We start from the raw sequence: 72,089 nt of genomic DNA on the forward strand, positions 1-72,089 counted from the left end.
CCACAACTTGTCCTGAAACCACCACTGAGAAAAGCTCACTCAGCTGGGCAGTGGTGGGTGGTAGCCACTCTGATAAATAAATAATTCAAAGTTGTCTTTATGCTACCTATGCTACCTAATGAGTCTCTACTTCCAGTTCCAGATAGTCAGTGAAGCTCTACTACTGATCTATACAGAGTCTAATAAGGGGATAGGAGTGAATTCTCATGTTAACGCATTAAAAAGAACTGAAGAAATACAGTTAAGGACAGCTATTGGATTAGACATCGGAATGTAAATGGGGTTAGGTTCATATTTACCTTAATTTCCCCAACAATGATGTCGGGCTCAGCTCGTTGCTTTACTTGTATTGCATTCAATGCAAGGACATCAAGAGACTGTAGACAACACAATCAATGGAATTTTAGGCTGAAGTCACAGCACCATGTCTCTACATCAAGCAGAGACACATTTCTGCGTCGAGGAACAGGAAATGGACTCGAGTTCAAAGTTGTCTTCAATTGTCCTTTGTACAATGTCGTTCATTTTGACAATCTATGTACCCATGCATCCCCAAAGTTCATACATTGCACACGATTAACCTTCTTGTGTAAATGAAAAGTTTCTCCTGTACAGTGGCCATTGAAAGTTTCAGTTGAAAAGACTACACATGGCTAAAAGCGGATACTGCTGTTAAAAGTGTGCCAATTAAAGTCATACTTTGGAATGTAATGAAATTTTTAAAATATCTTTCAGCCAGAGCAAGTTCATTACTTTCTTGCATCTCGAGAGCACATTACCGTTTCCCTGTCCCTAAGTTAAACCTCCAACTGGCTTGGGTAGCAGCCAATAAGTACACAGAGCCGAATATTGTGGAATGGTCACAGTAAATCAGCGCATTGATCTACTTAACCAACACGACTGATGTCAATTGCATCCACTTTTAGAAAAGATCCTTTTATAATACCTACAGATAGAAAAACGAACTCAACATTTGAAATTAGAAACATTGTAAGTATTAGTGTAATATTTATTTGGAAAAAAGTATTCATTTACTTTCATAGAGTAAGTTGGACCAGGAATTCATTTTTATTTAAATATAATTTAACTTTGGTTATCACCAAATATGTTGCTGCAGTATTTTTTTTAACAGTGTATGATACTCATGGAGGACTTTTTAGGTTGTCTCATTGTCTGAAAATATATATATTAATTAAAAAATTAACCTAAACAAAATTTTTGCTTGAAAATTTCTAAAAAATTCACATGAAAAATGTATTTCTCTGAAATAACCTCAGAGTGGGTCCTAGTTTCCTGCCGTCCGTTAACATTTGGCTAAAACATCTCACAAACTACCCGACCGATATGGACCAAATTTGGTACAATGTATCAGGACAGCAAGGTCTCATGGGGTTGTGCTCCCATCCGAATGTGCCCCCCTATAAAGGGTGTAAAATGGGGGAAGGGGGGAAAGAATTGCCCCAAATATCGGAATTTCATGAAAAAATCTTCACAGAAATTGCCAGACAGATCCAGACCAAAATCGCCACGAGGCATCGTGACCATGCTCGAACCATAAGTTGGCCTCCTCATGGTCATATCGCCCCTGGAAAGTGATCCACGGTAGAGTCCCTGTATATAGAGAGTTACGACAACCTGGAATTAGAAGCCATTTTGTTTCCATTGTTTGCGCCACGCACTAGTGCACTGCCCGCTCGTGTGTATACATTGTGCGTAACCTAGTACAACATTTGAGTGCCTACATTGTGTAATTTGTGATTTGCACCGTGCCCCTCGCTTTTGATATGATTTTCTATTAGTCCAAGATAAGAATCGGATTTTGTTTATTGCAATAATCTTTGTTCAGAAATGTAGTTTTATGTGGGGAGGAGAGGGAGGAGAGGGGCAAAAGGAATAAAAGGGAAAGAGGGGACAGGAAGTGCCTATCATTTTCTGGACTACCTTGCTCTCTTACGTCTTACTTTCTTGACCAGCATGCACACAAAGCCGACAATGTGAACATTTTCAAATCTCTGTTAAAGACTCATTTATTTGAAAATGCCTACATCTGATTATATCTTAGGTTTTCTTCTTGTATAATTTGTATTTGTATATTCATCTCGTTGGCTTTCTTCTCTTTTCTAAGCGCTTAGAGGCTCCTGCAATTTACGCTATATAAATTCCTATTATTATAACAAGATTGCCTTAAAACCATCTTGACAAATGACAGAAATGTTGATTTTAAATATGAAAATTAAAAAGTAATTTAACTTTTCATGTAGGCGCACCGGAAGAAATACATATGCACAATTAAATTGTAATTATATAAAAGGCCCAGAAATTGTAATCCAGACTTGCAATGGAAAAGTATGCATGTAAAACATACCCGTTTTTCATAGCAATGTACAATTAGTTGTATGGTGTACATGTAAACTATTCCAAGTTACTGTTACATATTTATGTGAATGTATGTGAATTACCATTCAGGTCTTTGCTTATCCGTGTGTAGTATATTAAGTTGTTGTGTAGTTGTTGTGGTTGGAGGGTCAGGAGCCCTTCTGAGGGAGTGGCCGGAAACGGAAGTGACCGGAAACGGAAGAGGAAAAGACACGAGGAAAAAAGGACGAGTATTATTCTTCCTCGCCCCGCTCCGACCAAAGGTGGGATCGACCTTGCGCTGCGTGGAAAAGCGGCGTTCCGAAGCCTGTCTGGCGAGAGGAATCACCGGGACGTGTACCTGCCCGGTGGAGACGTCAAGTTGACGTGGGGCCGTGCATCGACCGCGTCTGGCATCGTTCGCGGCACCGTCTAAACAGACGCGTGCGGGTCGCACGTTGGGGCCTAACGCGCCTTGCGAGCGGCGTGGGGTTTGGCTTGCTCTACCGTATCCGCTTCGCGTGGCCACGAGGGGCTGCAGCCACGGTGCCTGGTACGATACCTGCCCGGTGGAAAAACGTCCACCCGGGGTTCGTTCAACCGCCCGAGTGCGGCGATGGCGACCATCATCTTGGTCAGGAGGGGCCCAGAGACATTGTGCGGGACCGAGACCAAAAGGGTGTCGTGAGTACTCACCGGGACACACGTATATAAGATGGCCATCTTACTCATAGGGAATTGATTGTGGCTGGGGAATTGTTGATGGTAGTGTATTGTTGATTGCTCGGGGAAAATCTCCGTGGTTGTGTCATTGAAATATTGTTGATGGTTGTGTATTGTTGATGGCTCGGGGAAAATCTCCGTGGTTGTGTCATTGAAATTGTATGGTACCATTACCATTGAAATATATCCTTGAACGTCAGTTGTCTCTTGGGTGAAATTCATATGGATTGCGTGGCGAAAGCGCATATATAATACAGCTTTCTGGCGAAGTTCCTCTCACGGTCCGGGGGTCACTGAGACCAGGTATTCACCGAGGGGACCACGTAACAGAATTGGGGGCTCGTCCAAATTACGATTTGCGGTTTCGCAATTGGGTCTACGTCCGGGATTTAAAATTGTATAAAATAATAAAATAATAATTTTTTTTATTAATTAAAATTTATTAATTAATTATTAATTGGTAAATTTTTTTGAGAAATTGGGGTAAAGTCTTGGGTGAAGGTTAACAGGTGTTAACGATAGGCACCATGGCGTTTGTGGCACAGAACTTTGGGGTAACCCCGAGTGAGGCACAGTTCCGAGCGTTGCTAAAGTCGGACCTCTTGAAATTGGCCAAACATTTTAACTTGGAGGTCCGAACTAATTTGAGGAAGGCAGAGTTGCAGGCCACGGTGATACAATCTATGGTGGGATTAGGAACATGGGACGAGTTAGCCTGGGAGTGGCTACCCGAAGAACCAGAAGACGTTGAGCTCCGGAAACTGGAGTTGCAATTACGGAGCCAGGAACGGATCAAAGAAGAAGAAAGGAAAGCAGAAAAGGAAAGAGCAGAAGAAGAAAGGAAAGCAGAAAAGGAAAGAGCAGAAGAAGAAAGGAAAGCAGAAAAGGAAAGAGCAGAAGAAGAAAGGAAAGCAGAAAAGGAAAGAGCAGAAGAAGAAAGGAAAGCAGAAAAGGAAAGAGCAGAAGAGGAAAGGAAAGCAGAAGAGAGGAGAGAAGAGAAGCAAGCAGAGGAAAGGAGAGTGGAACGAGAACTCCAGGAAAGGTTAAAAGAAGAAGAAAGGAAAGCAGAAGCAGAGGAAAGGAGAGTGGAACGAGAACTCCAGGAAAGGTTAGAAGGGAGAAAAGCGGAGGAGAGGAGAGCTGCAAGGGACCTCGAAGCAGAGGAGAGAAAAGCGGAAAGGGAATTAAAGGAACGTGACATGGAGCTTCAGCAAGAAATCAAATTCAAGGAGCTGGAGTTAATGAGAGAACGGGGAGAGGCACCACCCTTGCTGACGGGGTCGACACCTAACCAGAAAACCTGGGATGTGGGCAGACATGTGAGGCTGGTTCCACCGTTCAGTGAAAAAGAAGTCGCGAAATTTTTTCCACACTTTGAGAAAGTGGCTCGACAATTAAACTGGCCGGAGGAGGCCTGGACCATACTCGTGCAAAGTGTGCTGGTGGGGAAAGCTCAGGAAATTTATTCGGCGCTACCAATGGACCAATGTGCAGATTATGAGGTACTGAAGAAGCACATCCTCAAGGCCTATGAGTTGGTTCCGGAAGCTTACAGGCAAAAATTCAGGAATGCCAGGAAGAGGGAGAGTGAGACCCATGTGGAGTTTGCCAGAATGAAAGAAAACATGTTTGATCGGTGGTGTGAGTCAAAAGGAGTCGGGAAAGACTTCGAAACATTGCGGGACTTGATCCTGGTGGAGGAATTCCAGCAGTGTGTCCACGAGGACATCAAAGTGTACCTGCAGGAAAAGAAAGTACCAAAGTTGTGGGACGCAGCCACCATGGCAGATGATTATGCCTTAACCCACCGAATAGGGGTCCACGAACCTAACTCCTCGCCTAGATCTCCGCAGGGGAGGTGGGGAACAGCAGGTGCGGAGAACGACCATACATGGCGGCGGCCTCGAGATGATTATGGGGACAACTATGATACCCCACCGGTTCGAAATCAGAGGGATGCGGGCCCAAGACAAACTTATAGTTCGGGGGGCCCGAGGCAGACCCCGAGTTTTTCCTCCGGGCCTACTTGCGCGTTTTGCAAGAAACCTGGACACTTGATGTCCAGTTGTTACCTCATGAAAAGGGACAACCCAGAGCGGAGTCCGACTATTACAACTCCGAATGCGATGGCTAGCGTAAGAAATCGCCATCAAAAGGGTTACCAACCATTTATTTCAGAGGGGTTTGTGTCACTGGATGGAGCCTCGACTAACCGGAGACCGGTTAGGATATTGAGGGACACAGGGGCCCATCAATCTTTAATGTTTGAAGGCATTTTGCCATGGTCCGAGGAGACGGCAACGGGGGATAGTGTTCGTTTACAGGGGATCGGGGGCGGTGTTAGTGCTCCCCTTCAGGTCATCCAGTTGGAGTCCGATTTGGTGTCAGGACCGGTCACCGTCGGTTTACAAGCCACGCTTCCTGTACAGGGTGTATCTGTGGTTATCGGGAATGATTTGGCCGGGGGTCAAGTTTATGGTAACCTGAGGGTTGGTAAAGAGCCCAGCAGGGAAAATAACACCACACCAGCTCGGGATGGCGACAAAAGTGCCAAGTTATTTGTAGGGGGACTGAACTTCAAAACAGAGGAAGAAGTTCTGACCTCTGTCTTCAACAGATATGGGCCGCTGGTGGAAGTGCGGTTGGTAAGAGACTGGGAAACGCAACAGTCAAGAGGGTTCGGCTTTGTCACGTTTGCCAGCACAAAAGACGCCAGAGAGGCAGAGAAGAATTGGAATGGCAAGGATTTGGAGGGTCGGACCATAACAGTAGGGAAGGCATTTCGTAGGCGTCGAGAGGTCTACAGGAGAGGACAACTGGGCGGTAGTTTTGGTAGTGGCCGAGAAGGAGACCGCTATTCATGGGACTACAGGGACCAGTGGTCCCACCCTAATTATTAGGGAAGTTCTGAGAAGTTGAAGCACTGAAGGCGGCGGAGCCGCCGAGCCAAGATTCCTACACGAATTAACCGTGAACGCCGTTCCTAAAGGCGTCCATGTAGTGAACTTTCATGCACGGACTAACCGTGAACTCCACGTTCCTCAAGGCGCCCATGTAGAGAACTTTCCTGCATGGACTAACCGTGAACTCCGCGTTCCTAAAGGCATCCATGTAGTGAATACTCGGCTTGGCCTCCCGGAAAAAGTGCTATCGAGTTGCTTAACTTTGGATCTTTGATCAACCCCTTAACCTTCATTCCCAAGAAACTGACGGTCAAAGTCAGAGGGTCATGAGATGGAGTTTGATTTGGCAGGGACAATGTCGTTGTTGGTACTTAGTCCAGAGGGAGTAATCTGGAGGGGTTGTGGTGAAATTTTGGTTGCTTTATTTTTAAGTGATAACTGTGCCCGGGGGGAACGGATAATGTGGGGGGGGGGGTTGAGTTATCTGGTTTGTTTCTCCAAATTGGCCGGCAAAGAAAGTTTTCGCTGGGTTCAAACTTTCTTTCTTGAAGGGGGGGAGTGTTACATATTTATGTGAATGTATGTGAATTACCATTCAGGTCTTTGCTTATCCGTGTGTAGTATATTAAGTTGTTGTGTAGTTGTTGTGGTTGGAGGGTCAGGAGCCCTTCTGAGGGAGTGGCCGGAAACGGAAGTGACCGGAAACGGAAGAGGAAAAGACACGAGGAAAAAAGGACGAGTATTATTCTTCCTCGCCCCGCTCCGACCAAAGGTGGGATCGACCTTGCGCTGCGTGGAAAAGCGGCGTTCCGAAGCCTGTCTGGCGAGAGGAATCACCGGGACGTGTACCTGCCCGGTGGAGACGTCAAGTTGACGTGGGGCCGTGCATCGACCGCGTCTGGCATCGTTCGCGGCACCGTCTAAACAGACACGTGCGGGTCGCACGTTGGGGCCTAACGCGCCTTGCGAGCGGCGTGGGGTTTGGCTTGCTCTACCGTATCCGCTTCGCGTGGCCACGAGGGGCTGCAGCCACGGTGCCTGGTACGATACCTGCCCGGTGGAAAAACGTCCACCCGGGGTTCGTTCAACCACCCGAGTGCGGCGACGGCGACCATCATCTTGGTCAGGAGGGGCCCAGAGACATTGTGCGGGACCGAGACCAAAAGGGTGTCGTGAGTACTCACCGGGACACACGTATATAAGATGGCCATCTTACTCATAGGGAATTGATTGTGGCTGGGGAATTGTTGATGGTAGTGTATTGTTGATTGCTCGGGGAAAATCTCCGTGGTTGTGTCATTGAAATATTGTTGATGGTTGTGTATTGTTGATGGCTCGGGGAAAATCTCCATGGTTGTGTCATTGAAATTGTATGGTACCATTACCATTGAAATATATCCTTGAACGTCAGTTTTCTCTTGGGTGAAATTCATATGGATTGCGTGGCGAAAGCGCATATATAATACAGCTTTCTGGCGAAGTTCCTCTCACGGTCCGGGGGTCACTGAGACCAGGTATTCACCGAGGGGACCACGTAACAGTTACATACATGTACGTAATAATAATAACAATAATAACAGTATTTATATAGCGCCTTAGCATGAAATGAACAAAGCGCTTCACAACATATCTTGAAGACTTCAACTTACATTACACAATCTTAGAGAATACGACTTAAAGCTACTTTTCAAAAAATACAATTAAGTTACTTTGGAAATAAATGTGTTTTGAGTTTTGATTTGAAAGTTTTTATGTTGTGTGAGGTCCGAATAGTTTTTGGTAGTTTGTTCCAGAGGGCAGGTACTGAGTTGCAAAAGGCTTTGTCCCCGTATGGCATGAGTTCTATTACAGACAAGGAGAGTCTTATCAGCGTGTGATCTTAAGTATTTGGCGTCATTAGAATGAGTGTGAGTATTAAAGACAATACTCACATTATTAAGTATTATTAAAGACAAAAAACAAAGCCAGACAATAAAATAGAGCGTTCCTCGTATGTATTCAATGCAAGGCCAGAAACACGCGCAGATCGGACAGGAAACAACATGGCGTCCACAGACCACGTGACCAATTTTTTTCGGACTCTTGATGTCGCACCTCTCTCTAGACAGGGACTCTAATCCACGGGCCCCCTCCCAGAATCCCTCATTTTCTAAATAATTAAATAAAAAAACTTCTTCACAACTACCTGAGCGATATGGACCAATTTTGGTACAATATATCAGGACAGTAAGGCCTCATGAGGTTGTGCTCCTCATCCAGATCCACCCATTTAAGTGGGGTAAAAAGGGTTTTGCCCCAAAGGGTGGTTTAGCCTCAAATTCTGATAATTTATTTTAAAATATTTTCCACAACTACCTGAGTGATATGGACCAAATTTGGTACAATGTATCAGGAAGGTAAAGTCTAATGAGGTTGTGTGCCCATCCCATCCGGATCCACCAATTGAATTGCCCCAAACGGGGGTTTCACCTCAAATTCAGGTAATTGATTTTAAAATCTTTTCGGAAACTGTGGGGAAATAAATGTACATTTTTAAACAAGTCATGCACATAAATCCAGTTGGTAATCTTACATGGTGTCTAAACTTCACGGAGCACTCTGGGTGCCAGCGATGACACATTGTGACGTCACGTTTCTCCCAACAGTCAGCACGGCAATTAAAGAAAAATCTCTCAGGTCCCAACTATGGGATGCCAAAACCATGCAGCTTGTGTGTGCTCTATCCTCTAAATGCTGAGCGTTGAGCGAAGAAGCTCGTTTGACAAACTTATTTTGTTCTCAATCAGTTAAGGATCAGATTTGAACCACTGACCTGCCGGACTCAGAGCGCATGCTCTAACCACAATGCCATTGATGATTGCTGATATCAGAAATGTATTATTTGGATACTTGCAATATCAGGTACAAGTAGTTATCATATTCATTGCATCATAAACATGACGACAGTGATATAACTGAGCATAGACAAGTGTAATAAGAAAATGAGGAACATGTTAAATCCTGACTGGCCTGTTCCAATGCACTGGAGGTGCTGTTGCTGTTTATCTTCATAATACCTTTCCCCACAGACCTTTTACCTCTCTTTCCCAATGCTAATACCCCTTGGTCAGTTCCACAAGATGGATTGGCCTGATCGGCAATGTTTCTCATTCTCACTCTTTCACTGCACTTCCATCTCCTTAGCTACAGCACAGTGCCTGGAACTCCCTACACAAAGTCCTTTTCTCTTACATGCAAAAGTTATTTCCCTCATACCTCCTCCTCATACCCCCTACTAAGATTTCTCCCATGGTATACAGGAGCTTGTGGTGAGACATCAGCAAGGAAGAATCATGCCTTCTCTGTCTGGAAGTGAGAAGCCATTTCTCTGCCAAGCCTTTTAATGAGAACCTGCAGACATCCCCAGCCAGTCCGGATCCTTCAGGTGAAGAGCAAGAAAACAACACCAGCCTCACCTGAGACCTGGGGTGTGCTCAGCTACCCATCACTTGCCAAGCCAGCCGTTCCTCATCAATGGTTTTGAATGGAGTACTTCCTGGAATGGTTAAACCAATTGGTGAGGGCTCCACAAGAAATGTTGTAACCAAACACACCCCTGAGCTTTCAGTCCTTTCTCCTTCAAAATCCTTGTGGCCTAACCTAACCCAAACTATAAAAACTGATGGAGTTATGATGGACATATCATGTTTTTCCTGAGTCCCTTCGCTCATCACTGATGGTGTTATGATGGACAAAGCTGGTGATAAGGCAGGATGGTCAAATCACACATTTGTTGAAATGAAAAGGCTCAGGCTGTCAATCTCTTCATTCCTGTTTCATAATCCCTTTCCCTCCTTCAGGCAACTATGAGATTCTCACTTGCAACAATGGAGACATACAGAGTGCACAAATCGGACAACTTCAGCAACTGGTCCCAGTGGCATCAGTTCACTCTTCCTTGAAATCCGTGCATCGGAACTCGGTGCTCCTTCTTCACTACCCTTCTGCAGATATTGCTTGGAAGTTGGATTCCCACATTAAAGGTGACACGTCATTCCTGTCAATAACAAGAGTGCCAACAATTCCTCTGACCTACAGAAGCATTATTCCCAAAATCAGCAAGATGACGGAATCAATAATCTCAGCCGACCTCAAGTCCCACATCTTCTCCAACAGTTCCAGCAACAAAAACCACATTACCATTCCCAAATCCAGGCCAACAACTCACTTCCACACTTTTGCTTCCCCCCCCCAACCCCTCCATTTCTCTCGACTGCGGAACAATCGCCGGAGTCTAAAACATTTTTCTCTCCACTCCTTTAAAGCGGTGAGCCATCAACATTTCATGTTATCTCTGATAATTTATATTTTCACCGACTCTCCTGTCCACCTGCCCTTTTCCACATTTACCATCTGTCAGTTTCCATGTTCCTTATCTACTCGGCCCATTCAATGTCAATATGCCCTTATTTATGCTGCCCGTATTTTTGTTCCTTCCTCATTTATCAGGCCTCCCTTGTTTGCCAACTCCCTTTGCTCTATTGCCGTTGTGTCAACATTCTACCGACTCCTCTCCGGCCTCGCTCCCCCAGCTCTCTCTGTGCTCTGTCCCCCCAATATTCCTTCAGGTCACACAAGATCTGCCAGCAACCCTCTTATGGTTAACCTGCCAAAATCTAGGCTCTCTGCTCACCTTCACTCTTTCATTCCCCTTTTCTCCCGCCTCTGGAACAAACTCCCCCACTCCGTTCAATCCCACTCCTCCCTCCAGGTCTTTAAAACAGCTGTTCACCACCATCTCTCATCTTCCCCCATCCAAAACCTTGATCTTTTCTACCCCCGGTAATTCACCCGATAAATTTTTTTTTTTTGGGGAAATTCCAACTTCTTTCCTGGAAATCCTTGCAGTATTCATATGTTTTATACCTCTCCCACCTCCCCCAAAGCCCACCCCCTCCCACATTTCTCCCGTTGTCCCTGTTCTCAAATGTTGTGTTTGTGTCCTTCCCCCTCTCTCCCCATCTTGTCTACCGCTCCCCTTATTTTTGATGTTTTACGTGTCGGTTTGACCTTTTGTGTGATTCATGTTAGCTCTTTCACGAGCCTCGATCTTGTATACAAAAAAACAAACAAAAAAATCACCCCTCCATCATTCAGCTCTTCCATGAGCCTCAAGCTTTGTTTCAAAAAAAAAAACTACACCACCTCAGAGAAATAAAAACTTCATATGGTTGGTATTTCCTAGAAAGAAGCATAATCATTTTTTTTTGATATTTTTGTTTATTTATTCAAGTTAAGTTCAATGACAAATATGCCAGAGATATGGTCTACAAGAACAAAAAAAAAACTACTTTAAACATTCATTTTTAACCTGAAAGCTATTACAATTCCCTTACAGACAAGCTATAAAAAATACAGCACATCACCAGCTCTTTAATACTCAAAAATAAGAATAATTTAGGACATGAGCAGCATACGTTATATGAGTCAGCCGTACCTTTTTGACAGATTAATAGGATAGCAATACAAAACCGGCTGGGCAAAGCCAACGGAAACCGGCCAAACCGAAAGTCGACAAGTGAATCTCTGATAAACTTCTCAACTTCACCTCCTGTACCCTGTGCTCATTTACTAACTCGCACTCCACACCCCAAAGGCAGCTTTCCCTACTGCTGCCCGAGGCACACCGCAGGCAAGGAAAGGTGTGTCGCTGTGCCATGTCCAAAAGTGCCAGAAACTATCGCCAGTCCTGCAATTATAAGGCTCGACAACACGTGGCTTCTTGCAAACTGCTTGCCGCACTAAGGAAGTAATTTTTTTTCTCCCCCCATTTTACAAAATACTTCCCTTCAAACTCCTCTAACATTGGGTGGTTTGACCAGTCGCATGCACCCTTGGTGAGGCAACAACATTTACTCGGACCAAACAACACGTCAGTGTGGCATTTGCCAAAAAAAAAAAAACAAGATTTGTGGAGAACGAAAAAGGCCCACCTTGCGCAACGTCTATCTCGGCCTTCCATGCACACTCATTCTAAGGTGTTATTTATTGATCACATCAGATTAAGAAAAGCTGAACAGATTCTGGGAATTATGGATGCATATAATACAAGGTTGAGGGGATGTGTTCTTTGACTCAAAAAGGGTTTACTTGCACCCACTGCCACCCGTATCATACATCATACTTCAAAGGAGTAACTGCACACACATGACAAATGCACCAGGCATGGAAATATTGAAGTTGAACAAATCATGGGTCAGGGTGCCGAAACAGCACGGATCGTGAGGCGAAAAGAAAAGGATTCGCCATGAAGAAGCTGAAATCCAAGTTCAGGCGAAGATCTCTTGTGCGGGGGCCTTTTGATAGCCACCGTTGAAGGCCTTGTTCTGGTCGAGCGCATAACTACCTGCATCTTTCTTCTTCAGCCGATGTACAAGCAGGACGATGAGCAAAACCGCCAGCAGGATTCCCACCACACCACCAATGATCACCGCTGCGGGGAAACATTTTCGTTTTATCACAGGATGCATGTACGAGTTCATCATTTCCTATGCAGCATGTGGCTGCTGGTTGCATCATTGCTCGGAGCTCTGCTGTGCCGCTGATGCAGTGCCCCACTATGAGTCAGCTGGTACTCATTCTGCAACCTCTGAAGGATGACAGCCTGAGTCAACCCACCTAGTGTTATTTAACGGCACGACAGGGGCTCAAACTCAAGACCCTAAGATCTTAAGCCAGCCACGAGCTCATATACTGCTTCACCCACCCCCACTGACCCCACACGCACTTATGACAGACTTTATGCATCTCGTGAATGTGAAAGCATTAAACTGCAGGTGCTGCAAATCAAACATTAAGAAAATGATCAATATAATTTGAAGATACTGGCGGGAGTAATGCATTCGATCGTGTCCGTGTGCGTGTGTGTTCGTGTGTTTGTGAACAAGATATCTGGAAAAGTTCTGAACGGATTTGGATGAAAGTTGGTGGGATGATTACCCTTGGGATAAGGAAGAATTGATTAGTTTTTGGTGAAGCTCAGGATATTATTCCGGATCCTGGATTTTTTTGAAGGATTGTTTACCATTGGAAGATAGGGCTCATTTTTTTTTAACATTGTCTTCTATATATTCTATATTTAACATTGTGATATGAAAATAGTTTTCATATTTGTTGTAAATGTAGTTTAAACTAGTGGTTATGCGTTAGAGCGGTGTATTTTATTAGCAGCGTCGTATTCAAGGTTTTTTTTTTTTTTTTCTATTAAAGACATATTCTGTCATTTTAAAACCACCAAAGTGTGTATTCAGTTCCCCGTTTCATAAAAGGTATCATTTGATATGTATAATGCTTTAAAACTTTTTTTTTAAACCTCAGAAGAGATATCAACATTTACCTCAGCGAATGTCAATCGCGGTGTCCGTATTTGATGAACTTATAAAGACTTAGGTGACTTATAAGTGTGACCAGCATGTGCACGGGATTCTTCCCAGAAGAATGAGTGGTCGCATTAGCTTGTACGACTTAAAATGAGGGAGTTTTGTTTTGACGTTTGGGCCAATTTTACATGTTGTATCCCTAAGGAATGAAACGAACGTTTTCCTGGCTTACAATTTTATTTGAAGTCACACATGCCTCAAAATACACTCACTTACATAGAATTGAACGCTGAATCCGAAAATGTAAGTGAAATTGCCTTGTTTTTTTTTAACATTATCTTCTATATATTCTAAATATATATCTGTGCAGTGTGTCTTGTGTTGTCTTGTGTTGTGTTGTCACTGAACTACTCCCTCAAACTTTTGTGAAATCGTACTATTCCAACTTGACCCACGGCGGGAGTATGCGCTCTACTGAGTGGCGTTCTAGTTTTACCTATTTTTGACCTCACAAAAGCTTCACAGCCGATGCAAGTTCATTTTCAGAGAAAAACAAAGCCATACGATCTGATAAGATCACATAACGCTTATAAATCAGGAACTATATCAGTCAAATATTTGTATTCGCTTATCAGTTGAAATAGCAGAGTGTGGAAAGAAATCGAGATTTATAGCAAAATGTGCAGAAAAATGTGGCGGCTTTCATAATGTTGAAAGAAACAGGATTGCTGGGATAAAATAATACCTGAACTTTTGTTTAATAATTGATTTATCACATTTTGAAGCGTACAAAGAAACCTTTGTATAACAAACCTGCAAGCACTTCCGTCTTGCCAAAAAAGCCTTGCTGGCCTTGTTTGGCCGAGTCAGGAGTGGACGTGGCACTGCGAGCTGGCAGGTTCAGGACTCCTTTTTGCTCAGGTCTTATGATACCTTCTTTCATACCAACTAGCAAAGAGTCATCCATTTGACCAGAACCCTGAAAAAGAAATGGCTCGTGATTAAAGCACATACGAGGAGGAAGCTCATCCGCTCCACAAACCACATACAAGGAGGAACACTGAAGGTTCCACTGAAGCAGTTTCTTGGCTAGGCTTATATTACTGGATGCATCGCCACTCCTACACAGAAAGTCATGGCATGAATGTAAAATTTGTCCAGGGTGCCGGCAATAGCTCGCCTAGACTTTGAAGGACACTGTGGGATATTTAACGTCCAACTAATGCCGGCAAACAGGACATCCAATTTAACGTCCGTCCAAAGGATGGCACACACATTGATGAATCTCCCTGCGTGTGAAACACCACGATATGATAGTTTATAGCTAGGCCGACATTCAAACACAGGCTACACAGCTCAGAAGCGAGTGCGCGTACCTCTAAACCACCCTGCCAGCCCTGTTGTTGATGCTCACCAAAATTTATCTTTTCTGCACAGACTGGAAATGGGGTTTTCATCATAATACTTTGAAGTTTCGTCTTTCTATGGCTTTTGCACTAGCTACTCTTCAGAAATAAATCACCAATTTAAAAAATGCCTTAATCATCAAAAATTGGCATTAAAATCCCAAAAAAGAATGTACAGTGCATTCAGAAAGTATTCAGACCCCTTCACTTTTTTCACATTTTGTTATGTTGCAGCCTTATGGTGAAATAGTTTAAATTCATTTTTTCCCTCATCAATCTACACTCAATACCCCATAATGACAAAGAGAAAACAGGACTTTAGAAAGTTTTGCAAATTTATTAAAAAGAAAAAACTGAAATATCACATTGACATAAGTATTCAGACCCTTATGCTATGACACTTGAAATTTAGCTCAGGTGCCTCCCATTTCTCTTGATCATCTTTGAGATGTTTTCTACACCTTGATTGGAGTCCACCTGTGGTAAATTCAATTGATTGGACATGATTTGGAAAGGCACACACCTGTCTATATAAGGTCCCACAGCTGACAATGCATATCAGAGCAAAAACCAAGCCATGAGGTCGAAGGAACTGCCTGCAGAGATCAGAGACGGGATTGTGTGGAGGCACAGATCTGGGGAAGCCTACAAAAAAATCTCTACTGCATTGAAGGTTCCCAAGAGCACAGTGGCCTCCATATTTCTTAAATGGAAGAAGTTTGGAACAACCAGGACTCTTCCTAGAGCTGGCCGCCCGGGAAACTGAACAATCGGGGGAGAAGGGCCTTGGTAAGAGAGGTGACCAAGAACCCGATGGTCACTCTGGTTGAGCTCCAGAGATCCTGTGTGGAGATGGGAGAAACTTCCAGAATGACAACCATCACTGCAACACTCCACCGATCTGGGCTTTATGGCAGAGTGGCCAGACGGGAGCCTCTCCTCAGTGAAAGACACATTAAAGCCCGCTTGGAGTTTGCAAAAAAGCACCTAAAGGACTCTCAGACTGTGAGAAACAAGATTGTGTGGTCTGATGAAACCAAGATTGAACTGTTTGGCTTCCGTCTGGCCACTCTGCCATAAAGCCGTCCAACTAATGCCATGATATCACTTCAAATGTGATATTTCCGTTTTTTATTTTTAATAAATTTGCAATACTTTCTAAAATCCTGTTTCCTCTTTGTCATTATGGGGTATTGAGTATAGATTGACGAGGGAAAAAAAGAATTTAAACGATTTCAGCACGAGGCTGCAATATAACAAAATGTGACAAAAGTGAAGGGGTCTGAATACTTTCTGAATGCACTGTATAGTAAGCATGTCTTGTTTGACGAATCCTTAGTTGTGGCCCATCAAGAGGTCCACCTTGCAGATACAGCCACATGGTGGCACAGCTGAATCTATGAAGACTTGCCATAGAGCTAGACGGGCACAAGTTTGAATCCCATGTCCTACATTTTGCCTCTGCATCTGATAAACACACCTTCACATCTTTAGAGACCACTGCACAATTCAGGCAGCTATGGTGTTTATAAAACAAGCATTGCAACTGACATAATGTATGCAATTGTCTTGCATAATATGGCCTGCCTTTTCCAATACGGGCTTCAACAGCCATAAATTGCAATCACAAAGTTCAGGTGCTGCCACCACTGCCACACATTTGTCACCAATCACCAATTATGGAGTTTTTGGAGTCAACCTAGATCACAGCACCGGCTCATTTTGGATGGAAACCTTTCTGCAGGAGCCTTGGCCATCGAGGTTAACAAAGAAGACAAATAGTCCATGTATGACTAAAGTAAGTGACAAACCTAAATGCAGCTTGCAACAAATTGAAGTCACAAGAAAGAAAAAAATCTAAAAACAATCCAGAAAGCATCTACAGATCCAATTTATTGTCCTCAAGCTCCTTAAAAGCAGAAAATATTAACATTTTGGAACTTCATATTCGTGTTTTTTAATGTTAACATCTGGACATAATTTCCATGCTAAAGGATAAACTCACCTTAGGCACTCCATTCATTTCTGGGTCCATCATTCCATGATTGTTTAATCCAACAGATGTTGAAAATCCTTGAAAAAAAGGTAATATGAAAAGGAAGGAAGTTGTAATCAAAGGAAAGGTCAACACTGGCCAAATAGGTTGCTAAATAAATAGGAGTAAATTACTTGGCTTGACTTGTTTGGCATTCCCATCTGAGCAATTGCCTCATGATTCTGTTCTCCGATGTTTAAACCCAAAGCAAAGTGTAAATTTGTAAATTTGTTGTTCTCAGACATGCAATACATGCCTCGGACAGTGCAGGAATAAAAAAGAAATCGCTTAAGATCCCCAAACCCATGTCTGATCTGGGTTCAATTCCCAAACCGACAATAAGCGCAATACAGTACAAGTCGCTTTGAGCTCTTTTAATAGATGAGGAAGAAGAGTAAGGGATATACCTTACTGGGTAAACAAAATGCTGTTGTAAAGCATCAATTCAGGTCCCAGAATCTTACATTCAGTCTCTCCGAGCCTCTTCCCTTGACTTTGGCATCATTGGGGGTGTATTTCACCACCACAACGATACAAACACGCAGGGAATAATAAAACTATTGTTTCTCTTGAGGTTTTGGCCAATTTATTTGGCAATGTCATCTGTATTTCGAGGATTTTCGAATGTAGGCCTTGCATCGATGTGCAATTTGCCAGAACAAAGCAACCTTTTCTTAATTCCGGGTTAATTTCCAGCGACGTGGGTCATGAATACAGGGAAATATACATTGATGAAAAGATTGCGCTGAATGCTTGTGATAACCAGGGTGCCTGATACCGTGGTTTGACTGTGTATGTAAACATAAAACTGTAATACCTGATTGCCATTGTACACTGTCTGTAAATGACAATCGCATGGGCACTTATCTAATCATAACTGCCATAAAACCGAGAAACATCAGCTACCTCAGGGAGGGATAGTGTGACGTCCCATGACCAACCGTGAGCAGAGCGAGGCTAGACTGGACGACTTTTATTTCCAGATATTTTAGTTTATGGACATTTTCAAAGGAAATTTGACTTTTTCTGGTATATTGGCTTTGAGTTGCATCAGAATGCCAAATTTTAGCTTTCTAGCCCACCTAGAAAGTACTAAACATCTATATCAGTGAATGAGTGCAGAGCCAGTGGTTCGAAAGATCGAGCATGCGAGCGCACGCACACACGCACGCGCACACAAGCACACACACAGCACCTTTTGTAGCAATGACTGCTATGAATCCTTTAGGTAGGTCTCTACTAGCTTTTCACAGCGAGATGGTGAAATCTTCACGTCCTTCGTCCATTTTTCACCTGAGAATTGCTCTAATTCGGCCAAGTTTGATGGGGATTGTTGGACTGCAATCTTAAAATCTCACCATAAATGTTCAATTGGGTTAAAGTCAAGATTATGACTGGGCCACTCAAGAACATTTATTTTCTTCATATTCAGTCATCCCAGTGTGGCTTTAGCTTTGCGCTTCGGATCATTGCCCTGCTGAAATGTGAATCTCCAAACTAGTTTCAGATTCATGGCTGACTCAATCAGGTTTTCATTGAGGATTCTCCTGTGCTTTGCACTTCTATCCTGCAAGTTTGCCAGTCGCTGTTGATGAAAAGCAGCCCCATAACATGATGCTGCAACCACCAAGCTTAACAGTAGTGATGGTGTTGACTGGGTGATGTGGAGTGTTAGGCTTGCACTAGACGTAACGCTTTGAATTTAGACCAAAAAGTTCAATTTTAGTCTCGTCTGACGACAAAAAAAATTCTCCACATGTCTGCAGTATTATTCAGCGTTTCTTTTTTGCAAACTCAGTTTAAGGTTTTGATGAAAAGTTTTGCCTAATTAACCCTAATTAACCCTTTTATTTTTGAAGAAAAGTTCAAAGTTTTGAAACTTTGAGGTTTTAGTTGTGTCTTTTTCAGTAATGGCTTCTTTGTTGCCACCTGTACATAGAGGCCAGCTTTGTGAGGGGAACAGGATATTGTTGATTGATGAACACTGACCCCCATCTCAGACATAGAGCCTTAGAGATCTTTCAAAGTCAATGTTGGATTTCCAGTGACATTCCAAACCAGTTTCCTGCTTGCCCAACTGCTGAGTTTGGATGGACCACCTGATCTGGGTAGTCTGGGTGGTATGATGTGTCTTCCACTTCTTAATAATAGATTTCACCGTACTCAAAGGGATAATGAGTTAGTTGTAAATCTTCTTATAATCCTGTTCTAAACAATTATTCTCCACCACCTTATGTATGACTTCTTTAGAAAGCTCCTGTCATGTTTGCCTTGTTGGTTGACCAAGTGAGTTGCACCTTAAAACTCAACTTAGATATGTGGGGAACTTAATTTTTAAGTTAAACCACTGATTACAGACAGGTGAAACCTATTACACTTATTTTGTAACCTTTCAGATAAATAATTTGCTCCTGAAGTGATTGAGGGTTAATTAGGCAAAAGGTTTGAATACTTATGCAACTGAGAATCATCTGACTTTCTCTGTTAATCAAACTTATTCACATTTTATCTGCATTTTTTAAAAAGTTTTATGACTTTGGAGTAGTTTGCGAAGACTATAAAGTTTGATTTGAAAGCATAATGAAATAAGCTCAGGTGGCATCAGAATCTGAAAACTTTGGAGGGGGATGAATACATTTACAGGCCACTGTACACCGACATTACCTCATGTTCTGGCCAGAGCTTTGAATTTTAGCCATGTACGGAATCGGCATGATTCACATATTTCCCAACTCCCATTTATTTTTGACTTATGCCTCACTGTTTGTTGCTTAAGCATCTCATTCTTAGTTTTTTTTAAGCATCTTGCAATTGTGCCTTGCTTAGCAAAACATATTTCATCGACAAACAATGAAACATCACCACCCAAGCCGATTACCTTCCACACCAGATGATGAGCCATCGGAGTCATCATCTCCATCTTCAGCGTCCATCAGACTGCCTGACGCTTCATTCTCAGGTGGCAAGTGAGTTTCTTCCTGCAGCTGAACAGGAGGATAACAGTAGGTACTAGAGAGTTAATAGAACAAAATACCCCACACAGTGTTCAAGTATATACTTCAATTTTAATAAAATAATGATACTAAAAACCGTTTAAAAATTCCAGAAGTTTAGCGCTATTGAAGCAGTCGTATACATCACCCTTACACAGCATCCTATTTAATATGTCCAAGTACAACTAAATATAACAAATTTGAGGTTATTGGAAGTAGTCTAGTCTGTTAAGGAATTTCCTGTTCTTTGCCAGATAAAAGTATGAATTTTTTTTCTACGGATGCTAGAACACAAAAAGGAAAAACTTGGCCTAGGAGCTACCTGAACTGTGTATTACCTGAACATGTGTGTAACTGTGTATTGTGTACTACCTGAACACTGTGTGTGTGGCCTGTGTATTCATTAACAACCGTTATTTGTGTTTTATCAATTTAGGATGTGGCGTGCTCCTATTTGCATGGAGGCATGACACCATGCCCATGAAATGCTGCCACTAGCGGTGGAAGAGTGCGGAACACCAGAGAAAATGGACGTCAGCAGTTTAGTTTTTCACCGATGGTGAACCCATGTGGGCCATTTATTCAACAAATGGAGACATATCACAAGACATGATGGCAGATGCTACTTCACAGGTGATTATAAATTATATTTCTCAGGGATTGCTGGGGTGAATATCGATACGGTAACATGAAACAAGACGACATCATCTATCTATAATTCCAGTAATCTCTGTATGTCTGTGTGTATGTCTGTGTGTCTGTGACCGCTGTTTCTCGACAACCACGGGTCCGATATACTTTAAACTTGCCAGGTATATTGCTGGGGACCCGAGGATGTGCCTTTTCAAGGTTTCATATTAATCGGACAAGTAGTTACCGAGCTATGTCCAAAAAACGATTCAACCAATCAGAGAGCAGCGAGCTATCACGTGTGCCGAACGTGCCGAACAGACTCTGCCTCGGACGGCACATTTGAGAGCGTATTCATTTATTTCACGTTGGCAAACTATGTTGGCGTTAAACTATGTTTTAAAACTAATTAAAACTAATTTGCGATTCATCGTAACTGCGATATGCGACCTTCCGGACAGTCAAATGAGGACGTCACTTCCGGACTTACGGATAGTCATAGTGACGACGTACTGATGCTGAACGTGGCGAGCAGACGCTGTAAGGTACGATCGATTGTAGTACACGTTTATAATAACTCTGCCGATACAGGCCCGATTAACTGCAGCGCCATCCGAGCTGCGGCGTCGGGACGATACATTCATTGTACGGTCACATCACGCACTTACGGGCACGCCCATGGGCCCATGGGCACGCCCAGACATTTTTTTTTTTTTTTTGGCAAGGAACGGGCACCCACGTACGGGCACGTCCTAGTTGCTGTAAATTTGAGTTGTGTGTTGTAGCCTATCCTATGCCTGCACTCACATGTGTACCTTCTTTCAGGATGGAAGCTCTAATGTCAGCCAAAGCGATGCTGATTTCCCTTGTTTATTGATTGGAGCAGATTGCTTCATTTGCCAGACCGTTACTTCAGAGCCTCTGAAGTGTCTAGAAAACAGTCATGCTGCTGCCCCTCTGCGTGTGGAAACGTTCACAAAGTTTATTCAAAATATTGATGGGATGTCTACCTTGCAATGTGCGGTTTGATGAGTGTGATATTGCCAGTTTGTGTGAGAATCGTGCGTCATGGCACAAATCATGCCACTGACATCGCCATCTCTAAACTTCGATCGTCAAGAGTCAACTGGCGAGGCCCAATACCATGCTTTCATGAAGGAAATGTTGGAGGATGATATATTGATATAAGATCACTGCATGAGCCCATCAATAAAACTAGAGGTTCCAGAGAACCTGACCTCAACTGGACTATATCAATATGGCTAGAATATGCATAAATAGAACCACAACTATACACAAAGAATTAAGTTAAGCACCCCCCCGTTTTTTTACAACCTCGCACATTACAAGTTTGTTGTCGTCAAAACAGTGTAATATACCCATGATATTGCTATATTTTCTGGAGAAGTGATATTATGGTCACATAAAAACATAACAATCATGCCGTTTTCAATATTTTATTCTGAATAATTTAAGGTGAAATTTTTTGGGAATTTTAGGCATATTTTCACCTCAATTTAAGTATGGAGCTATAGGTCCATCACGGACAGTGTGGATGACGTTTATGTTTTCTAACGTACAGTCATTGTTCTGAGAAGACCTCTAGCGATCTTTGCGTCAATAACGTGTGTAGGACCCACGTGATCGGATGGAGCAAGGTGCTGTGACAACCATCCCCTGGCCTGCGTACAGTCCTGACCTGAACCCCCTCGAGCACGTTTGGGACATGTTGGGACGACAAATTGCGAAGATGGTCCCTCCAATAGCCAATCTGGATGAATTGGAACGTGCATTACATCGGGAATGGAACAACCTGCCACAGCAACGCATACGACGGCTTACAGGGTCTATGAGACGTAGGGTTGAGTCAGTGATCCAATCACGTGGGTCCTACACACGTTATTGACGCAAAGATCGCTAGAGGTCTTCTCAGAACAATGACTGTACGTTAGAAAACATAAACGTCATCCACACTGTCCGTGATGGACCTATAGCTCCATACTTAAATTGAGGTGAAAATATGCCTAAAATTCCCAAAAAATTTCACCTTAAATTATTCAGAATAAAATATTGAAAACGGCATGATTGTTATGTTTTTATGTGACCATAATATCACTTCTCCAGAAAATATAGCAATATCATGGGTATATTACACTGTTTTGACGACAACAAACTTGTAATGTGCGAGGTTGTAAAAAAACGGGGGGGTGCTTAACTTAATTCTTTGTGTATATATAGTTTATATGTGCTAAAGAGGTACAGTAACGTTGAAGGTATCTCATGTTTAAACAGGAAACGAGAAAAATTGAGCCTTCTAGCTACATTAGGAAGTACCAGATTGACAAAAATCGATTTTTCAATATGGCCGCCCTGCCGTGCCCATTTTTGGGCGTGCAATGCCCAAATGCAATCCCAAACTAGTTTATGTCTTAAAGATGCTGCATAACAAGTTTCATCAAATTTCATCAATATTTGTGACTTTTAGAGCGTAGACGTTGAATTGCTTACAGACGACAGACAGACAGACGACAGACAGACGACGGACACTGGGTGTCGACAAAAACTCAGCTGGACATAGTCCAGTTGAGTTAAAAATCGTATCGTATATTTAAAGAAAAGAAGAAAAAGTCCTCCAGCAAGCAGGCCTATAACCTAAAATCAGTTTAGAATGATCTGTCATAGTTCGGGCAGATGTATGTTGCTATTCCCAGCCCAGCGCACCTGGTCACAGCAACGCACACGATTGCACCTCCTGTCTGCAAACCCTGGCTAAATCATCTGAGTTCATCCCCACCGTACAAACAAACATGAAGCTCACCCTGTTCAATACCCGGTCCCTCAACAACAAAAGCCTCATCCTGAACGACTACATTCTGGATAATAAACTGGACTTTCTCTGTCTCACTGAAACCTGGCAACAACCTCTGGACTACTTCTCACTCAACCTCACTACACCCAATGGATATTCATACATCAATAAACCACGCTCGGAGGGCCGAGGTGGTGGAATTGCCGTAATACACCGACAGAACATCAAGACCAGCCTCATCTCCATCTCATCTGCTCCATCATTTGAACACCTGGCTTTTAAACTCTCTGGTCACACGCAGTCAGTCAGTCATGGCTGTCGTCTACCGCCCTCCCAAACCACACCCATCATTCCTGTCTGACTTCTCCTACTTTCTGACCCAGCTCTGTTCCCTCTCCCCCTCAATCCTCCTCCTAGGTGATTTCAATATCCACATGGACTCCACTGACTCCACAATAACCACTGACTTCACTGATTTACTCACCTGCTTTAACCTCACTCCACATGTCAACTTTCCTTCCCATAACCGTGGGCACATTCTGGACCTTGTCTGCTCTACTGGATTAATTTTGCACCATCTCTCTGGCTCTGACCTCACCCTCTCTGACCACTTAGCCATCACTATGACCATCAACATCCCCACCCCAGCACCAAGGCATTATCGCACTATCAACTTCCGTAAGCTAAACGCTCTTTGACCGACCTCATTCTCATCCACCCTCTCTGAAAAAATGTCCACTTCTCCCTTCGTTGACCTCCACACCCCTTCTGACCTCACTGACTACTACAACCACACTCTCTCCTCCTGCCTTGACCAGCTTGCGCCTATAAAAACCAAAACCGTTTCTTTCACCCATTCTGCTCCCTGGTTTACCCCTGAACTCCGCCTGATGAAAACTCGTGCTCGCCAACTTGAAAGACTCCGCAATAAAACAGGTCTCACAATTCACTCCCAAGCCTACAAGGACCACCTACAGCACTACAAAGATGCCCTCTCCCGCGCCCGCTCCGCCTACTACTCTCAAATTATCCACTCTGGCTCTGGAAACCCAAAAGCACTCTTCTCTACAATAAACAAACTCCTCAGCCCCCTGAACACCACCACCCAGTCATTCACAGTAGAAAACTGCATCTCCTTCCTTTCATTCTTCCAAAGCAAAACTGACAACATCTACAACAGCTTAACCACCACCGCACCTGCTCCCCCTCAAACCACCTGCCCCCCTTTATCCTGCCAACCCCTGTCTCAGTTCTCCCCAGTCTCCCCTACTGACCTCTCTGAACTCCTCATAGGAATGAAAACTGCCACCTGCACTCTTGACCCCATCCCCTCCAGCTTTGTCAAGGCCTCCCTTCCTGCTCTCTCTCCACTTATCACTGCAACAATAAACTCCTCCCTGTCTACAGGCATCGTCCCACCATCCCTCAAAATTGCTGCTGTTACCCCCATTCTGAAAAAACCTGGACTAAACCCTGACACCTTAAACAACATCAGACCCATCTCCAACCTACCCTTTCTGTCAAAAGTTTTGGAACGCACTGTAGCCACTCAACTCAAACATCACCTCTCTGCCAATAACCTGTATGAAACATTCCAATCCGGATTCCGCTCCAACCACAGTACTGAAACTGCTCTCCTCAAAATCACCAACGACCTTCTCCTCTCCTCTGATGCCGGCAACCTCAACATTCTCATCCTCCTCGACCTCAGCGCCGCCTTTGACACCATCAATCACACCATCCTCCTCTCCCGACTTGAAACCACCTTTAACATTACCGGCACTGCCCTCTCTTGGATCAAATCATACCTCTCCGACAGATGCCAGTTCATCTCCATCAATAACTGCAAATCCCCCACTGCTCCCCTCCCCCAAGGTGTCCCCCAAGGTTCAGTTCTTGGCCCCCTCCTCTTCATCCTGTACCTGTCCCCCCTTGGTCACTTAATCCGCCGTCATGGTCTCCAATTCCACTGCTTTGCCGATGACATCCAGCTTTTCATCTCCACCAAGTCCATCTCCACTGCCACCCACTCTATCCTGACAAACTGCATCACTGAAATAAAATCCTGGCTTCAAATCAACTTCCTCAAACTTAACTATGATAAATCTGAAATAATCATCATTGGCCCAAAAACGCTCACCAAATCCACCCATAACTTTGCCCTCAACATCGACGGTTTCCCAGTATCCACCTCCCCTCACATCCGGAATCTTGGCATCATCTTTGACCAAACCCTCTCCTTCGACAAATACACTAAACAGATCACAAAGACAGCCTTCTTTCACCTGAAAAACATCGCCCGTCTCCATCCATCCCTCTCCTCCACGGCTTCAGAAACCCTCATCCACGCCTTCATCACCTCCCGTCTGGACTACTGCAACAGCCTCCTCTATGGTTCACCCTCAATAATCACCAATAAACTCCAATACATTCAGAACTTCGCTGCCCGTCTACTCACCCATTCCCGGACCCGTGACCACATCACCCCCGTCCTTTATAAGCTTCACTGGCTCCCCATCCCCCAGAGAATCCAGTACAAAATCCTCCTCTTGACCTACAAAGCCCTCCATAACCTAGCCCCATCCTACCTGACTGACCTCCTCTCCAGACACACTCCCACCCGCAACCTCCGCTCTGCTGGTACCAACCTCCTGACCCCCCCCCCCCATCCGGACCAAATTCAGATCCTGGGGGGACAGGGCCTTCTCCATCGCTGCTCCCACCCTCTGGAACTCACTACCTCACACCATCAGAGACTCCTCCTCACTCACCACATTCAAAACATCACTCAAGACCCACCTGTTCAACACTGCATTCAACATTTAACCCACAGCATTTAACCCCTGACTATCTCTTCTCCTTCTCCTTCCTTTTGCTTTGATATTATTTACCTATTGATTTTTGTCTTTTTGCACTTGTTTTTTGTACTCTGTCAAAGCGCCTTTGGGCTTCTTGAAAAGCGCTATATAAAATAAATGTATTATTATTATTATCATTATTCAGCATAGTGAGGGTAACATGGATAAGTTCTTCCAACATGAGATATGCTCCTTCCCCCCATCTTAAACAGATGTTGCAAGGATAAAGTTCTGGAAGAAATCAGACCTCCTGAAGTGCCTAAAGGGAGCTGAATCTTTAAATCATGACCTACCACAACTGTGCCATACCGCCGTCCGGTGCAGCTATCGTTCATGTACTGTCACCTAATGCAGCCTGCAAGACATTCCACAATTATGCCAATCGAGTCTTCACACCATACATTCACCAGCAACTCAGGAATAATGAATGACCAGATATTGTGTGGGATGTGTACCATGGTGACAGCCACAAGGCATACACATGAGAGAAGCATGGCGATGGTGCCCGTAGGAAAGTTTCGGGTCAGACAAGCACTCCCGATTGGAAAACTTTCTTGTGGAATCCTGAAAACAAGGGGTTCTTTACATTAATATCAACCAAGGTGATGGAGATAAATCTCCCTCCATGTAAAAAGCTGTATGTCACCTCTGGAGAAAAGGTTCTGGGTTGGTTTTGCTTTCAGTAAAGACTTTACTCATCACATCAGCACCATGTACCACAGCATCGGTGAGGCAAACTTGTGTGCGCTGCATGTATTCCACACGCCAACAGGTTGTGACACTACTTCGGCAATCACAGACGTAGGGAAGAGTTTCAGATTTTCAGATTCATGATTCGCAAACATGGTTGCCCACTCCAGACTTCACGGAGGCCCTCGTGTACTTGGCAAGTCATCCGTTTCATATTCCCGACACAGACTCAACACAGTTAAAGGCCATCGGGAAGTTTAGAGTACGGATATATGACAAGTCTGGTGATTCTGTCTCAATCAATTAAGCAAGGATGAATTTGTTTTGCCGGAAGACAGTCATGTGTTGTACCGATTTCCACCAACACAGGTGAGAAATTGAAGACGACGAACCTCCTTGGTCACTAATCATTTACTGGATATTACAACCAAAACGTCTAGTATTTTGCAGATGATTACATATCACCACAAATGTTGATAAGCTTACTAACGAGCCTTACATTTCTACTTCAGGATGCACTGTACCAGCATTTGAAGCCTTCGATCTCACAGAGCAGTATTTTGATCACAAGTGATGAGTCAAGACGACTTGATGCGACTCCAAGTGGATATGGTTGGGTGAAGGTAGATGATTTGTGGCAACCTGTCTGGATCACCAGAGCTATAGTTCCAAAAGCCTGCAGGGAACTAATGAAATGCGGCTGCAAGAATGAGTGTCACGTGTGTAAATGTGCCAATACATCGCTGAAGCGCACCCGTCAATGCAAGTGGCCTAATGCCAGGTAATCGAGGAGTATGCCAAACTCATTCAATTGTACCAGATTCTGGTTATTATGTTCATCGTTTACATCACTGAAAAGGTATCTCTGCAGCATTCGACGTTGAGAATATCAACATGGTCTGTTTTGGTTATCACAAAAACCTCAATCTACCACTGGTGGCCTTGACCTTGGGTTTCAGGTTCCATTGCATTTCCACTTGGATATCTAGAGGCTGCAGTAATATCAGTCAGGGATTGTATCTATTTCAGTTGTACTCGTAATCTAGCATCATTTTCGAGGCAATAACGTGAAAGAATGTCGTTTTTCTGTGGAAATGTGATTTTGACCTGTCGTGACCTTGAAATTGACCATCAAGGACAAAGTTGAGCGGCTCCTTGGCCAAAATGTTTCGGTATCGTTATATTTACTTACACACCAAATGTGGAGCAGTTTAGTTTGACAGTATGTGTACAATCCATTAAAGTTACAGAACTTCCAGATGTTTACAACTTTAGAACCCAGTAGAATTACCTTTGAGAACCCTGTATAATTACACTTTAGAAACCTTTAGAGTTAAACACAGCGGGTTAGAAAGGTTCTTCTTCATTTATGATGGATGAATGGACAGATGTAGGAAGGACATAGGCACGTATCGAAGCGTGCAATTGCTTTTACCCTGCTTTTTGCTTTGCGTGCATGGGGTAAACACATGACCTCATTCGTTTGTGCAGCTATATATATATAGCTATGTAGCAATTATACCTTCATAACACCAACTGTGCTGAGGCATGATGGAGATCTAGTCTTTCAGCGAGCATAATAGGTTTCTCCTGCATTATTCAACTCCCACTATTAGACTTTGATATGGTGCATTAAAAACCAGTCAGTCAAGAAGCACATACTGTATTTGGAAATTGCTCAGTATCGTTGCTATGGCACACAAAACAAAAACAAGTCATATCATTCCCTCCTGCTTACAACATCAAAAGTATCCGCTGTGGTTAAAAAGGAAATTGCAAAACAATTGCTACACATCAATAAACTGACAGCTCATTAAGTGTATGTCAAGACAAGGAGTTACACCAACTTATCCATACCTTTTTCCAAAAAACACACACACACACACACACACACACACACACACACACACACACACACACACACACACACACACACACACACACACACACACACACACACACACACACACACACACACACAGACCTGGGAGGGCTCCGTCCCACCTTCCGAAACCTGCATATGGAGATAACGACCAATAACACACACACAACCATAACCTAGTGGCAGTAATTACTGTAACACTTGATCTGAAACTGGTGAGAGGTGTAAAGGTAAAAAAAAAAAAAAAAAAGGATGGAACTTTGATCAACTTAACAGTACAAGCAAATAAGTTTGTGAGTGATGCTGAAAGGGATACAAGTGATGAAAATTAATGACAAATAACCAAGGGGAGAACATGAAATATATACAATTTTAAAAGTTTGTTGCATGAAAGGTGAAAAAGCATGAAAGCCACGTGTAACAGAGAAAATGTTGGAAAAGATGAAGAAAAGGTGGTTATGGAACCATCAGACAACAAAGGAAGCTAAATTAGCTGGAGACTGGGAAAGAACGAGTTAGGTAGGGCAACAGGTAAAGTCAGAGTGCAGCGGTAGAAAAACAACAGTGTGATGATCTGTGAGATTTGGAACAACGCAGGAGGTGCGATCCAATTCGAGAGAGGGCGAGGCAATCTGACAGATAAAAGGAAAGAACTAGAACGGGCACTCGGTAGAGCGCATACCTTCGCCGCAGCTACTGTTCTGTACTTGGCATGGGAGTGTAGGGAACAGAACAGTGAACAGTTTGGTGCTGATTTCATGCAAATCGGATAAGAATTGACCGAGTTATGACAAAAAACGCACATTTTGCAAGGTCGTGACCCCCCTGACCTTTGACCCCCAACCGCTAACAAGGGTAATGTCTTCACTGGGTCATGTCGTATATCACAAGATCGGGCATTGAATTCTGAACATTTTGGCATTAGTTGCATGCCAATTGGATAAAAATTGACCGCGCTATGGTAAAAATACGATTTTGACCTTTTCGTGACCTTGACCTTGACCTTTGACCCGATTGCTCCCAAAATCTAATCAAATGTGTCCCGTATAATAACCAATCATCCCACCAAATTTCATGCAATTCGGTTGAATACTTTTTGAGTTATGCGAATAACATACACACACACACACACACAGACATACAAATAAATACACAGCGATCAAAACATAACCTTCCGCTTTTGCGAAGGTAATAAGGACGTGTCACTGCGAAGGACAAGAACAGTCATCGACACACTGATCCAGAAAAAGTGAGAAAGAGATGGAAGTAGTGTAATGAAATTGTGTGTGGTGCAAAACTAATCAAAAATGACCAATGTCTCAACAGAACGAGAACGGCACTCGGTGGAGGGCACACCTCCGCGAGGTGAACAGTTTGCATTTTGTACATCAGAGTAGACCAGAAAAATCACAATACAGAATCACATTTAATCAAAATCAATCACCACAGGTCCAGGCTTTCATACCCTGATCTACCCCTCGTTTTTGGCCGTATCACTCAATGGTGAAGAATCACTTAAGAACTTCTACTATCTGGATCCGGATCCGGATCTTCACCAAAACCGAATCGATTCTTCCTCGTCACACACATAACCTATCCAACAAGTTTCGTCCAAATCCATCGAAAAGTATTTTTCTCAACCATCGAAAAAAAGATTTCCATCGAATTTCCAACCAACGACTCCGTCTTGAATCCCGTTGAGAATCTGTGGAAAGACTTGAAGATTGCTGTTCACCGACGTTCCCCATCCAACTTGACAGGGCTTGAGCAAATCTGTGAGGAAGAATCTCCCTAAATCCAGATGTGCAAAGCTGATACAGACAAACCCAAGAAGACCCGAAGCTGTAATCGCTGCCAAATGCGCTTCTACGAACTATTGACTCAGGGGGTTGAATAATTATGTAAATTATATATTTCTGTATTTAAATTTTAATTATTCTGTAATAATTCCACTTTTACATGATGGTGTATTAAGTGTCGATCAGTTACAAAAAATAAATCTCAATTTAATAAATTTTAAAGCCAGGCTGTAACAACAAAATGTAAAAAAAGTTAAGGGGTGTGAATACTTTCTGTAGGCACTGTACATTGTACAGTGCAGTAGTATTTGGTATGTGAGCTCTTTGCTTGAAATAGAGCATGACACCTAGTTTTTTGTGTCTGCTCATATACATCAGCTTATCAAAATACGACTGTGGACTGTTCCAAATATCCAATATAGTCTAGTAGGAAGACTAGGTCCCCCTGCACCCCTCGGAGATATACTTCTAATCAGTGTTTCTAGATTGGAAAAAATGTGTAGAAAATGACTAGCTATGGCCCCAAGCTGAAAAAATGTCCCACATACCATTTTTATGCAAATTACTGCTGCAAATTTTATGCAAAATTATGCAAATTTTATGCAAATTTTTGATGAGGAGTAGAGTTGAGGGGTCTTTGAGGGCTTCATCGAGGTGCTCTCGGTTGCAAGACTGGGTCATTCTGAGAAGCACAGCAGGGTCAGAGATCATGATGTTCTCCTCCTCAGTGAATCTCTCCATCAACAGCCTCTCCATTGCCTCACACACTGTTTTGAGGCAAAAGAGGGACTTTGCGTAGGCCTTTCCACTGAGAACACCTTTGAGAGATCCACTTGTTACTAGTTGTGCCTCAAAGAGAATCTCTGCATATCCAGAACCACGCATCTTGTGTCCAGTGAGCATCCCGATGTAGTTCATGGATGTGTGGAAGGGTCCAATCGTTACTACATGACTAGCAAATTCATTTGGCCAGCGCCAGATGATGGGAAGGGCTTTCATGCAGACACCCAGATCAAATGTATTCAGGACCCATCTCTGACCCACCTCAGCAGTTGCTGCCTCGGAACGCTTCAGTAGCTCACGAACAACTGCGTTGTCTGTGATCGGTTGGTGGATAGGCGTGCAGTAGTCGACTGTTGATTTGCTGGGTGGGGGAGAACCAGTTGCAGAGGTGAAACCCCCTAGCCCAGGCACAGGCTGCAGGCCATTGCCATGCCATGCAGGCACCAGGCACAGACCGATCACAGACAACGCAGTTGTTCGTGAGCTACTGAAGCGTTCCGAGGCAGCAACTGCTGAGGTGGGTCAGAGATGGGTCCTGAATACATTTGATCTGGGTGTCTGCATGAAAGCCCTTCCCATCATCTGGCGCTGGCCAAATGAATTTGCTAGTCATGTAGTAACGATTGGACCCTTCCACACATCCATGAACTACATCGGGATGCTCACTGGACACAAGATGCGTGGTTCTGGATATGCAGAGATTCTCTTTGAGGCACAACTAGTAACAAGTGGATCTCTCAAAGGTGTTCTCAGTGGAAAGGCCTACGCAAAGTCCCTCTTTTGCCTCAAAACAGTGTGTGAGGCAATGGAGAGGCTGTTGATGGAGAGATTCACTGAGGAGGAGAACATCATGATCTCTGACCCTGCTGTGCTTCTCAGAATGACCTAGTCTTGCAACCGAGAGCACCTCGATGAAGCCCTCAAAGACCCCTCAACTCTACTCCTCATCAAAAATTTGCATAAAATTTGCATAATTTTGCATAAAATTTGCAGCAGTAATTTGCATAAAAATGGTATGTGGGACATTTTTTCAGCTTGGGGCCATAGCTAGTCATTTTCTACACATTGTTTCCAATCTAGAAACACTGATTAGAAGTATATCTCCGGGGGGTGCAGGGGGACCTAGTCTTCCTACTAGACTAATAGGATTTTCCACAATTTATCCAAGACGTTTGCTTGCTCTTTGATTTTCTCAGTATCCACTTGATCCCATGTAGCATGTACCCTGTGATGCTCAAATCAGGACTTTCTGCAGCTAAAGGATCTTTGTGATTTGTTCATCAGGCTCTGTACATTTTACATAGCTTCTCAGCACATTGCCTGTGCACTTGGGATCAGTGTCATGTTAGAAGATGAATCCATGCCCAATGAGATGTGTTGCTGAGGGAATGGCACAATGGATCAGAACTTGCCTGTACTTGTCGGAAGTTGGTGTATCTTTGACTTCATGTAAATCTTCCACTACCTTCACTGAGACGCAGCCCCACAATTGTATTGATCCGCCCCATTCTTCACCGCAGCTGTTGTACACCAACAGTTATACCACACCCGGTCCGCCTGCCTGTGGACAAACTGCAATTGAGCATTGCCAAACAATTCAAATTTGGTCTCATCTGTGAAGAGCACCTTCTTCCAGAGTGATCATTCCACGAAGCTTTCAGTCGTAGTAGCCTTCAGAAATGTGCTTCTGTCATATGTTATTCGCATTTTACACAAAGTTTTTCCTGTTTCCATAATTATTTCGAATTCTTCTTCGTTTGTGTACAGCACAAGGATGTGGGGTAGCATCATTGACCGAGGGTGTGGTTGTGCTGCTGATGCAATGTCCTCTGGGGCTCTGCTGGTTAGAGTAAGAATTTGGCCATGGTGCCGGTGATAGCTCACATACTCTTCACAAAGAACACCATGGGATCTTTAACATCCACCAACGAATGCTGGCAGACGGGACCCCGTTTAGCGTCCATCCGAGGGACAGCACACACATCGATGATTCAACCTGCCTGCGAAACACCGAGATGACAGTTTATAGCTGGGTCAGACTACCCTTTCAGCAATATAGCAATATTATATAGCTGCTCTCTTAGCGATACTGGTTTCTTTATTCTTCTCACTCAAAATAACCCAATTAATAAAGTCCAATGTCCAAATTTGAAAGACGAGACACATTTCATCCCAATAATGTATGTGGAGTTTGCATGTTACATACGGTCATAAAAATGTTTACATGTTACATTTTAAAAAACATTGCCTCAAACAGGGAACCATGATTGTCATGGGGCCCGCAAGGCTAACCCCCGCTCGAGCGGGGAAAATGGCCTTAAAACGATCGTTCATTCAATCATTCATTCGGTCATAAGTGATGAAAATGCATGTGATACCACTAAAGGTTGTGACACCACTAAAGGTGGGATGCCTTGCCGTCACATATTTTGGAAAAATCACGCACAAGAGAATGCCCCATCTTGTGAGATGTAATGAAGTTCCAATCAATTAAGGTTAGTTTCTGGCAACAACAAAAAAATATAAAAACTAGAGAGGTTCCAGGGAACCTGAACTCAACTGGTCTATATCAATATGGCTAGAATATGCATAATAGAACCACAAACTATATAGTTTATATGTGCTAAAAAATATATGATAAAAATTGATTTTTCAATATGGCCGCCCTGCCGCGCCCATTTTTGGGCGTACAACGCCCAAATGCAATCCCAAACTAGTTTATGTCTAAAAGATGCTGCATAACAAGTTTCATCAAATTTCATCAATATTCGTGACTTTTAGAGCGTCGACGTCGAATTGTTTACAGACGACAGACAGACAGACAGACGACAGACGACAGACGGACGGACGACAGACGATGGACGACGAACACGGTGTCGACAAAAACTCAGGTGGACATAGTCCAGTTGAGTTAAAAATGAAAATCAATAATGATTAGATATGGATTGGTTTTTGAAACTTTATTTGAACTTGAAGTTCAAAAAGTCTCGATTCATGAGCAAACGCTTCTCCTTCCCCAAAATAAAGTAAAGCAAGAATGGTGTGTGGCGCCAAGGCCATTTGCAACCAATTGAATGGAACTGGAGGTAACAATGTCCATACTGATGAAAAGGATGCTTGGCATTGCAATCTATATAATTATATAAAACACAGTTTGTGTGTGTGTGTGTGTGTGTATAATGTTACCGATAGACTCCTAAACGGAGAGGCTCACGTGCTTGATATTTGGCATAGACATGGCCATTGAGCCTGGGAAGAACATGGCCGACCTAAAAAAAAAAATTTCATCATATTTTTTTACCATATTTTTACCTCAGCGCATTTCAGCGAGGAATATTATGCACGAAATCTGAGGCGGTGGCAGAGCAGCGTGCTGATTCGCTCAGAGCGATCACGTGATGTTCCTTGCCGCCATAAACTCACAATTACGCGTTCGCACGTAATTCAGAGCGAAAAGCGATTGCGTTTTTTCACATTTCAGCGAGGAACATTGCCATTCACACCACATAGGTATTTTTTTCTTTCATCTTTAGATCCATATTTTTTTTCAGCGAGGAATATTATGCACGGAATCTGAGGCAGTGGCAGAGCAGCGCGCTGATTCGCTCAGAGCGATCACGTGATGTTCCATCCCCACCGCCAGACCATTGAACATAAAACACAGTTTGTGTGTGTGTAATGTAATGTTACCTCCCCTCCCCCCTCCTCTTCCCCCCTTCCCCTCCCCCACTTACCCTCCCCCTCCTCCCCCACTTACCCTCCCCGACCCCCTCCCCTGCCCCTTCCTCCCTCCTCCCCTCCCCCTCCTCCTCCCCTTCCCCCACCTCCCCCTCCCCTCCCCCTCCCCTCCCCTTCTTCCTCCCCCCTCCCCCTCCCCTCCCCTTCTTCCTCTCCCATCCCCTTCTTCCTCTCCCATCCCCCTCCCCTCCCCCCTCCTCCACCCTTCCCCCTACCCCCTCCCCCCTCCACTTCCCCCCTTCCCCTCCCCCCCGACCCCTCCCGACCCCCCCCTCCCCCTCTTCCTCCCCTTCCCCCACCTCCCCCCCTCCCCCTCCCCTCCCCTTCCTCCTCCCCCATCCCCCTCCCCCCTCTGCACCCCCCTCTACCCCCTCCATCCCCCCTGCCCCTCCTCCCTCTCCCTCCCTCCCCCCCTCCGCCCTCCCCCCTCCTTCCTCCCCTTCCCCTTCCCCCTACACCCTACCCCCTCCCCTTTCCCCCTTACCCTTTCCCCCTCCCCTTCCCACCTTACCCTTTCCCCCTCCCCTTCCCACCTTATCCTCCCCCTTCCCCCCTCCCCCCCCAGTTCCCCTCCCCTTACCCCTTCCCCTTACCCCTTCCCCTCCCCCCCCCCCCCCAGTTCCCCTCCCCTTACCCCTTCCCCTCCCCTTTCCCCTCCCGGCAATGCCGGGTACTTCTGCTAGTCAAACTATACATACCAATGGATCACAATTAAAGGCATAATGTGCAGTAAACATGCTCACATCTTGTCTTTATGGTCTCGGGTTGAATCCCCGAAACGATCTGTATGTGACGAGACTATTCTCTGCAACTAAATTATGGAGCACACTTTTTCTAGAAGTGACGAATATTTCATGTCTATGCTGAAAATTGGATTTTAAGAGCATTTAAATGAAAATATTAAATCACTCAAACCCTCTCTGTGACGTGATCACAAGTTGAAATGACGAGTTGCACTGTGCAGATCCTAACGATGTGCGCATTATCTCAACAATCGAGTTGTCTGAAAAGAGACTTTTCCTTTCTAGGTGGGAGTTGGACTTGCTAGTACCATGGATCTTACTTATTGCATTCCGAACCAAATGAAACGGAAATGTGAATGAAAGTCTTTGTTTATAGTTTGCACAAAAGTTTGGCTTCTGGTTGCACAAAAGTTTGGCTTCTGGCTGTGTATAGGCCTACGAAATGGCCGATTTATGAAGCCAATGTGTAGAAAAGATGGATGTCGACCCATAGCCGGCAGACACGTTTCACAAAGGAGTCACTTGATATGAATATATGTGTATTGTCTAAATTTTTGATATCCAAGACACCGACAAAGATTTCCCATAATACAATCGTATTACAGGAGTAGGAGGACCGAGGAGGAATAGGACAAGGAAGAGGGTCAGAGTGGGTAGCTTCATCTTGAGTTTACTTCTATTTCCACTCTTTCGATCCGAGGCCCGCTCTCTGTAACAAATATACAAAGCTCCAACCACGGGTTTATAATCACGATCGGGTTAGTCCGTTTGGCATTCCCATTGGGGCACAAAGTTTAAGATTCTGGGTGGCCAGGTTCAACTACCGGATAATGTTGGTATTTGTCCATCTTCTAATGGTTTGATTACGACTCCGTGTAGAACGACTCGATTTCTGACCATGGACCCGATTTGCAACTTTTGACGACATCGTTTTTGTTACAAATGGGTCCCCATGCTAAATAATTTCTGTATCGGGCGATGTTTTAGGCAGGGGTGAATGACATGCAAAAATGTACCGAATAAGGTCAATACGAGGTCATTACAGGGTCCTTCCCAGAGGAACGCACACCTACTTAGCTCTGAGCGGTCTATCCTGGGTTTGAATCTCAGCTCAGGTATAAACCGTCATGCTGGTATTTCACAGGCAGGATCATTCATCAATGTGTTTTCTGTCCCTCAGAGGAATGTTAGACTGTGTCCGTCTGTCGGCATTTGTTTGTGGACGTTAAAGATCCGACAATGTCCTTCGCAAAGGGTAAGCGAGTTATCGCCGACACCATGAACAACTTACAAATTCCTGCTCCGAGCCTACAACTGGGAAGGCAAGCGAAAGCCACCCATCCATGTTGCGGCCCTTCTTTGGCAGCGCTGAACCTGCCTCTGGGCAGAACTCCAGAAATAATAAATTAATATTAGTTCACGAGTTATCAAACAGAGTGACCACTATATTCGTCATGGGTGTGTGTGTGTGTGTGTGTCTGTGTGTCTGTCTGTCCGCTGCATAACCACCCGATGATATCATCCGATCTTGATGAAACTTGGGTGGGAGGTTGATATCATGATCTAGTTGTGTCCTGCCTGGAGTGGGCGTATTGCGCCCATTGTGGGCGGAGCCACGCATGAAAAAGATGTCTTTTTATCGGGTAATCGAGTTCAAGCTGCATCTTCTCTGAGGGGTTTGGTGGAATCTGACAGGGGTTTCGGTATTTGGTTAGGCCAATGTCATGTGTCTAGCCCCACGGAGCTCGATTTTTCATTTTCGCCCCAAGGTCAAGGTCACAAGGTCACGAAATTTAGTAAAATCGATTTTAGATGGTTTTATTACATTGTTCGCTTCCTGATAGGGTGAAATGTCCTACATGATCTTACATTATCACATAAATCATGAAATACAAGTTTTCCAACAAATTTCAGAATTGTTGACCCTTGAACGTCACAAAGGTCAAAGTTTCAAAGTTGTCGGAATCGAACCGATTTTTCGGTATTGTGTAGCTAACTAACCTCATAACTGATTAGACGTTATTTTCTTTCTCATTTCAAGGTCAGTAACCTTCGTTTTGACATTTACAGGCCTGGCCTGTCCGGGCCTGTTTCGGTTATAGTCCGTCCTTTGTCATTGAATACCGCTCGCTCGTGAACCATCGTCGTCTCCTGACTTGTATATTTTATCTTTATAATACAATACTTTTCTTGGTAAAATGCATCATTCATATTATGTTGTTGCTGATGCTTTGTTCTCCAAATTGATTTGCAGGAATGTGTGAAAATTAAGAACCTCTGTACTGCTCAAGGCTGAAGAGGCATCTCAGTATTAATGGGATATCCCACTGTGTGGTCTGCCAAATAACGACGTTGAAAAAATCCCGCTCTTCAACCGATTAAGGAAGAAATCAAGTGACGGATGTTATACCTGAAAGAAAGCAACTACAAGATTCCGAATTGGCAGTTATATTGGAAAGGTTGATCAGAATTCTACACTGGGGCAATGATTATATCCAATGGCATAAGAATTGTTAACTCCAAGTTCACCGCAGAAGGTAACAGCCAAGGTGTTTAATGAAAAAGAAAAAGAAAAAAGGAAAGACACAAGACAACAGAACATTATTTCACAACAGGAACAATGGTATCTCAGCCACAGCTCTCTCGATATGTGCAGAGTTGCACAAACAAGACATTGTGCAGATCCTGCAAACACGATGTTGACGATGTGCACATTATTGCAAAAACCAAGTTGTTTGAAAAGATCCTTTTCCTTTCCAGGTGGGAGTTGGACTTTCTGGAACCGTGGATCTTGTTGCATTCTGAACCAAGTGAAACAAAAATGTGTATGAAAGGCTTTGTTTGTAGTTTGCAGAAAGGTTTGGCTTTTGGCAGTGTATAGGCCTATGGACATGAATGATTTATGAAGCAAATAACCAATGTTTAGAAAAGATGCATGTGGACCCATGGCCAGCAGATACGTTTCACGATGTAAAACATTCAATGATGCTGTGAAATTGAGCTTAACCGAGAGCTTACTTGGACCACTTGATCAAAAGGAGTCACTTGTATGTATTGATGTGTATAATCCCAAATTTTTGATATCCAAGACACTGACAAAGATTGGCCATCAAACAAAAAGATGACAGGAGCAGAGGGACGGAGGAAGAGGGAAGGGGGAGTGGGAGGGAGGGGAAACAGGCCGGGGGGGGGGTGGAGAAACAGGCTAGGGGAGAAGGGGAAACAGGCCAGCGGGGGTGGAGAAACAGGCTAGGGGAGAAGGGGAAACAGGCCAGGGGGGGTGGAGAAACAGGCTAGGGAAGAAGGGGAAACAGGCCAGCGGGGGTGGAGAAACAGGCTAGGGGAGAAGGGGAAACAGGCCAGCGGGGGTGGAGAAACAGGCTAGGGGAGAAGGGGAAACAGGCCAGCGGGGGTGGAGAAACAGGCTAGGGAAGAAGGGGAAACAGGCTGGAGGGGAGCGGGGGGAGGGAGCTAGGCGAAACAGGCGGGGGAGAAACAGGCTGGGGAGAAACAGGTCGGGGAGAAGGGGAAACAGGCCAGGGGGGGTGGAGAAACAGGCCGGGGAGAAACAGGCTAGGGGAGAAGGGGAAACAGGCTGGAGGGGGGCGGGGGTAGGGTGCAAGGCGAAACAGGCGGGGGAGAAACAGGCGGGGGAGAAACAGGCCGGGGAGAAACAGGCTGGGGAGAAACGGGAAAGAAGGGAAGAGCAAGGGGGCAGATGGCAAGAGTATGGGGGAGTTGGGGGCAGAGGGGAAGAGCAAGGGGGGCAGTGAGCAAAGGCAAGGGGGACAGAGAGCAAGGGCAAGGGGGACAGAGAGCAAGGGCAAGGGGGACAGAGAGCAAGGGCAAGGGGGACAGAGAGCAAGGGCAAGGGGGACAGAGAGCAAGGGCAAGGGGGACAGAGAGCAAGGGCAAGGGGGACAGAGAGCAAGGGCAAGGGGGTCAGAGAGCAAGGGCAAGGGGGACAGAGAGCAAGGGCAAGGGGAGAAACAAGGGGCAGAATCCATAGGCAGTGTGTTTCCTGAGCCAAACACACTTTACGTCAACATCAGCGGAAAACGTTGGTTTATTGAACTCTCTTCACTTCTCTTCAATTTGACGAAGGGCAGAGTTCTGCTCACTCGTCGAACACTGTGGAGAGAAACTTGCCTGCTGAAGATGATGTTTGTTGCCAATTCGTTTCTGGATTCTGTTGAGTATGATCCATTCAAAGGGAGAAGGGTTATTCTCCTGTCGATAATGCATTCTATTCCGTCTGTAAACCATCATTTATTCTACTTTCTTGTTTGGTTGGCTGTGGGAGAGGTTTGGCCCAAGTCTTTCATGAACCGGCTGGCCCGACCTGGAGCATATTCGGACCAGAATTGAGAATTTGTTCAGGGTGCCGGTGAGATAAACTCACGTCCACGCTTCGTGAAGGATACCATGGGATCTTTAACATCCACCAAATAATGCTGACATATGGTTCCCAGCTTAACTTCCAACCAAGGAGCAGGACAGTCTGAAGAAACATGAAGTGAAGCACCATTCTGACAGTTTAGAGTCAATTCGGGAATCAAACCCAGACAAGATAGTTCAAAGGTAAGTGATGCCTCTGCAGTCTGCACAATCCTGTCAGATCTTAACCAGAAAAGCACCACAACTTTATTTTTAATCAGACCCCGAAACAGATGCATTGAGGGCAAAATAATGGGCAAAAACTCAGGCCTATCCTACAATCTAACATTGCCAAAACACACCCTGCAAGCAAGTATAATTTAGTCAAACATGTGCTCTTCGAGTTCTACTTGTTCTTCTACAATGACCCAAACTTTGGGTGCAACACAAGTTATAAAATAAACTACAGTACAAAAGACACTGACAAAGCAGTAGGTCATTAGGCCCATCATGTCTGTGCGATAGTACACCTGAGAAACCACATTCAAACAAGTTAGTGCTAACTATACGGTGAATTCCAAATGGGAATGTTAAAGCTATTTGTACAAAATGGCCGAACATAAGAACTAGAACAGCACTCAGTAGAGCGAATACCTCCACCAGGCTGAACAGTTTACATTTTGTATCCCACTGACAGGCCGCATATCTGGATCATTCGCCCTTCTCATGCAGGACACGGGAAAGAAGGTGAGCAAGGACATCAGTTATTATTTGACCTCTCGTCGACCACTTTGGCAATCAGGTGGAGACTAGGACATTCAGTGATGAGCACAATACCAATCGAGTCATCCTCAATCTTACAGCCCCAGAGCAAAAGTTAAATCAGCAAAAATAATGAATAAAACAATTTTTCCATTTTGCTTGCAATGACAGTGGCATTGGAAACCCTCTTGTGCATCCACTTTCAGCTTCCGAGAGGATTATATAATGATCATTTACAAGAAAATACGCAAAGTAATAGCTTGCGGAATGACCTCGAATCATGTCTTGCCAAATCTATTGGCAGGGTCCCTGAGGGGAGAGCACTGGCCCAAAAGCAGACTTTAGTAATTACATGATGGGATCTTTAACATTCATTGCTTAGTGATGAGACAGCTAGCTTCATGCTTCATGTAGACCTTCGGATCTCTGAAGCACAGCTTTTCAGTAAATTGATGCCTCCTGTGGAGGGTCTTCCATCCAATTAAACTGTGCTAGAGATCAAACCCATATACAAAACACTGTATTTCACAGGTGAACACATTAACACCGAGCAATCATTACAGAAGATGAGCTATCCTACTGTGACTGCGCCCTTGGGAAGCAGGACCGAGGTCTGTCTGCCTTGAATTAAAGTCCCATCCACCCTCCCACCCCACATTTCTCCGTTTTCTACCCACAAGGCATTTTAATTAAAAAATTTAACTTTCTACAACCCCTATCTTTATTTTATTTACATATAATCAAATTCCAAAGCTTTCCGTAATAGCTCTACCCACCAAATATTTTTCAAAACTCTATTCTGCAGCCGCCAGTGTCTACCTGAATCTCCAATTATTTACATGTTCAATAATCCAATTACATTTTTGATCAGCAACCACATCTAATTATATATCAGACGATAAAATGTGAAAACACGTGCACGTACATGATTCTGTAGATCAGGGGTTCCCAAACCCAATGGTTGTGACCCAAATTTGGTTCGTGGGGGCCTTCTGATGGGTCACGGTCGACTACGCGCTGCTCGATCTTACAGCGATATACCGTATTCAAACGTTCAACGTTAGCAGCTTTCCAACTTCTCACAAATCAGATTTTTGACGTTGAAACGTTTTCTCTGACAAGTTGTATGGGAGGTACTGGTACCAAGTAGGTATCGGTACCATTTGGGTCATGAAGCAAATGAGATTTCAAATTTTGGGTCGTGGACAAAAAACGTTCAGGAGCCTATGCTGTAGATCAACAGACTACAAAATTAAATGTTGCAAGACAGCAAGTCAGAGAAAGTACCCTTACCCCACCGAGAAAAAACAATCCAAAGATGGGTGCAAATAGAATATGTCACACAGCAATGAATATAGCCCCAATGATTGCAAAAAAAAAAAAAAAAAAAAAAAAAAGATTCATGAAAGAAAAATATAGAGCAAAATATCAACAGACATACATCAACAACTGGGAGGACAAAAGAGCAGGGAGGTATGTATATACATATATATTAACTAGAATGACACTTCGACGTCACGACGACAACCGATATGCTGCTACCGAAATTATTACATAATTATACATACTTGTACCAAGTTTGATTTAAATCCATTCAGCTGTTCTCAAGTATCACATTTTTACCTGACATGACCTCTGACCTCACCAAAAATCACAAAATCACCTCACTCCTCAATTTTGGTCAAAATATAATTAGTTCAACTTTGCATTATAATATACTGTATACTTATACAAATTTGGTCAAAATCCTATCACTGGTTCACACAAGTTTGTGCGGCAAGATATTTTTTACTTAACATGACCTCTGACCTTTGACTCGTGACCCCTAAATCTAATCAGTTCATCTTTTCATCATTATACATACCTGTACCACGTTTTACTTGGATCCCTTCAGCCATTCTTAAGTTATCACTGTAATGAAATAATTGCAACATAACGACCTCTCATCTTTGACCTCTTGACCCCAAAATCGAATCAGTTGATCTTTGCATCATAATATATAACTATACCAGGTTTGGTGAAAATCCTATGACTGGTTCACAAGTTGGTGTGGCAAGATATTTTTTACTTAACATGACCTCTGACCTTTGACCTTTTGACCCCAAAATACAATCAGTTGATCTTTACATCATTATACATACCTGTACCAAGTTTTAATTAGATCCCTTCAGCCGTTCTCAATATATAAACACATTACAGACTTTGATCTCTTGACTTCAAAATCAAATCAGTTCATTTTTGCATCATAATACATATTTTACCAACTTTGGTCAGAATCCCATCAATGATTCACTAGTTATCGAAGTAACAGTATTTTTACCTAACATGACCTCTAACCTTTGGCCTGTCTAATTAGTTCATGACCCCAAAATCTAATCAGTTTATCTTTACCTCATTATACATACCTGCACCAAGTTTGACTAAGATCCCTTCAGCCGTTCTGAAGTTTTTTTTTCGTTTTTTTTTTGGAATACAGGATCGAGGATCGAGGCTCGTGAAAGAGCTAACATTTATCACACAAAAAATCAAAACTGACACAAAGTATATAATAAGGGGAGCGGTAGACAAGATGGGGAGAGAAGGGGAAGCACAAACAACATTTGAGAGCTGGGAGGGAGAGGGCTTGGGGGGGAGGAGGCGTGGTAAGGGGGGCGGGGTGGGAGAAGTATAAAACACAAGGATACTGAAAGGACTTCCAGGAAAGAATCTAATCAGTTCATCTTTTCATCATTATACATACCTGTACCAGTGTACCACGTTTGACTTGGATCCTTTCGGCCATTCTTAAGTTATCGCGGTAACGAAAACCTATCACGGATGGACGGACGGACGGACAACTCGAAAACATGCCACCTCCGGCAACTTCGTCCACCATTTTAAAATAGACAAAGAAGGTTCATTGGAATGGTTAAGAAGAGGTCAGCTCAACTGGGATGGAAAACAAAATCACCATAAATGCCTAAGACCAAGGACACTTCACGAATGGCTCAAAGAAAATAGTGGGACAGCAAGACAAGTGTAGATTCTGTAAGGTAGAAACAGAAAGTATGAGCCACCTCCTATTGGGATGTAAAAAAAACAAGTCAGAGCAATTGTGTACATGAAGGCACAACAAGGTATGTAGACTAATCCATTGGCACATCTGCACAAAAATCGATATCCCAGTTCCAGAAAACTCATGCAAAAAATAAACCAAAAGTGATCATTGAGAACAAGGAAGTAACACTAGCATTAGACCTGATGATTCCATCGAGCGTGAATATAGAAAACAAAGCATTGTGACTGGATATAGTACTTAAGTATTAAAAAAAAGAATAGAAGGCATTGCGAAGTGAGGAGTGAGTACCCAGCAATTTTGGCCTAAACGACGCAGAAATCAAGAAAATGACCAACCACGAAGACATCACAAATGAAGTGAAAAGTTCATGGAAGCTCAAGAGCAAAAAAAAATTGTGCCAGTGATAAGTAGAGCAAACGGATTGATGAAGAAGAACCTTACGGACATTAAAAACCATTTCTAAGAATATGAATACAAACTAACTGCAGTTGGAGACTGTCCAGGGTTAAATGACGATGTTCAAAAGATCCTTCGGAACAAAACCTTGAGAACAACAAAACTTCACAGCTTGGTCTATTAATCAAGATCTCCCCCAATCCCCCCCCTCCCCCCTCCTACTGAAACAGAGGACACTTCGAGATCTGGGAGGACTCTTCTCCATATTTTGAAACCCACATATATGGAGATCACACATGCACACACACAGATTGTGTGTCCATTCCTGTCACATGAGAAATAGCCAACACCATTCCATTCCTCCTCCTACCACACTAAAGCGGTCACGCATTTCAGAACCTTTTGAACACTACAGTAAATTTAAGGTAGGAATTAACTTTTGTGTGCCAATAACCTTCATGTGAATGCATCCCAACCTGCATTAGCAAGTTCCAACCGGACTCCAGGCTAACATCAACAGCCTGTTCTCCCCAAAATCCTGTACGTGCAAGCGGTCGAAAACCATCACAACTCCGTACCCACGTCGCTTATTATATCCGCACCCCCTTCTTGGATATATTTAGGCTCCAACTTTATAGCAACCAGACCTTGTGATGCAGAGATTTTAATGATTTTAATTTTACTGTCATTATCATTACAGGTGTTCCAGCAATTTTCAGGACAGTTTCACATTTTCAACCAGAATTTGAAAAAAATAAAAAGTTCATGTTCGCAATGTAAGCAGCAGCATATAATCTGATCTAGTCACACCACAATTGGGATAAAACTGTCTATCCTCCCAATTTGCAACTAGCTTTCTGATGCGAATCTGTATGAGAATCCCACCCTCCTGTCAGTATTCAAAGGCACTCCTCAAAAAGCATTCCATAAGTGTGGGATTAATCGATGTTCAATCATGGAACCCGCATCCATTACAAAGTTTTCTGAACTTTCACCGAAAGGTTTTGTGAAAAAAACAAAAACATTTGCACACGAAGCATGTTAAAAGAAACATGGTAAACGATAACGGCATTCGGTAGGTTGCATAGCTGTGCCAGGCTGAATGGTTTACATTTTGTACACCACTGATAGACCGGATCTGGATCCGGACCTGAACTATCATAGAATCGGCATGTTCTTGTCACGTAACCAACTCGTCTGCCTAGCCTTGTCCTCACTCGTCCACAACTTTTTAAAATACTATGCTATGGATCAGTTTAGCCAAATCTCTCAATGGTGAAGAATCACTTGAAGCATTCTTGTATCCAGATCCGGATCTTCACCAAAATACAACAAGCGTTACGCCTAGGTCCCCGGTCGGTGAAGTGATGCGAGTTGACAAAGTGGAAAACGCAAGGCGGCCATCTTGGATTTTGACTTGGCGACCCAATTTTCAAGAGCGTCCTCCCTTATGCGTAGATACACCCACACACCAGATTAGAAGTTAGTAGTTCGTTTATTTTTCAAGATATTGCACTCACAAGTTCAGACATATATATGGTGGCGGCCATCTTGGATTTTGACGTGGCCACCCAATTTTCACGAGCGTCCTCCCTTATGCGTAGATACACCCACACACCAGATTAGAAGTTGGTACTTCGCTTATTTTTCAAGATATTCCGCTCACAAGGTTCAGACATACATGGCGTCAGACATACATGGCGGCGGCCATCTTGGATTTTGATGTGGGTTTGGACCCACACAACAAATTAGAATTCGGTCCTTCGCTTACGCACCCATGTACGCACGCACGCACGCACACACGCACGTCCGCACGGACACACCGACGGAGAGGAAAGCCATAGTCCCCCTTTCGCTCCGAGGTGCGACGGGGGACAACTAATTAGTCCTTGTCAAACTCCGAACTTGTCTACCAAAGTTTGGCTGAATCAGTCCACAATCTTTTGAGATATCCTGCTCAAATACAGACAACCAAACAAACAATGGTGAAAGCATAAAATCCATCTACCTTTGGTGTTGGAGGTAATCAGGTACAGCAGGGTATGCGGTACGTGCACAACACCGTTGCCGCAGGATAGAGAAACATCACAGTTGGCTTTGCTCATTACCGAACACAATTTACAGATGACAGATCAAAAGCAGCACCAATTACCCAGCCAAACCAGGCAGATAATCGCGCAGCATTCGTGCTTCTGGACAGTTCAGTTGCCCGCAAAGTCTGTGCAGGTGTTTAAGAACCACTTATTTTCGTGAAAGAAACGAGCAGGTGTGAAAATGTCTGCCACTGCAAAAAAAACCAAAAAAAAACAACCATAAGCAGACATCTATTTGAAGAAGATTCGTGGATAAATTGTTATGTTAGCCATTCGATACGACACAAAAGAGGTGTTTACATTGTCGGCCCACTTTGTATTCTACAAGTACAACACTTAATGAGACAAACATTGATGAGAGAATAGCATTGTCATCATTTAGTTCGTCTTGAAATTCAAAAATGAAGGTCCGATTCGGTAGTATGGTCGTCCAGCAAAGAAGTATCAGGTCAAATTTTCGACCGTAGATTCTTCAGAAAGGAGCGTGCAGGCATCGTTTATCAACTAGGGGTGGTGGTGGCTCCACTTTGGAATATGAATCTTCCACAATGCAACCAGATTTTTGGTCTCAATGTATTTGTGGTTTTTTTTTTTTAATGATAGCACAAATTGTACTTGCCAGAAACAAAAAAAACAGGAAAAGAAAAAAAGAAGACGGATCTCGCGCAGAGGGGTTGGAAGAGGTAAAGGTAGAAAAAAAAACAAGAAAAAAACAAACAAAAAACATGACAGCAAGAGACAGTTAAAGGAAGCAAAGCAGTGCAACTGTCATGTTTGAGCTTCTGTTCCATACATTAGCAGTGGATTTTCTCGCTTTCCAAACTTGACTCCTCTGCATTGCCAATGAATCATACATCTGCAAATTTAATTTCCTCTCCGAGACTGATATAAAAAATAACGTCTCCGGCACATGTTTGTCATTTTTCTTTGAAGTAGTTGAACGAGGGCACGTTGAAAAGTAATGCCTCCTATTCTTTTTCTCCAAAACAGGAAAAGATATTCGAATGAAACAAGCAGCAGTCTCTGCACATTAGTTCTTCCCGCCACGGGATGTGAAGATTTGTCATTCTGACACGAGACGTCTCAGTTCGACATTAGTCAAATGGTAGAGGGCAGCAGCACAACATTAATGCTGTGAAGTGTAAAAACGCTGGATATGAGAGTTGGGATTTACCCACTGGACACGAGTTGGGATTTACCCACTGGACACTAGTTGGGATTTACCCACTGGACACGAGTTGAGATGAGCGACTGGGCGCGAGTAGGGATGACCGACTGGGCGCGGGTCGGGATGACCGACTGGGCGCGGGTCGGGATGACCGACTGGGCGCGGGTCGGGATGACCGACTGGGCGCGAGTCGGGATGACCGACTGGGCGCGAGTCGGGATGACCGACTGGGCGCGAGTCGGGATGACCGACTGGGCGCGAGTCGGGATGACCGACTGGGCGCGAGTCGGGATGACCGACTGGGCGCGAGTCGGGATGACCGACTGGGCGCGAGTCGGGATGACCGACTGGGCGCGAGTCGGGTTGACCGACTGGGCACGAGTCGGGATGACCGACTGGACACGAGTCGGGATGACCGACTGGACACGAGTCGGGATGACCGACTGGACACGAGTCGGGATGACCGACTGGACACGAGTCGGGATGACCGAATCTCGATGAGAGTCGGGATGACCGAATCTCGATGAGAGTCGGGATGACCGAATCTCGATGAGAGTCGGGATGACCGAATCTCGATGAGTCGGGATGACCGAATCTCGATGAGTCGGGATGACCGAATCTCGATGAGAGTCGGGATGACCGAATCTCGATGAGTCGGGATGACCGAATCTCGATGAGAGTCGGGATGACCGAATCTCGATGAGTCGGGATGACCGAATCTCGATGAGAGTCGGGATGACCGAATCTCGATGAGAGTCGGCATGACCGAATCTCGATGAGAGTCGGGATGACCGAATCTCGATGAGAGTCGGGATGACCGAATCTCGATGAGAGTCGGGATGACCGAATCTCGATGAGAGTCGCGATGACCGAATCTCGATGAGAGTCGGGATGACCGAATCTCGGAGAGTCGGGATGACCGACTGGAGATGAGTCGGGATGACCGACTGGAGATGAGTCGGGATGACCGACTGGAGATGAGTCGGGATGACCGACTGGAGATGAGTCGGGATGACCGACTGGAGATGTCGGGATGACCGACTGGAGATGAGTCGGGATGACCGACTGGAGATGAGTCGGGATGACCGACTGGAGATGAGTCAGGATGACCGACTGGAGATGAGTCGGGATGACCGACTGGAGATGAGTCGGGATGACCGACTGGAGATGAGTCGGGATGACCGACTCGAGATGAGTCTGGATGACCGACTGGAGATGAGAGTCGGGATGACCGACTGGAGATGTGAGTCGGGATGACCGACCGGAGATGTGTCGGGATGACCGACTGGAGATGAGAGTCGGGATGACCGACTGGAGATGAGAGTCGGGATGACCGACTGGAGATGAGAGTCGGGATGACCGACTGGAGATGAGAGATGGGATGACTGATTGGAGATGAGAGTTGGGATGACTGACTGGAGATGAGAGTTGGGATGACCGACTGGAGATGAGAGATGGGATGACTGACTGGAGATGAGAGTTGGGATGACTGACTAGATGAGTGTTGGGATGACCGACTAGATGAGTGTTGGGATGACCGAATCAAATGAGAGTTGGGATGACCGAATCTCGATGAGAGTTGGGATAACTGACTGGTGATGAGAGTTGGGATAACTGACTGGAGATGAGAGTTGGGATAACTGACTGGAGATGAGAGTTGGGATAACTGACTGGAGATGAGAGTTGGGATGACTGACTGGAGATGAGAGTTGGGATGACCGACTCCAGATGAGAGTTGGGATGACTGATTGGAAATGAGAGTTTGGATGACCGACTCTAGATGAGAGTTGGGTACTTGGGTGCACCAATACGATTCTGAGTGTAAGAGATGGCCCAAAGTCCCACCACAAAGGATCACCAGCCCAAACTTGGCTCCATCAGATTATCTTATATTCTCCAAACTTAAGGAACAACTTCGTGGAGAACATGCCAATCTGGCGGAGCCAAATTTGGGCTGGTTACCATCGAGGCAGGACCACACTCGGTGGTGTAATGGGGAGAAGGGGGGGGGAAGTACCCGGCATTCCGTGTATAAACGTGGGGGGGAAGGGGAGGTGGAGGGGGAGGGGGGAGGGGAGGAGAGGGGGGAGGGGAGGAGAGGGGGGAGGGGAGGGGGGAGGGGGGAGGGGAGGGGGAGGGGGAGGGGAGGAGAGGGGGGAGGGGAGGGAGAGGGGGGAGGGGAGGGAGAGGGGGGAGGACGCGCAAATCGTCGAATCAGCGCGCTGCTCTGCCACCGATTCAGATTCTGTGTATAATATTCCTCGCTGAAAAAAAAATGGATCTAAAGATGAAAGAAAAAAAAACCTATGTGGTGTGAATGGCAATGTTCCTTGCTGAAATGTGAAAAAACGCAATCGCGCGGCAAGGAACATCACGTGATCGCTCTGAGCGATCGATTGCAACTCTGCGTCGTGTCGTGGGCGTGGCCAACGTGGCCTCATGCTCCCAGGTGATTGGCTAACTCGAGCTCGAGAGAGCCATAATGCGCTACGTTATGGCAAAAAATATGGATCTAAAGATGAAAGGGAAAAAACCTATGTGGTGTGAATAGCAATGTTCGTCGCGGAAATGTGAAAAAAGGCAATTGCTTTTCGCTCTGAAATACGTGCGAACGCGTAACTGAGTTAATGTCGGCAACGAACATCACGTGATCGCTCTGAGCGAATCAGCGCGCTGCTCTGCGACCAGTCAGATTCCGTGCATAATATTCCTCGCTGAAATGCGCTGAGGTAAAAATATGGTTTAAAAATATTATGAAATCAATTTTTAGGTCGGCCATGTCCTTCCCAGGCTCAATGGCCATGTCTGTGCCAAATATCAAGTACGTGAGCCTCTCCGTTTAGGAGTCTATCGGTAACATTACACACACACACACACACACACACACACACACACACACACACACACACACACACACACACACACACACACACACACACACACACACACACACACACACACACACACACACACTGTGTTTTATATATATAGATTGTATTCTGCAATTCAAATTGGGGGAAATCTACTTGATGCAGGGTAGGCGGGGCACATTGACAAAACAATTTAAAGAAAATTTAGGGAAGGAATCACAATGAAGAGGGTTTAGTAAGGTAGTTACAAAGAGGTGAAAAGAAAAAGGAGATTATTGAATGTTGGAGGAACAGGGAAGGAAAAATGTCACCATTATTTTTACTGCCACTGAAGGTGGACGAAGGTCATGTTTTTACCCCCGTCCGTCTGTTTGTTTGTCTGTGAGCTGGATATTTCAAAAAGTTATGGACGGATTCGGTCAAAACTTGGTGTGCAGGTTGGGTGTGCGACAAAGACGAATCAATTAGATTTTGGTGAAGTTCTGGATATGGAATTTTAAAAAATCAATTTGTGTTTCGTGGTTTAAAAAAAAAATCACCATGGAGAGATTGGGCCAAAAACGATATACAGCATGATATCTTAAAAAGTTGTGGACAGATTATGACAAAACTTGGAGGATGGGTTGGTTAGGAGACAAGAACAAGCCTGTCCTCCAAAGCCAGTCGCCGACTGGGCATCCTCCGTCGTGCGAAGTCCTTCCTTGGCACACCTGAGCTCCTCACCACATACAAGGCTTTCATCCGCAGCTCAATGGAATACTGCTCTCCCCTCTGGGCTGGTGCTCCTGCCTCACACCTAGCTCGTCTTCACGCTGTTGAAACCAAAGCGTTCAGAATCATTGGAATCTCCCGTGATGAAGCTACCTCCGGGGGCCTTTCACTAACTCACCGCAGGCAGGTTGGTGGTCTTTCTGTCTTCTACCGACTCCTCTCCGGCCTTGCTCCTCCAGCTCTCTCTGGGCTCTGTCCCCCAAATATTCCTACAGGTCGCACACATTCCCGATGTCCCTGCTCTCAAATGTTGTGTTTATGTGCTTCCCCTTCTCTCCCCATCTTGTCTACCGCTCCCCTTTTTATATACTTTGTTTGTTTGTCCGTTTGATTTGTTTGTGTGATAAATGTTAGCTCTTTCACGAGCCTCGATTCTGTATACAAAAAAAAAAAAGCCAATTAGATTTTGGTTCAGGTCAGGATCCAGATCTGGCCTACCAGAGACACAAAACATTAACTGTACAGCCGGGCAGCGGTACGCGCTCCACAGAGTGTTGTTCTCGTTTCATATGTAAGATGTACATATAGGTCATCTTCATCCACTAATGCTCTTTTTTCGCCTTGGGCATTGCAGCTGATGCTAACACAACACCAAGAAGTGCTGATCAATGTACTCACTTGTTTTGACTGAACCTTTCTAACATAAATTAGAGCATTTTTGGCTTCTACAGGGCAGTACCTTCTACAGGGCAGTACCAACCAAACCCTTAAATCTTCTAATCCAATAGGTGTGGCACAAGAAGCAGGTAAACTTGATTGAGAGGCAATATACCCGTAGAACAAATTGGCCAAGTAAATAATGGACGCATTCGAAATGTCAAGTTTTTTCAGAGCACAGCACGTGGTACAGCAGCGTACGATTATAAACCTATTAACCTAGAAATCGAACCATGGACTTCGACTTAAAGACCCATCCTGCTGCGTTGCTCACAAACGCCAGCACGTTCCGCACGGATAAATTCATTCCTGTTCATTCGCCAAAGCTGCTGAGCCTCGGGCCAACAAAAATACACCCACGATCCAGAAAAACAGCATACTGAACTAGTGAATTATACATATATATATATATATATCTGATGTGCCCAAACTCTTTACAGAGCGTTGGGGCTGCCGAAACAGTTCCTTGGGATAATTGTTATCATGGGTGGTTTGCCATTGCTTTCCCAGCGGCTCTATCCTTTTAAATGCTGAAAGTCAAGCAAGGAGGCATCTCGTACCATTTTAAAGTCTTTGGTAAGACCTGGCCAGGATTTGAAGCACCGACCTCCCAGACGCAAGGCGTACCTTCTAGCCATTATGCCACAAAGTCTGGGTTTATATATTAAGTGTACACACACACACACACACACACACACACACACACACACACACACACACACACACACACACACACACACACACACACACACACACACACACACACACAATTAATTAAAGTTGAGTAGGGAATTCAGTGATGGCTGCAGACCCACGATGAGGTTCATCTCAGTTAGACGACACGTGCACGTCACTTTAAAAACAATTTAATGACACTTTAAAAAAAAAGGAAAAAAAAAATGTCGGTAAAAGTAAAAAAAGGCGCAAAAAATAAAGATGCTGCTAATCGGGGCCACCCAGAAAGGGAGTCGAGGATGGTCGCAATTTGCAGCGAGAGGTGCTGGGGGAATTGGGGATGTACTGGATGTTAAGGACGCCGTGCGCGGTCCCCGCTGAGCACGCGCATGAGAAGACTGCACAAGTGCTGCGCTTAACCAACATAACTCCCCGTGAATGCTAAAAATGTGTAAAAGCTCAAAGAGCCTGCTAAGCCGCTCTTTCCTGCCTTACCCCCACCTTACAAAGCCCCCCCTTTTTTTTTCTTCTTTTCAATACCCCCTCCTCCCCTCGACTTCCAGCCTACCCCCCTCCCCCTCGCCCCCTTCCCATACACCATTCGAGCTTCCCCAGCGTCCTCCCGCGCCCCTGCAACTGGTCCGTTCATAATGCTTTCGATTTGCGTCCAAAAACACAATTCGGGTCGAAAGATCAAATTCCAATCCTTTCAAGAGGGACGTATAAAGCCTTCCCGGTCTTCAGAGCCACATACCGGGGCCTGATGGAAGGGAACGTAAGGGTTGTTAAAAACCTAAACGGGGGGGGATATGAGACATAACTGGCCCTTACTAACCAGATATAACATTGGGATAAAGACCTTTTAATAAATGTGCAATTCTACCATAAAGAGGGAATAAACAAACCTCAAACAAACCTCAAACCAACCTCAAACCAACCTGTTTCTCCATTTGAAATATGGAAACATAAAAGACCCTGGAGATAGATGCACATGGACATGAGGAAGAGTTCATATGAAAGTGTAAAGTAGTCGATGGGAGCGAGTCGAGGCAGTGATGGAGTTAATGAACCGGATACCGCGCACGTGCTCACCGAAGATCCCAGGACGGCGAAGGCAGAGATCAACAACACGAGAATCCTTGCCATGATGGATGCGAGCGGCAAAACCAGGTCGTCTGGCTCTTTTGAGCAGGTTCGTCTCCTCTGTCCCTCCCGCGTCGACTTCTGTCTCAACTTTCCTTTACGGTCTCTCTGCGTGTGTATACTTCTCGCTGTTCAAACCACCCCTCCACCTCCACCCCTAATTCCCTACCTCCGCCCGCACTTGATTATACGTCATTACATTCCGGTTTCCCTTTCACACGTTGCCCCTCCCCACCTTTCGCCCCACTCCTCTCCTCCCCTCCCCACCTCGCCCCACTCCTCTCCTCCCCTCCCCACCTCGCCCACTCCTCCCCTCCCCACCTCGCCCCACTCCTCCCCTCCCCACCTCGCCCCACTCCTCTCTCTCCCTCCTCCCCTCCTCCCTCCTCTTCCTCTCCTCCCCTCCCTCTCCTCCCTCCCCCTCCTCCCTCCCTCTCCTCCCTCCCTCCTCCCTCCCTCCTCCCTCCCTCCTCTCCCTCTCCTCCTCTCCTCCTCTCTCCTCCTCTCCCTCTCCTCCCCTCCCCGTCTTCCCCTACCCCTCCTCTTCCCCTACCCCTCCTCTTCCCCTCCATCTCTTCCCCTCCCCTCCATCTCTTCCCCTCCCCTCCATCTCTTCCCTCCCCTCCATCTCTTCCCTCCCCTCCATCTCTTCCCCTCCCTCCATCTCTTCCCCTCCCCTCCATCTCTTCCCCTCCCTCCCCTGCCCCCTCTTCCCCTCCCTCCCCCTCTTCCCCTCCCCTCCCCCCTCTTCCCCTCCCCTCCCCCTCTTCCCCTCCCCTCCCCCTCTTCCCCTCCCCTCCCCTCTCTTCCCCTCCCCTCCCCTCCCCTCCCCTCCCCTCCCCTCCCCCCTCCATCTCTTCCCCTCCCCTCCCCTCCCCCCTCCATCTCTTCCCCTCCCTCCCCTCCATCTCTTCCCCTCCCCTCCCCTCCATCTCTTCCCCTCCCCTCCCCCCTCCATCTCTTCCCCTCCCCTCCCCCCCTCCATCTCTTCCCCTCCCCTCCCCTCCCCTCCCCTCCATCTATTCCCCTCCCCTCCCCTCCCCTACCCTCTCCTCTTCTCCCTCTTCCACACTTCTCTCTTCCCTGCCCTTCCACACTTCTCCTTCCACTCTTCTCCCCACACCTCTATCTCTTCCTCTCTCCTCCCCACACCTCTGTCTCTTCCTCTCCTCCCCACACCTCTCTCTATTCCTCTCTCCTCCCCACACCTCTCGCTCTTCCTCTCTCCTCCCCACACCTCTCTCTCTTTTCTCTCCTCCCCATACCTCTCTCTCTTCTCTTCCCCCTCCCCTCCCCACTTTTATCTTTCCCTCCCAATACCTCTCTCTTCCCACTCTCCTCCTCACACCTCTCTCTTCCACTCTCCACCTCACACCTCTCTCTATCTCACTCCTGCCACCACACCTCTATCTCTCTCCTCCCCCAAAATCTCTCCTCCCCACCAACACCTCCTTCCTACCACCCCACCTCTTTCCTCCCACCCCAACCTCCTTCCTCCCACCTCCTTCCTCCCACCTCCTTCCACCCCACCTCCTTCCTCCCACCGTCCTTCCCACCCCACCTCCTTCCTCCCACCCCACCTCTTTCCTCCCACCCCACCTCTTTTCTCCCACCCCCACCTCTTTCCTCCCACCCCACCTCTTTCCTCCCACCCACCTCTTTCCCCCCACCCCACCTCTTTCCCCCCACCCCACCTCTTTCCTCCCACCCCACCTCTTTCCTCCCACCCCACCTCTTTCCTCCCACCCCACCTCTTTCCTCCCACCCCCACCTCTTTCCTCCCACCCCCACCTCTTTCTCCACCCCCACCTCTTTCCTCCCACCCCCACCTCTTTCCTCCCACCCCCACCTCTTTCCTCCCACCCCCACCTCTTTCCTCCCACCCCCACCTCTTTCCTCCCACCCCACCTCTTTCCTCCCACCCCCACCTCTTCCTCCCACCCCCACCTCTTTCCTCCCACCCCCAACACTTTCATCCCACCCCACCTCTTTCCTCCCACCCCCACCTCTTTCCTCCCACCCCCACCTCTTTCCTCCTACCCCCACCTCTTTCCTCCTACCCCCACCTCTTTCCTCCCACCCCTCCTCTTTCCTCCCACACCACCTCTTTCCTCCCACCCCACCTCTTTCCTCCCACCCCCACCTCTTTCCTCCCACCCCCACCTCTTTCCTCCCACCCCCACCTCTTTCCTCCCACCCCCACCTCTTTCATCCCACCCCACCTCTTTCATCCCACCCCACCTCTTTCCCCCACCCCACCTCTTTCCCCCCACCCCACCTCTTTCCCCCCACCCCACCTCTTTCCTCCACCCCACCTCTTTCCTCCCACCCCACCTCTTTCCTCCCACCCCACCTCTTTCCTCCCACCCCCACCTCTTTCCTCCCACCCCACCTCTTTCCTCCCACCCCCACCACTTTCCTCCCACCCCCACCACTTTCCTCCCACCCCCACCACTTTCCTCCCACCCCCACCACTTTCCTCCCACCCCCACCACTTTCCTCCCACCCCCACCACTTTCCTCCCACCCCCACCTCTTTCCTCCACCCCACCTCTTCCTCCCACCCCACCTCTTTCCTCCCACCCCACCTCTTTCCTCCCACCCCCACCTCTTTCATCCCACCCCACCTCTTTCCCCCCACCCCACCTCTTTCCCCCCACCCCACCTCTTTCCTCCCACCCCACCTCTTTCCTCCCACCCCACCTCTTTCCTCCCACCCCACCTCTTTCCTCCCACCCACCTCTTTCCTCCCACCCCCACCTCTTTCCTCCCACCCCCACCACTTTCCTCCCACCCCCACCACTTTCCTCCCACCCCACCACTTTCCTCCCACCCCACCTCTTTCCTCCCACCCCACCTCTTTCCTCCCACCCCACCTCTTTCCTCCCACCCCACCTCTTTCCTCCCACCCCCACCTCTTTCCTCCACCCCACCTCTTTCCTCCCACCCCCACCTCTTTCCTCCCACCCCACCTCTTTCCTCCCACCCCCACCACTTTCCTCCCACCCCCACCACTTTCCCTCCCACCCCCACCTCTTTCCTCCCACCCCCACCTCTTTCCTCCCACCCCCACCTCTTTCCTCCCACCCCCACCTCTTTCCTCCCACCCCCACCTCTTTCCTCCCACCCCCCCACCTCTTTCCTCCCATCCCCACCTCTTTCATCCCACCCCCACCTCTTTCATCCACCCCCACCTCTTTCATCCCACCCCCACCTCTTTCATCCCACCCCACCTCTTTCATCCCACCGCCACCTCTTTCATCCCACCGCCACCGTCTTTCCTCCACCCCTACCTCTTTCCTCCCACCCCCACCTCTTTCCTCCACCCCCACCTCTTGCCTCCCACCCCCACCTCTTTCCTCCCACCCCCACCTCTTTCCTCCCACCCCACCTCTTTCCTCCCACCCCACCTCTTTCCTCCCACCCCACCTCTTTCCTCCCACCCCACCTCTTTCCTCCCACCCCACCTCTTTCCTCCCACCCCACCTCTTTCCTCCCACCCCCACCGCTTTCCTCCCACCCCCACCTCTTTCCTCCCACCCCCACCGCTTTCCTCCCACCCCCACCGCTTTCCTCCCACCCCCACCGCTTTCCTCCCACCCCCACCGTTCCTCCCACCCCACCGCTTTCCTCCCACCACTCTCCTCTTTCCTCCACCACTCTCCTCTTTCCTCCCACCACTCTCCTCTTTCCTCCCACCACTCTCCTCTTTCCTCCCACCACTCTCCTCTTTCCTCCCACCACTCTCCTCTTTCCTCCCACCACTCTCCTCTTTCCTCCCACCACTCTCCTCTTTCCTCCCACCACTCTCCTCTTTCCTCCCACCACTCTCCTCTTTCCTCCCACCACTCTCCTCTTTCCTCCCACCACTCTCCTCTTGCCTCCCACCACTCGCCTCTTTCCTCCCACCACTCTCCTCTTTCCTCCCACCACTCTCCTCTTTCCTCCCACCACTCTCCTCTTTCCTCCCACCACTCTCCTCTTTCCTCCCACCACTCTCCTCTTTCCTCCCACCACTCTCCTCTTTCCTCCCACCACTCTCCTCTTTCCTCCCACCACTCTGCTCTTTCCTCCCACCACTCTCCTCTTTCCTCCCACCACTCTCCTCTTTCCTCCCACCACTCTCCTCTTTCCTCCCACCACTCTCCTCTTTCCTCCCACCACTCTCCTCTTTCCTCCCACCACTCTCCTCTTTCCCCCCACCACTCTCCTCTTTCCCCCCACCACTCTCCTCTTTCCCCCCACCACTCTCCTCTTTCCTCCCACCACTCTCCTCTTTCCTCCCACCACTCTCCTCTTTCCTCCCACCACTCTCCTCTTTCCTCCCACCACTCTCCTCTTGCCTCCCACCACTCTCCTCTTGCCTCCCACCACTCGCCTCTTTCCTCCCACCACTCTCCTCTTTCCTCCCACCACTCTCCTCTTTCCTCCCACCACTCTCCTCTTTCCTCCCACCACTCTCCTCTTTCCTCCCACCACTCTCCTCTTTCCTCCCACCACTCTCCTATTTCCTCCCACCACTCGCCTCTTTCCTCCCACCACTCTCCTCTTTCCTCCCACCACTCTCCTCTTTCCTCCCACCACTCTCCTCTTTCCTCCCACCACTCTCCTCTTTCCTCCCACCACTCTCCTCTTTCCTCCCACCACTCTCCTCTTTCCTCCCACCACTCTCCTCTTTCCTCCCACCACTCCCTTCTTTCCTCCCACCACTCCCTTCTTTCCTCCCACCACTCTCCTCTTTCTTCCACCACTCCCTTCTTTCCTCCCACCACTCTCCTCTTTCCTCCCACCACTCTCCTCTTTCCTCCCACCACTCTCCTCTTTCCTCCCACCCACTCTCCTCTTTCCTCCCACCACTCTCCTCTTTCCTCCACCACTCTCCTCTTTCCTCCCACCACTCCCTTCTTTCCTCCCACCACTCCCTTCTTTCCTCCCACCACTCTCCTCTTTCTTCCCACCACTCCCTTCTTTCCTCCCACCACTCTCCTCTTTCCTCCCACCACTCTCCTCTTTCCTCCCACCACTCTCCTCTTTCCTCCCACCACTCTCCTCTTTCCTCCCACCACTCTCCTCTTTCCTCCCACCACTCTCCTCTTTCCTCCCACCACTCTCCTCTTTCCTCCCACCACTCTCCTCTTTCCTCCCACCACTCTCCTCTTTCCTCCCACCACTCTCCTCTTTCCTCCCACCACTCTCCTCTTTCCTCCCACCACTCTCCTCTTTCCTCCCACCACTCTCCTCTTTCCTCCCACCACTCGCCTCTTTCCTCCCACCACTCTCCTCTTGCCTCCCACCACTCTCCTCTTTCCTCCCACCACTCTCCTCTTTCCTCCCACCACTCTCCTCTTTCCTCCCACCACTCTCCTCTTTCCTCCCACCACTCTCCGCTTTCCTCCCACCACTCTCCTCTTTCCTCCCACCACTCCCTTCTTTCCTCCCACCACTCTCCTCTTTCTTCCCACCACTCCCTTCTTTCCTCCCACCACTCTCCTCTTTCCTCCCACCACTCTCCTCTTTCCTCCCACCACTCTCCTCTTTCCTCCCACCACTCTCCTCTTTCCTCCCACCACTCTCCTCTTTCCTCCCACCACTCTCCTCTTTCCTCCCACCACTCTCCTCTTTCCTCCCACCACTCTCCTCTTTCCTCCCACCACTCTCCTCTTTCCTCCCACCACTCTCCTCTTTCCTCCCACCACTCCCTTCTTTCCTCCCACCACTCCCTTCTTTCCTCCCACCACTCTCCTCTTTCTTCCCACCACTCCCTTCTTTCCTCCCACCACTCTCCTCTTTCCTCCCACCACTCTCCTCTTTCCTCCCACCACTCTCCTCTTTCCTCCCACCACTCTCCTCTTTCCTCCCACCACTCTCCTCTTTCCTCCCACCACTCTCCTCTTTCCTCCCACCACTCTCCTCTTTCCTCCCACCACTCTCCTCTTTCCTCCCACCACTCTCCTCTTTCCTCCCACCACTCTCCTCTTTCCTCCCACCACTCTCCTCTTTCCTCCCACCACTCTCCTCTTTCCTCCCACCACTCTCCTCTTTCCTCCCACCACTCTCCTCTTTCCCCCCACCACTCTCCTCTTTCCCCCCACCACTCTCCTCTTTCCTCCCACCACTCTCCTCTTTCCTCCCACCACTCTCCTCTTTCCTCCCACCACTCTCCTCTTTCCTCCCACCACTCTCCTCTTGCCTCCCACCACTCTCCTCTTGCCTCCCACCACTCGCCTCTTTCCTCCCACCACTCTCCTCTTTCCTCCCACCACTCTCCTCTTTCCTCCCACCACTCTCCTCTTTCCTCCCACCACTCTCCTCTTTCCTCCCACCACTCTCCTCTTTCCTCCCACCACTCTCCTATTTCCTCCCACCACTCTCCTCTTTCCTCCCACCACTCTCCTCTTTCCTCCCACCACTCTCCTCTTTCCTCCCACCACTCTCCTCTTTCCTCCCACCACTCTCCTCTTTCCTCCCACCACTCTCCTCTTTCCTCCCACCACTCTCCTCTTTCCTCCCACCACTCTCCTCTTTCCTCCCACCACTCTCCTCTTTCCTCCCACCACTCCCTTCTTTCCTCCCACCACTCCCTTCTTTCCTCCCACCACTCCCTTCTTTCCTCCCACCACTCCCTTCTTTCCTCCCACCACTCTCCTCTTTCCTCCCACCACTCTCCTCTTTCCTCCCACCACTCTCCTCTTTCCTCCGACCACTCTCCTCTTTCCTCCAACCACTCTCCTCTTTCCTCCCACCACTCCCTTCTTTCCTCCCACCACTCCCTTCTTTCCTCCCACCACTCTCCTCTTTCTTCCCACCACTCCCTTCTTTCCTCCCACCACTCTCCTCTTTCCTCCCACCACTCTCCTCTTTCCTCCCACCACTCTCCTCTTTCCTCCCACCACTCTCCTCTTTCCTCCCACCACTCTCCTCTTTCCTCCCACCACTCTCCTCTTTCCTCCCACCACTCTCCTCTTTCCTCCCACCACTCTCCTCTTTCCTCCCACCACTCTCCTCTTTCCTCCCACCACTCTCCTCTTTCCTCCCACCACTCTCCTCTTGCCTCCCACCACTCTCCTCTTTCCTCCCACCACTCTCCTCTTTCCTCCCACCACTCTCCTCTTTCCTCCCACCACTCTCCTCTTTCCTCCCACCACTCTCCTCTTTCCTCCCACCACTCTCCTCTTTCCTCCCACCACTCTCCTCTTTCCTCCCACCACTCTCCTCTTTCCTCCCACCACTCTCCTCTTTCCTCCCACCACTCTCCTCTTTCCTCCCACCACTCTCCTCTTTCCTCCCACCACTCTCCTCTTTCCTCCCACCACTCTCCTCTTTCCTCCCACCACTCTCCTCTTTCCTCCCACCACTCTCCTCTTTCCTCCCACCACTCTCCTCTTTCCTCCCACCACTCTCCTCTTGCCTCCCACCACTCGCCTCTTTCCTCCCACCACTCTCCTCTTTCCTCCCACCACTCTCCTCTTTCCTCCCACCACTCTCCTCTTTCCTCCCACCACTCTCCTCTTTCCTCCCACCACTCTCCTCTTTCCTCCCACCACTCTCCTCTTTCCTCCCACCACTCTCCTCTTTCCTCCCACCACTCTCCTCTTTCCTCCCACCCCCACCTCTTTCCTCCCACCCCCACCGCTTTCCTCCCACCCCCACCTCTTTCCTCCCACCCCCACCTCTTTCCTCCCACCCCCACCGCTTTCCTCCCACCCCCACCGCTTTCCTCCCACCCCCACCGCTTTCCTCCCACCCCCACCGCTTTCCTCCCACCCCACCGCTTTCCTCCCACCACTCTCCTCTTTCCTCCCACCACTCTCCTCTTTCCTCCCACCACTCTCCTCTTTCCTCCCACCACTCTCCTCTTTCCTCCCACCACTCTCCTCTTTCCTCCCACCACTCTCCTCTTTCCTCCCACCACTCTCCTCTTTCCTCCCACCACTCTCCTCTTTCCTCCCACCACTCTCCTCTTTCCTCCCACCACTCTCCTCTTTCCTCCCACCACTCTCCTCTTTCCTCCCACCACTCTCCTCTTTCCTCCCACCACTCCCTTCTTTCCTCCCACCACTCCCTTCTTTCCTCCCACCACTCTCCTCTTTCCTCCCACCACTCTCCTCTTTCCTCCCACCACTCTCCTCTTTCCTCCCACCACTCTCCTCTTGCCTCCCACCACTCTCCTCTTGCCTCCCACCACTCGCCTCTTTCCTCCCACCACTCTCCTCTTTCCTCCCACCACTCTCCTCTTTCCTCCCACCACTCTCCTCTTTCCTCCCACCACTCTCCTCTTTCCTCCCACCACTCTCCTCTTTCCTCCCACCACTCTCCTCTTTCCTCCCACCACTCTCCTCTTTCCTCCCACCACTCTCCTCTTTCCTCCCACCACTCTCCTCTTTCCTCCCACCACTCTCCTCTTTCCTCCCACCACTCTCCTCTTTCCTCCCACCACTCTCCTCTTTCCTCCCACCACTCTCCTCTTTCCTCCCACCACTCTCCTCTTTCCTCCCACCACTCTCCTCTTTCCTCCCACCACTCTCCTCTTTCCTCCCACCACTCTCCTCTTTCCTCCCACCACTCTCCTCTTTCCTCCCACCACTCCCTTCTTTCCTCCCACCACTCCCTTCTTTCCTCCCACCACTCTCCTCTTTCCTCCCACCACTCTCCTCTTTCCTCCCACCACTCTCCTCTTTCCTCCCACCACTCTCCTCTTTCCTCCCACCACTCCCTTCTTTCCTCCCACCACTCCCTTCTTTCCTCCCACCACTCTCCTCTTTCTTCCCACTACTCCCTTCTTTCCTCCCACCACTCTCCTCTTTCCTCCCACCACTCTCCTCTTACTCCCACCACTTTCCTCTTTCCTCCCACCACTTTCCTCTTTCCTCCCACCACTTTCCTCTTTCCTCCCACCACTCTCCTCTCCGCAACTCCTATCCCCTCCCCACCTCCCTCCCCAGTCTCCTTAACGTCTCCCTCCTCTTCATTCTTCAATTCCTATTCTCTCTCCTCGTCCTCTGCCCAACCCACCCTTTCTCTCCCCAATTCCTTCACATCATCTGCTCTGTTATCTATCCCTAACCCTTTATCTCTCATTTTCCCAGGTCTCGCTTCATCCTCTCCATGAGTCTCCATCCCATCTCATTCCATACAATCCCATTATATCCTAATCTTATATCATTCGATAGCCATTTTCTCCTCCCTCTCCCGTTTTTGTTCTAAGATCATTTAAGCGATTTTATTCACTTTATTCGATTCAGATGGATCCCTTGCTCTTTTTTTTGTTTGTTTAAAACGCCTAATAAAGCGTTAAAGTTCCATTATTTGCTGAACCACATATATTTAAAACAAATATTTATCATCAAACTTTTTCCCAACAAGTTGACATTTTAAAAGCTGCTAAACATATTGCCGAGTAGTGTGGCCTTTGAATGAGTGCAACAGGTAGATAATATATGTGTGACCCACAAACAAGTTCACGATTGTAAGTTTATCATTGTAAGGTTAAAATGTTGGTATAGTATGTACTTTGTAGATTAAACACCATGGGCCGGATTTCCGAAAGGCGTTTAAGATTTAGACTCGTGTAGAATCGTTAATCGTGCGATGATCAACCGGTCAAAGTTAATCGCCTATCACTGAAGTGTGATTATCTAATGTGCGATTACAACCTAATCACAAGCGTTTAAATAACAAATAAACGTTTACATGTCAGCGAGGACATGCTTAGGAGTGCGAGGACATGCTTAGGAGTGCGATGACATGCTTAGGAGTGCAGGGACATGCTTAGGAGTGCAAGGACATGCTTAGGAGTGCAAGGACATGCTTAGGAGTACAAGGACATGCTTAGGAGTACAACGACATGCTTAGGCGTGCAAGGACATGCTTAGGAGTGCAAGGACATGCTTAGGAGTGCAATGACATGCTTAGGAGTGCAAGGACATGCTTAGGAGTGCAAAGACATGCTTAGGAGTGCAAGGACATGCTTAGGAGTACAAGGACATGCTTAGGAGTGCAAGGAAATGCTTAGGCGTGCAAGGACATGCTTAGGAGTGCAAGGACATGCTTAGGAGTGCAAGGACATGCTTAGGAGTGCAAGGACATGCTTAGGAGTGCAAGGACATGCTTAGGCGTGCAAGGACATGCTTAGGAGTGCAAGGACATGCTTAGGCGTGCAAGGACATGCTTAGGCGTGCAAAGACATGCTTAGGAGTGTGAGGACATGCTTAGGAGTGTGAGGACACGTTTATGAGTGCGACGACACATTTAAGAGTGCAAGGACATGTTTAAGAGTGCAATGTCATGTTTAAGAGTGCGATGACATGTTTAAGAGTGTGAGGACATGTTTAAGAGTGCGTTTAAGGCCTTGAAGCACAAATTCCAGAAAAAATGATATCACTAGAACTGCAGTTGTACCCTCATAAAGCGACTTCCTGGCAGTTTAAGTTAACTTTACAATAACGATAAGGGTATGGAAGGATTGGCAAAAACGTCATTTGCAGATCTGGTGATGTTAATTACAAATAGATAGATAGACATTAATTAATTTTATACGATGTATACAAGATGCAACCCAAACATAAAACATGATGGATGTTTCAATAACCATCATCGATCATTTCAATCCAGATTGCCCAGAGTGGTTTACTGCATAAATGGCATAAATGTCGGAACCATAGCTCGGATGGATACAGAGATTGTACACATTCACAGACTATCTTTTCCATGATCAATGGTTGGAGGGATGGATGGGTGAGGGGAAGGTGGGATGGATGAGGGGAAGGTGGGATGGATGAGGGGAAGGTGGGATGGATGAGGGGAAGGTGGGATGGATGAGGGGAATGTGGGATGGATGAGGGGAATGTGGGATGGATGAGGGGAAGGTGGGATGGATGATTGGAAGAAAGGAAGAATGGATGAGTGGAAGTTGGGATGGATGAGTGGAAGGTGGGATGGATGAGGGGAAGGTGGGATGGATGAGGGGAAGGTGGGATGGATGAGGAGAAGGTGGGATGGCTGAGGGGAAGGTGGGATGGATGATTGGAAGGAAGGAAGGAGGGATGGATGAGTGGAATGTGGGATGGATGATTGGAAGGTGGGATGGATGATTGGAAGGTGTGATGGATGATTGGAAGGTGGGATGGATGATTCGAAGGAAGGTGGGATGGATGAGTGGAAGGTGGGATGGATGAGAGGAAGGTGGGATGGATGATTGGAAGGAAGGAAGGATGGATGAGTGGAAGGTGGGATGGATGAGGGGAAGGTGGGTTGGATGATGGAAGGTGTGTTGGATGATTGGAAGGTGGGATGGATGATTGGAAGGTGGGATTGATGAGGGGAAGGTGGGATGGATGATTGGAAGGAAGGTGGGATGGATGAGTGGAAGGTGGGATGGATGAGAGGAAGGTTTCTCTCCGAAAAAACAAACTGGAAAACCCTCCCATCTACTTTCTCAACAATCCTCTCCAAGAAGTTCTGTCCCTCAAGCTTTTGGGTCTCACTATCTGCCATGATCTTTCTTGGGAAAACCACATTTCCAAGCTGGCCTCCAAAGCCAGTCACCGACTGGGCATCCTCCGTCGTGCGAAGTCCTTCCTCGGCACACCTGAGCTCCTCACCACATACAAGGCTTTCATCTGCAGCTCAATGGAATACTGCTCCCCCCTCTGGGCTGGTGCTCCTGCCTCACACCTTGCTCGGTTTGACGCTGTTGAAACCAAAGCTTTAAGAATCATTGGAATCTCCTGCGATGAAGCTAACTCCGAGGGCCTTTCACTTACTCACTGCAGGCAGGTTGGTGGTCTTTCTGTCTTCTACCGACTCCTCTCCGGCATTGTTCCTCCAGCTCTCTCTGTGCTCTGTCCCCCTAATATTCCTACAGGTCGCACAAGATCTGCTAGCAACCCTCTTATGGTTAAACTGCCAAAATCAAGACTCTCTGATCACCTTCACTCCTTCATGCCTCTTTTCTCCCGCCTCTGGAACAAACTCCCTCACTCCCTTCAATCCCACTCCTCCATCCAGGTCATTAAAACTGCTGTTCACCACCATCTCTTATCGCCCCCCATCCAAAACCTTGATCTTGACCCCCACGAATTCATCCCAGATACATTTTTTGGAAATTCCAACTTCTTTCCTGGAAGTCCTTGCAGTGTTCATGTGTTTTATACCTCTCCCACCTCCCCCCCAAGCCCTCTCCCTCCCACATTTCTATCGATGTCCCTGCTCTCAAATGTTGTGTTTGTGTCCTTCCCCCTCTCTCCCCATCTTGTCTACCGCTCCCCTTATTTTGTGTTTTATGTGTCGGTTTGACTTTTTGTGTGATTAATGTTAGCTCCTTCACGAGCCTCGATCTTGTGTACAAAAAAAACGGTGGGATGGAGGAGTGGAAGGTGGGATGGATGAGTGGAAGGAAGGATGGATGAGTGGAAGGAAGGATGGATAATCTCGAAGGAGGGATGGATGGATCTTACAAAGGAATCATTCGTTGGCTGCTGAATCAAATGCAAGGTGACCTGGATTAACCTCCTATGAGGGGCAATGGGGTGAATCCCCTCCACCAATAGTCCGTGGCGCCTTGATTCGGCGCAAGTGAATCATTTTGATTCGATGTTGAAGTTGGGGATGTGGGCGTGGTTTCACAGGCTAATCGGCTGTTTAGACGCACGCACGCACAAATAAACGCATGCTAAATGTTAATCTCCCTTCGTAAATTGCTGTTTAGATGGACAGTTTTTCTGTGCACGTACAAAGATGTTTTATGTCTGCGTTTAAGGGTTAGGCGTGTGTTCGCAAGACGCGTAAAACGTAAATTCGGCCCTTTCTGGTCAGGTCAGTCTTTTGGGACTGCCACTGGTAACATGTAACCCAGTGCCACCTGCCACCTGCCGCATGGTCGGGTGGTCGGTGACTAACCCGACACCCCTCATTGGTTTTGCTAGTGAGGAGGGTGATTTGTGCCACCTGCCAGGACTAAAAACACCTGGCAAACGACGGATGAGCTCCCTTCGAGAGCCAACGACCATGCAGTAAGGAGATGTGCTGCTTTCTTCCTTGAAAAGGTAGAGCACGGACAATTCCCATCGGTTGCCATCCATGGGGAGATGGAAATTCCTCTTGAGGAAATTCACCGCTGAGTACGGTGAGAAAAGCGGCGCCATAGTTATGACGTCGGTGGTACCCAGAGTATCACAGGAAGTGACGTTGGTGACGCCACTTCCCCCAAGCTCAGTGGCTGTGTTAAGTATTTGTCTCGTGTGTGTGTGTGTGTGTGTGTGTGTGTGTGTGTGTGTGTGTGTGTGTGTGTGTGTGTGTGTGTGTGTGTGTGTGTGTGTGCTCTATTTCGAGCCTTAGCTCGTTATAAAAAATAATAATAATAATAAAATTTAATAAACCTGCCAGCTCGTGGGTAATATTTAGAACCTTCCAAGTGTTTGCTTATTTCGAGGTCATTGCACAAACATTCGGTCTGGAGGGGCTGCCAGGATCGTTTATTTGGTGACGTGTTCTAAGCTGTCGAGTCTGGGTCATAAATTTCAGAGAGAATGAGATCCGACTACAAACGATAGTCCAATTGATGAGCTAATCCTCTATGGAATGACACGTCATTGGGTACCGCATTGAAGATGGCACAGGAATGTCGTTTGTGTTATCATGGATAGCCTGGTGTTGGTTTAACGGTTAAGGTGGCTGGCTTAAGATCTTAGGGTCTTGAGTTCGAACCCCTGTCATCCGTTAAATAACACCTGGTGGGTTGACTCATCAACCTGTCATCCTTCTTACTTCCAATGTCGGCAAAATGAGTAACAGATGACAGTGGTAAAGGGGGGCACTGCATTAACGACACTTCCAGAAAATCTTACAACCAGTAGCCACAGGCTGGAAACGAAATAATAATGAAAAATCACTCGTAGAGCGACACTTGGCAAAAGAGAATAAAGTAGAATGGCACTCAGTAGAGCACTCTTTTGACCTCAAAAATAATTGGTGGTTGAATTCAGTGACCGGATATGCAAATCATCTTAAAATCTTAAGATAATCCGATGAAAATTGACAATTTAAGAAATTTGGCCTATGTTGACCTCAAATATAATTGGTGGTTGAATTCAGTTAGCTGATATGCAAATCACCTTTCAATTTAAGATAATCCGATGAAAATTGACAATTTAAGAAATTTGGCCGATGTTGACCTCAAATATAATTGGTCGTTGAATTCAGTGACCGGATATGCAAATCATCTTAAAATCTTAAGATAATCCGATGAAAATTGACAATTTAAGAAATTTGGCCTATGTTGACCTCAAACATAATTGGTGGTTGAATTCAGTAAGCTGATATGAAAATCCCATTCAAATTTCAAGTCAATCAAATGAACATTGAGGATTTTAGAAATTTAAAAAGGTTGTTGATCTTTGGCCGATGTTGACCTTTTGGCCTATGATGACCTCAAAAATAGTTGGTGTGTGTGTGTGACGATGTGTGAGGCATAATTTTTGTGTCTATTAATTGCGTACCTTTGCTAATTAATTATGTATTACGTACCATTGAAATGTACCTTTTAACTCTTTATACTGCTGAGACCCCTTCAACCTTTGAAGACCCTTTAAGATACATGAGACCTCAAAGTTCCCGAAGACCCAAAAGTTTACGATGACCCAAAATACCCATAGGACTGAAAAGACTGTGAAGACCCAAGAGTCCCTGAGTGCCCAAAAGACTCCGACCACCTAAAAGATCCCCAAGTCTGGCAGGCAGGTATACTACAAGGCAGTGCAGACCAATGAACATGTGGTCCAATGGACCAACGGCCACCCTAGTGATTAAAATGTTCAAAATGTCTGGTGTATATCTGAGCCAATGAAATGCAAGAGAAATCAACAGGATAACATTTGGTCTTTTATAATTGCAATAATTAATAATAATTTAATAATTGCAATTGCTATATATATATGTTTTATGTCTGGTGGTTGAATTGGTCGTTCGGTCTTTACAGTTGCTATAACAGCCTCCACTCTTCTGGGAAGGCTTTCCACGAGATGTTGGAACATTGCTGTGAGGATTTGCTTCCATTCAGCCAAAAGACCATTGGTGAGGTTGGGCACTGATGTTCGATGATAAAGCCTGGCTCGCAGTCGGCGTTCCAAATCATCCCAAAGGTGTTCAATGGGGTTGAGGTCAGGGCTCTGTGCAGGCCAGTCAAGTTCTTCCACAACGATCTCAACAAACCATTTCTGTATGGACTTCGCTTTGTGCACGGGGGCATTGTCATGCTGAAGCAGGAAAGGGCCTTCTCCAAACTGTTGCCACAAAGTTGGAAGCACACAATCGTCTAGAATGTCATTGTATGCTGTAGCATTAAGATGTCCCTTCACTGGAACTAAGGGGCCAAACGAACCATGAAAAATAGCGCCAGACCATTATTCATCCTCCACCAAACTTTACAGTTGGCACTATGCATTCGGGCAGGTAGCGTTCTCCTGGCATCCACCAAACCCGGATTCGGCCGTCGGACTGCCAGATGGTGAAGCGTGATTCATCACTCCAGAGAACGCATTTCCACTGCTCCAGTGTCCAATAGCGGCGAGCTTCACACCACTCCAGCCGATGCTTGGCATTGCCCATGGTGATCTTAGGCGTGTGTGCTGTTGCTCGCCATGGAAACCCATTTCATGAAGCTCCCGACGAACTGTTGTTGTGTTGACGTTGCTTCCAGAGGCAGTTTGGAACTCTGTAGTGAGTGTTGCAACCGAGGACAGACAATTTTTACACGCTCTGCGCTTCAGCACTCGGCGGTCCCATTCTGTGAACTTGTGTGGCCTACCACTTCGCAGCTGAGCTGTTGTTGCTCCTAGACGTTTTCACTTCACAATAACAGCATTTACAGTTGACCGGGGTAGCTCTAGTAGGGCAGAAATTTGATGAACTGACCTGTTGGAAAGGTGGCATCCTATGACGGTGCCACGTTGAAAGTCACTGAGCTCTTCAGTACGGCCTAATTCTACTATCCATTTTTGTCTTTTGAGATTGCATGGCTGTGTGCTTGATTATATATACCTGTCAGCAATGGGTGTGGCTGAAACAGCCGAATCCACTAATTAGAAGGGGTGTCCGCATACTTTTGGTCATGTAGTGTATGTGGTCAAATCTGCCAGCATTAGTTGTTGGAGGTTAAACATCCTACAGTGTCCTTTGTGAAGAGTAGGCGAGCTATCGCCAGCACCCTGAACAAATTACAAATTCCTGCCCTAACTTTCTGGGAAGGCAATGTCAAACCTCCCAGTATAATCCATGCCATGAAACTGCTTCGCCAGCCCCGACGCTCTATAAAGAGTATGTGACATCAGAATCATCAGAGTATATAGAAAATGAGGGGAGGGAGAGGGTATTGGACTCCTACAGGAAAAATTAACATCATAATGGTTTGGAATGCTGCTCAAACACGTGGAAAATTTATTTATTTGTTTATTTATTCGGTTCCTCATCATTGTGAATCATCAGTCACCAACATCATTTACAAGAACGTTATCAGACAATGAAGCCACACGATAAAACAACAACACAGTATGGGGACTTGAACCTGGGGGTTTGGCATTACGAGTTATGTGCTCAAACAGGAATAACAAACAGGCCAAGCCATACTATTTGGGGAACTGTTCACATCCAATGGCAGGGGCTCAAACAGTTCAAAGGAAGTTAAATCAAGGATAGCTATGTGAAGGACGGCAGCTATCAAAAGGACTATTGAAAACAAGGAGCCGATACTCTAGGTCCGCCGCCTTTTGGGTGCTATGAGGAATAGATATCTGCAATGTGAAAGCTAAATTCTGAACGATTTTTGATATATCGCATACACAAGCCATGTTACCAAGGTAGTTGCCATGGCAACATAATTCAGCCAATCATAGCGGTGATATAATCAGATTGAAAAAATGTCATGAGGAATAGATATCTGCAATATGAAAGCTAAATGTTAAACGGTTTTTAAAATATTATGTAAACAACACAAAAGTACATGGACGGATGATCGGTTAGTCGGACGGAGCTCATTGTACCCCATCTCTGATCTTGTCCGAGGGGCGGGGGATAAACTAAATCACAAAGGATAAACTAAAGGCTGAAGAAGAGATGGATGAAAAGTGAGATTGGGTGGTGTACTTATATGAGGCCCTGAAAGAGGAGATCAGAAAACCAGAAAGCTTTGAGATATTATTGGACAGAGGATAGAAAAGAGAAGTTGGGCAGAAAGCAAAACAAATGAGGAGGTCCTGTAAAGTTTTTATATATTTCATACACATATTGAGGCTCAAGTAATCTTGAACAGAATCGATAAACAGACAAAATGGGGGAAAGGGAAAACAGTGGGAACAACAACAAAATATGTGCAAATATGTACAACAATTGTACAACAACAAAATATGTACAACAACAAAAATACAACAAAATATGCACAAGTAGAGACATTGGTTGGAGAAAGGTGGGAACACAAGGTGGTGATGGCCAGCGGAGTGGACTTGAAATTCTTTAAGGAAGAGCTCGTGACAACCGACTCAGGAAGACAGTTCCATGGATGAGAAAAGTCGGAAAAAATTGAGGTAAGCATGCAATTTAGAATCTTGGGAGGTGAGGAGGAAAATGTTTCTGCCATAACATACGTGACATGGAGGGGCAGGGGCTCGACGGAGAGGTGAAAGAGTAGGAGGAGCAAGACCAGAATAGATTTGGTTAAAAACAACAACTGCAAGGTCACCAACCTGCATACGGTTTGTAACATGAGATTCATGACACGGAGGGCCTTATATCTTGCAGGGCCTCAATGGGACAAGATGGAAAGCAGCGACACCATAGTGGGGAGACGTATTTCATCACACTCTGGATGAAGGATTTGGACACCAGTACAAGCTGAGATTGGCAGAGGCATGACTACGCCCTCCAGAGAAGGTGGTGGCCAGCTTTGGAGGCCAGCCTGTAGATATGATCTGCCCAAGTAAGGTTATACAATAAACCTAGGCCAAGGAGGTCCAGAAGTTTTAAAGGCTTACAACTTTTCTTTTTAGTTCCACGTTACGAGAATGGCATCATGAAATGATGAGATTCATGATTACGACACTGGCATAAAGGGCAACTCTAAAAAGTTCGGAATTTATTATTAGTTTTTATCCAGGTTATTTCATTGATAAAAAAAATCTCTGCGAAGAGAAGAACAAAGTGTTCATAGTGGAAAGATATCTTAAGAATAACGCTTCCACTGTTGTCATTTTGATACATTATAGAATCAACTTTCCTGAGCTCCTGTGATTATAAAACTATTTGTGTTGCACTTTCTATTGATGCCAGTCTCAAAATCATAAGTCTACGTGTAAAGAAGTTGCAAGCATTTAAAACTGTATAATTATTCTTTGTGGAACACGCTATATTATGGCATTTTTCGAATGAG

At 46.3% G+C, this 72,089-nt stretch overlaps 1 protein-coding gene across 1 annotated transcript; it reads right to left on the minus strand.

Moving 5' to 3' along the window:
- Positions 1-11,217: 11,217 nt before the first annotated feature.
- Positions 11,218-53,898, minus strand: LOC137432633 (syndecan-4). The gene is made up of 5 exons (XM_078783438.1): positions 53,625-53,898; positions 19,659-19,764; positions 16,751-16,818; positions 14,153-14,318; positions 11,218-12,453 (listed from the first exon to the last, which is right to left on the minus strand). The coding sequence occupies exons 1-5, from the start codon at positions 53,676-53,678 to the stop codon at positions 12,290-12,292; spliced, it is 558 nt and encodes a 185-aa protein (XP_078639564.1). The 5' UTR covers positions 53,679-53,898; the 3' UTR covers positions 11,218-12,289.
- Between the last annotated feature and the right edge of the window lie 18,191 nt (positions 53,899-72,089).

This window comes from Myxine glutinosa, chromosome 8 (genome assembly GCF_964187855.1).
Source record: "Myxine glutinosa chromosome 8, kmMyxGlut1.1, whole genome shotgun sequence".
NCBI classification, from domain to species: Eukaryota; Metazoa; Chordata; class Myxini; order Myxiniformes; family Myxinidae; genus Myxine; species Myxine glutinosa.

Excerpts from the sequence above, each read along its gene's own strand:
- LOC137432633 (XM_078783438.1), bottom strand. The coding sequence starts at position 53,678 with ATGGCAAGGATTCTCGTGTTGTTGATCTCTGCCTTCGCCGTCCTGGGA. Across the intron at positions 16,819-19,658 it reads CTCATCATCTGGTGTGGAAG|GATTTTCAACATCTGTTGGA; the intron begins GTAATCGGCTTG and ends CTTTTTTTCAAG. Across the intron at positions 12,454-14,152 it reads CAAGACGGAAGTGCTTGCAG|CGGTGATCATTGGTGGTGTG; the intron begins GTTTGTTATACA and ends GTTTCCCCGCAG.